General features: G+C 45.5%; 3 protein-coding genes, 2 long non-coding RNA genes and 1 pseudogene across 5 annotated transcripts; 5 read left to right on the plus strand and 1 right to left on the minus strand.

Annotated features, from left to right (window-relative positions):
* The first annotated feature begins 11,213 nt into the window (after positions 1 to 11,213).
* LOC136522080 (uncharacterized) lies at positions 11,214 to 21,220 on the plus strand. Its single transcript, XR_010775783.1, has 3 exons — positions 11,214 to 11,264; positions 11,375 to 11,446; positions 21,090 to 21,220. It is a non-coding gene; the product is annotated as an uncharacterized lncRNA (long non-coding RNA).
* A 246-nt stretch (positions 21,221 to 21,466) lies between these two features.
* Positions 21,467 to 32,856, plus strand: LOC136523352 (soluble inorganic pyrophosphatase-like; annotated as a pseudogene).
* Positions 32,857 to 35,498: 2,642 nt separating this feature from the next.
* LOC136522179 (uncharacterized) lies at positions 35,499 to 35,801 on the plus strand. The gene is made up of 3 exons (XR_010775803.1): positions 35,499 to 35,517; positions 35,593 to 35,640; positions 35,725 to 35,801. It is a non-coding gene; the product is annotated as an uncharacterized lncRNA (long non-coding RNA).
* A 4,242-nt stretch (positions 35,802 to 40,043) lies between these two features.
* Positions 40,044 to 43,978, minus strand: LOC136520046 (granule-bound starch synthase 1, chloroplastic/amyloplastic). The gene is made up of 14 exons (XM_066513447.1): positions 43,811 to 43,978; positions 43,027 to 43,369; positions 42,825 to 42,905; positions 42,587 to 42,685; positions 42,402 to 42,491; positions 42,196 to 42,259; positions 42,002 to 42,102; positions 41,802 to 41,911; positions 41,451 to 41,694; positions 41,193 to 41,369; positions 40,904 to 41,095; positions 40,707 to 40,793; positions 40,466 to 40,594; positions 40,044 to 40,352 (listed from the first exon to the last, which is right to left on the minus strand). The coding sequence occupies exons 2-14, from the start codon at positions 43,357 to 43,359 to the stop codon at positions 40,236 to 40,238; spliced, it is 1,824 nt and encodes a 607-aa protein (XP_066369544.1). The 5' UTR covers positions 43,360 to 43,369; positions 43,811 to 43,978; the 3' UTR covers positions 40,044 to 40,235.
* Positions 43,979 to 53,288: 9,310 nt separating this feature from the next.
* On the plus strand, positions 53,289 to 53,882 carry LOC136523353 (uncharacterized). Its single transcript, XM_066517062.1, has one exon. The coding sequence runs from the start codon at positions 53,289 to 53,291 to the stop codon at positions 53,880 to 53,882; it is 594 nt and encodes a 197-aa protein (XP_066373159.1).
* A 5,079-nt stretch (positions 53,883 to 58,961) lies between these two features.
* LOC136522875 (glucan endo-1,3-beta-glucosidase 14-like) lies at positions 58,962 to 60,788 on the plus strand. Its single transcript, XM_066516670.1, has 2 exons — positions 58,962 to 60,184; positions 60,576 to 60,788. Exons 1-2 carry the CDS (start codon positions 58,982 to 58,984, stop codon positions 60,654 to 60,656), a joined length of 1,284 nt encoding a protein of 427 aa, XP_066372767.1. The 5' UTR covers positions 58,962 to 58,981; the 3' UTR covers positions 60,657 to 60,788.
* Positions 60,789 to 71,779: the final 10,991 nt, after the last annotated feature.

Consider the following 71,779-nt stretch of genomic DNA (forward strand, 5'->3'; position numbering starts at 1 on the left):
AAAAAGATAATTGTTGACGAAGCAGCAAGGGTTCCACGCTCCGACCACCCTCCGCACCGTGACGATTACCGCGGCAATCATGGTCGGAACGACAATTTTGACCACCGCAACCGGCGCAACAACTCCCGCGACCACCGTGACCAATGTAATCAGCGGCACAACCGCCGTGACGATTACAGGAGCAAGCGTGCTCGGGAAGACGACGGCGAGGTCAATACCATGAAAAAGGGCGGCGGACGTCGTAACTACGAGGACGACTATGACAAAGCATTGAAGGGGCCCTGCCAGCTCCATCCTAAGTCGAACCACACCATGGAGAATTGCCGCGTCCTCAAGACTATCTACACGTGTCAACAGGCTCCGGATACGTCCGACAAGCCTAACGACGCGGGGGAATAGCGCAACGAGGACAACGACGACGACGATGCAGACCCTCGCCATAAATACGTCAAGCCGACTGATCGCGTGCACACCATCATCAGCGGCAAGGTGTCCAATGAGACCAAACGAGAACGCAAGCTGCTCACCCGTGCTTGCTTGAACGTGGCAAACACCGACAACCTTCTCACCGATCCGCGGCTTCCTCCGTGGTCTCACCGTGAAATCCACTTTAGCAGGAAGGACCAATGGGCCGCCATACCTGAGCCAGGGCGTTTTCCCCTGGTCCTCGATCCTTGTATCAACAAGGTTCTGTTCGACAGGGTACTGATCGACGGTGGCAGCTCCATTGATATACTATTCAAGAACAGCCTGCCCGCCCTGAAAATATCCAAGGCGGACCTGAAGCCGTATGAGGCACAGTTCTGGGGCGTTCTCCCCAGACAGAGCTCTACACCTCTCGGGCAGATCACGCTACTTGTGCAATTCGGGACCTCGGACCACTTCCGCACCGACTACGTCAACTTCGTGGTCGCTGACTTCGACGGCACCTACCATGCTATTCTTGGTCGACCGTCGCTCACCAAGTTCATGGACATACCTCATTACAGGTATCTGGTTCTCAAGATGCCTACCGAGAAAGGAGTTTTAACCCTCAGGGCAACGTATACGCAGCTTATACCTACGAGGACGACAGCTTCAAAATAGCAGAGGCCCACGACCTCTCTATTCGTATGGCCGAGACCATGCTCGACGCTAAGAAGACCTCGGCCGACCACCTGGAGATCCCAGAGCTCGAGGCTCCGCGCAAGAACATCAGGTCCAAGGAGCACAAGACGATCCAGTTGGTCGATGGCGATCCCAGCAAAACGGCCCTCATTGGGGCCAACCTGGATCCCAAATAGGAAGACGCGCTCGTCAGGTTCTTGAGGAGCAACGTGAAGGTGTTTGCATGGAAACCTTCCGACATGCCCGGTGTACCTCAAAACTTGATTGAGCACTCCTTAAATGTCAATAGCAAGGCCAAACCAATCAAGCAGAAGCTACGATGGTTCGCTCGCGACAAGAAGGAGGCGATTAGGGTAGAAGTTACACGACTTTTGGCAGCCGGATTTATCAAAGAAGTGTATCATCCGGAATAGTTAGCCAACCCGGTTCTTGTACGCAAAAAGAATAATGAATGGAGAATGTGCGTTGATTACACTGATCTCAACAAACACTGCCCTAAGGACCCCTTCGGCTTACCTCGCATAGACGAGGTCGTAGATTCAACCGCCGGTTGCGAGCTGCTCTCCTTTCTCGATTGTTACTCTGGTTATCACCAGATCACTCTAAAAAAGGATGATCAGATCAAGACATCTTTCATCACGCCTTTCGGCGCCTACTGCTACATGACTATGTCGTTCAGGCTCAAAAACGTCGGAGCTACCTACCAACGTGCTATACAGGCCTGCCTCAACGACGAGATAAGAGACGGCCTCGTCGAGGCTTATGTTGACGATGTAATTGTCAAAACCAAGGAAGTACGTACCCTTGTTGACAATCTAGAACGCACCTTTGCAGCCCTCAATACGTTCTAATGGAAATTAAACCCAAAGAAGTGTATCTTTGGCGTTCCTTCTGGCATACTGCTCGGCAATGTCGTCAGCCACGACGGCATATGCCCTAACCCGGAGAAAGTCAAAGCTGTCTTAGACATGAAGCCCCCAAAAAGGTGAAAGATGTCCAGAAGCTTACCGGATGCATGGCCGCTCTAAGCCGTTTCATATCAAGATTAGGAGAAAAAGGGCTACCGTTCTTCAAACTGCTCAAAGCATCCAAGAAGTTTGAGTGGTCGGAGGAAGCAGACACTGCTTTCACACAGCTAAAAGAATACCTCACATCACCCCCGGTGCTTACTGCTCCTAGAAAAGACGAAACTCTCCTACTTTACATTGCGGCGACCGATCGGGTGGTTTCCACTACAATGGTGGTCGAGCGCGACGAGCCGGGCCACGCCTACAAGGTACAGCGGCCAATTTATTTTATTAGTGAGGTACTCAACGAATCTAAGACCAGGTACCCACAGATTCAAAAACTACTCTACGCCATACTGATAACATCCCAAAAGTTGAGACATTACTTCGACGGATATCGTGTGGTGGTCATGACCGAGTATCCTCTGGGGGTCATCATTCGCAATAAGGATGCGAACGGACGCATCGTCAAATGGGCAATGGAGCTATGCCCCTTTTCCTTGGAATTTACAAGCCGTACTACAATCAAGTCTCAGGCACTCGTCGATTTCATCGTCGAGTGGACAGACTTAAGCACGCCTGCCTCTCCGGGATCTGACAAATATTGGATGATGTACTTCGACGGTTCTCTCAACATTGACGGTGCGGGAGCAGGAGTTCTTTTCGTATCACCATCCAAGGAGCAGCTCCGGTACGTCCTCAGGATTTGTTTCCCAACATCTAATAACGCCGCCGAGTATGAAGCGTGCCTGCATGGTTTACGCATTGCGGTTGAGCTTGGTGTTAAACGTCTCTATGTCTACGGAGACTCGGCTCTGGTCATCAACCAACTCAACAAGGACTGGGACACGACCAGCGAAAAGATGGACGCGTACTGCAAATCGATAAGAAAGCTGGAAGGCAGGTTCTATGGCATCGAGTACATACATGTGGTCCGGGACAAGAACCAGGCAGTGGATGCGCTGTCAAAGTTAGGATCATCCCGAGCCAAAATCCCACATGGTGTATTCGTCCAAGACCTGCTCACGCCTTCCATCGAAAATGAAGATTCTACGGTCGACAAAACTCCAGATCAGCAATTAGTGGCAGCGGTTCCGGCGCCGAGCACAACTGAGCTGCTTCCGACCACTCATGAGCCGGACTAGAGAACACCTTTCATCAAGTACTTAACAGATGGTAGCGGTTATATCGATCGAACAGAAAACGAGCGCCTGATGCGTCGCAGTAAGCAGTATCTGCTCGTCGATGGCAAGTTATGGCGCAAAAACGCTAAGGAGGAAATCTTGATGAAGTGTATAACCCAGGAGGAAGGCGAGCATCTCCTGGACCAAATCCACTCTGGCTCCTACGGCAACCACGCGGCCTCAAGAACACTGGTCGATAAGGCTTTCCGAGCAGGGTTCTATTGGCCGTCAGCAGTAGCCGACGCAGAGAAGCTAGTCCACCGCTGTGAGGGTTGTCAGTTCTTCTCCAAGAGAATCTATGTACCAACACATGAGATCCAGATGATTCTAGCCTCTTGGCCCTTCGCATGCTGGGGACTCAACATGATCGGGCCTTTCAAATTGGCTCCTGGGAAATTTTCATGCGTCTTCGTGCTAATTGATAAATTTTCTAAGTGGATAGAATACATGCCTCTGGTACAGGCATCCTCAGAGAAAGCTGTCACGTTCCTCGACCAAGTCATCCACCGTTTCGGCATGCCCAACAGCATCATTACTGATCTGGGTACTCAGTTCACCGGGAATGCTTTTTGGGACTTCTACGATGAAAGGAGCATAGTTGTAAAATACGTCTCGGTGGCGCACCCCAGAGCTAATGGACAAGTCGAGCGGGCAAATGGCATGATCTTGGACGCATTGAAGAAGAGGATGTACAGAGAAAACGATAAAGCTCCCGGAAGATGGCTTAAGGAGTTACCAGCCGTGGTCTGGGGCCTCCGGACTCAGCCTAGTCGTAACACCGGCGTCTCGCCACACTTTATGGTTTACGGCGCTGAGGCAGTCCTCCCACCAGATATAGCTTTCAGATCAGCACGGGTAGAGAACTTCGATGAGGGCAAGGTCAATGAAGTACAGGAGCTAGAAGTCAACAGCGCAGAGGAGAAAAGGCTCGATTCTTGTGTACGCACGGCCAAATACTTTACTGTTTTGCGCAGGTACTACAACAAGAACGTTAAAGAGCGTTTCTTCGTGGTTGGGGACTTAGTCCTGAAGTGGAAGACGAACCAGGCTGGTGTCCACAAACTCGCAACCCCATGGGAGGGACCCTTCATGATCAAGGAAGTCACACGTCCAACGTCTTACAGGTTAGCTCACCTGGACAGGACGGACGTACCAAACTCGTGGCACATCGACAAGCTTAGACGTTTCTATGCTTAACTACTAAGATATGTACTTTACTTGTATTTTCGATTTACTTTAATAAAGCAATTATGATTTCTCCGACCACTCTAATGTGTCACTCCGAATTTTATGGTTATTCTGACTTAGCCAGTACAAGTCGACCACCACTCCTTCTACAGTTTTCAGAGCAGGTCCTGTCTCCGGTTCCTCCCAACACGTGCACGGGATCCGCTCTCTACGTTGCGGGTGATCGGCAGGTCCCCCCTGGTTTGACTTGTCCGCATCCACGTGTGCACAGGTCATAGTACCTCACACTCCGACCACATGCCAACTAGGGCCACACAAACCCTTCGGGATGATGTGTCGAGCAAAACGGTACAACTAAACAGAACGTTAACACGTTCCCACTTAGTTACACCAACAAAAAATTTCAAGCTTAAATACATTTTGTATAAAGCAAACAAGCTTAGAATGATATACAGTTACGTTATTACAAGCTTGCTTGAAGAGGCTCAAGTTTACAATAACACAACTATGTCCTCCTTCTATAGCTCTAAGCCTATTACATTGGCTGGTCGGGGCACATGGCATTTACTGCTCGCTGCATCTAATACCCTACTCGAGTCTCGAGGACTCTTGCGCTAAAGGGGATGGCCCCGCCGGTGCCTGGCTGGTCGAGACCGTAGGCTTCGTTGGTTGGCTTGCAGCTGATGGCATTTCCAGCTGGCTTGTCGACGGCATACCCTGTACAGGTGCTGTCCCACCTCCACACAGGTTAATATCGCCAATTATCTTTGATGACAAGTCTAGCTGGGCCATCCGAAGCTCTTCTGCCTTGTCTGGGTCTATCTCCTTCGGGTACCCAGCCTCCAGGCGTTTGAGATCGATCAGGGGGTAGTGAGCACACACCATGCTTAGCACATGGGCACCCGTGTACTCACCCGCCTCCTTCACGAACTCTTGGAACCATCCCCATGCTTGTTTGCATCTCTCGACCAGTCCGAGCTGGGGCGTCCTTAGTTCTTCCTCTATGAGTGCCGGGTCGATAAGATTGAGGACGGGCACAATGCCAGTTTCCATTTCTTGGCACCGCTTGTTCCACGTGTCCCGCTCCTTGGTGGCCTTGAGGCATCATGCTCTCCAGTCGTCGCGCTCTTTGATCACGGCCTCTAGGTGCCTCTTAGCATTGACTTTCAAAACTGAACGCAGTACAAGACATTAAACATGGTGACACGACAAGGCAAGGTGGGCGATAGAATGAGAAGGGTGATCTAGAATACTTACTTTTCAGGTCATCCTTCATTCTGGTGGTGTGGTCTTGGAGTTCAGACTGGCTGCGTGCCAGTTTCTCGTTGTCCTCCTTCAGGCGACCACATTCTGCGGTCACACGGCTATTTTCCACTTGGAGGCGGGTCACTTCAGCTTCTAAACCTGCATTACAGCTGTTACTGCCAAGAACACAATAACACAAGTCCTGCACTTGCTATGATACGGTGAAAAACTTACTTGTTTTCTCCCGCTCTTTGTTATTGAGCTGGCCGACCAGGTTTTGGTTCTGTGCTTCTCGGTCTGTCCTCTCCTGGTCGGCGGCTTCAAGTTGGCGCCGTAAGCGTTCCACTTCAGCCGTCAGCTCCTTATTGGTCGCCGTGATTCCTTCAATCTGGTCGAAGCACCTTTTTCGGTATCTTGCAGTTTTCATCAAGTCCTGCATACAGACAAGCTACGTCAGATAGTTCGACTACATAACAGGGTCAAGTACTCAAGCCAAATATACCTGGACTTCTGTCACCAGACGCTTGGCCGCCCGTTCGACTCTTAAGGTCTCTTCGACCTCTGGGATTTCTTCATGCATGACCCATTCGTCGTTCCGATAGCGCGACACATATACATGTTGTCGCCTATCTTGGGGACGACCCAGGACCTCTTCCACTTCTTCCTTTTCAGCCTCCTGTTCGAGAGGCGGCGCTGGTCTGGAGTTTGCAGACTCCAAGACCACAAGGGCTTTTCCACGAGCCATCGCATCGGCAAGAATGTTCTGGGCCACTTCTGGCTGCTGCTCCTCGGCTAGACCCGGCTCCCTTGGCGCCATGGTATCCATCTCAGCAGGGTTCGTGCTTGGAGCACTTCTACTCTGCTCGGCTGTCTTCTCGACTAGCCGCTCGGGGACTGGCGTCTGGTCGACCGCCTGCTGAGGTCCAAGCGGAGTTCCTACTACAGGCCCCTCCACGACTGGCTGCTGGGCAGCTTGTCCCGCCGTTGCTAGCAAAGTTGTGCTGCACCCGGCTAGCTGGTCGGGGCTCTCGGTGGATGCCGATCTAATGCATCAGAGACAAGTTCAGACGATAATAGTATCCAATGCAAATTGCAAGCTTACATAAAAAATATAGATACTTACAGCTTCGATTTGCGGAATGATGTGGCGAAGGAACGTCTCCTCGACCGCTCCTGCTCCGCTTGCTCGGTAGTTTCCACCGGGACTCTTTCCACCTCCGGTACAGGCGTCGGGGTATGATGCTCGATGTTTCCCTCATTTATCCTCTGTGTTGCAGTGGTCGAGGGTGTGACCACTGCTGGCACAGAGGAGCCACTCTGCTCCGTCGACCCCATTTGCCTTCTCCTCTTTCGAGGGACGAGCCGAAAGATGTCCGCATCCTCTGCTTCGTCGTCTGATAGGGGGAAGATGGCTTGGCATCGTTTGCTGGCAGCCGGACGCTTGCCAGCGGCTCTAGTAGATGCGTCGTCCACAGTCTCGAGTACCGCCCAGTGGACGTCGTCGGTCCTGGCACTGGTCTGGGCGGCTGGGCCAGTAGCTTGCGGCCACTCTACACCGGGGGGAGGCGACACGAACATTGCTGCCCGGTCATGACTATTAAACTGAGACACAAAACGGGGACAAACAGTTATTTTCTTGCTATAACATGACTCTATAGTTAAAAGGAGGCATCATTTACCTTTGGGGGAGGTCGAGCCAGCTTGAAGGCGTGCTCGATGGCGTTCAGCGCGACATAATTGGGATCGGCCAGGTTGAACAGCTCTCCAATCCTGGCTTTGATTTCCATCTTGTCGAGCGGCTCCTTTCTGGTCCTCGTTGGATCAGTGCCTCCTTGGTACTCGAAGCCTGGATGAATCATCTTCTGGCAGGGCTGGATTCTTCGGCTGATGAAGTTGCTGACCACGCTAGGGCCATCAAGCCTTCCCCACGGGATCATCCCGAGCAGTTCGGCGATCTGCTCTAAGTTCTTGGGCTTCTCCGACCAGCTATTCTTCTTCTCTGGAATCAACCCCATGTCGCACAGGGTGATGGTGTTCGGCTCTTCATGGATGTAGAACCACTTCTTGTACCACTCGTCTAGTGAGGTGTTCCAGGGGCAGTGCAAGTATTGAGCCTTCATGCCATCACGCAGGTTCAGGTAGACGCCTCCGGCTATCTTCGAGCCACCACTCCCTTTTTTCCGAAGACAGAACAGGTGGCGAAAGAGGTCGAAATGGGGTTGGAAGCCACCATAAGCCTCGCAGAGATGGATGAAGGTGGAGACGAGAAGAATCGAGTTGGGATGCAGATTGCAAATCCCAATCTCGTAATACAAACAGAGACCCTGAAGGAAAGGGTGCACTGGAATCCCAAAACCCTGTTTGAAGAAGTCTTCGAAAACCACAATCTCACCTGGTTGTGGATCGGGGAAGCTTTCTCCTTCCGGCGCGCGCCATCCAGCGAGTGCCTTGTTGTGGAGCACCCCCATGGCGACGAGGTCTTCGATGGTCTGCTCGTTGCTCCGCGATTTCCACCACTCCTTCGCCATGATTCCGCCTTTCTTCTGGGCATCTCTCTTCGCCATTAGTCTATCCTTTCTAAGGGGGTGGATGCGGTGGCGAGGGGGTTTGGCGATGATTATCGGAGGAATAGGGTTTGGCAAGAGGAAGACGAAGGTGGCGGCGGCGAATGACAATGGGGAACGGTGTCAGTAACTTGCCAGATCTATATTATAAATAACAAAGAGTTCCATCGTTTCATCTGCCCGAGATTCTTGGGAGACATGCACACACGCAGCGGACGGTTGTTCACACCACCTCGAGATCTACGCCAATAAACGCGCCCCTTCGTTTGCAGTGTACGCGCCTCTTCGATGACAAAGTGAGAGGGCCCACACTGACGCACCTCCATACAGGTGCCACGCGATAGTTTGCCAGAAAGAGTAAGAGGGCAGAATGACGTGCTATACCTGTTTGCTTTTTTGACCAGACGTGTCAGTTTGGACTTGGCATAGTGCGGCGACAAATAAATACACCAAATAATAGTACAAGTGGCGCACGCGATAATGGATTGTCTAGACCACTACTGTGCTCGGGGACTGACCAGACCACTCCCGTGCTCGGGGACTACTCCGACCACGGTGACTTTTCCGACCATTACCGTGCTCAGTAAATGCTATGACCACTGCTGTGCTCGGGGACTTTCCCGACCACTATTCGGGGTTCACTCTCCTTGGCTACATATGATTTGTACTCACATACAGTTAAGAGATACTTCTTTAGACCTTGCTACAAGGCTCATATTTCGCCTTCCAGCAAGCTCGGGGACTACGTCGGTACGATGCACCTGCCGGTGCATTTTGTCTTGCCTGTACGGCAATTGGATTTTTAACGTCAGCGGAAATTCTTTTTAGACCCTGGCACCACGTGCCTACGTCACCTACTACCAGGCTCGGGGACTAAGTGGGCACACTTCACCTTGCGGTGAATGTGTTTGTTTTTTGACCCCTACGGTTCTGATGTTCAAGGACGCTATGCTTCAAGACCACTTACATTTCTTTTCAGAAATACAAGTGGGCACACTTCTCAGGACAATAAATCTTTTTCTTTTTTCTTAAAGAGCACCATACATTCTTCGGACAACCTACTTCTCCGGTGATGACGGTGGTCGGAGGCATCAAGGGCTCAAGCCTCACTTGTCGGAGAAGGTTAAAATGGCGTGTCGCAGCATAATACATGATGCTCGGGGAGGCGCTGTGGGGGTATTAACCCCTATACCCTTACGGCTAAGCTTGGGCTGGCCCGGATCGATGGGTTCGGTCCACCCGAAAGACGACGTGCGGCCCAGTTAACCTGATCGGAGTCCCGCACAAGGAATCAAGCAGGATCCTAGTCGGTTAGAATAGAAATCCTTATCCGGCCACATATGGCAATTGTAACTGACTAGGATTAGTTTCCAGATCTGTAATCCTGCCCTCCAGACTATATAAGGCGGGCAGGGGACCCCTCGAAAAGACATCTCTCATTGACATACAGCAATACAAATCAGACGCAGGACGTAGGTATTACGCCTTCTCGGCGGCCGAACCTGGATAAAACCTCGTGTCTGTCTTGCGTCACCGTCTTGTTTGGGGTTTGCGCATCTGTCTGCCGATAATCTACTACCTTGGGCATACCCCTAGGTAGACTGCCGACCATATTTCGTCGACAGGCGCCAACTCCTCGAGACAAGCAAGACGATAGAGGTGGTAATTGATTAACTTTCAAATCCATATTGATAAAGTCCAATAGAAAACAGAAATGCTAAAGGACACTTGTGTGTTTTATCTTGTCTTGGCACACGGATTTTGTGTCCGTTGGATGGGCATCGTGTGTTTCCTTGCCACCGTGCTATTTCTTTCTCTGATTTGGAGGGCCCACTTTGTCTGTACGGTTGTCCGTTGAAAATTGCTATCCATTTTTTAGCGCATTTCCTCTTCCGCTTCTTCCCCTCGACGCTCTACCCCGCGACGCGCACCCAAGGTGATTTCGTCGGCGCTGCGGCGATTGCTCCGGCGAACTCGTGCTTCCACGTCGCGGAGTGCCGGCGAAGGTATTTTATAGGATCCCCGTTGTGCTCTGGCCGTTGTTTTTTCCCTTGTTTGCTGCTCCTTTGCTCTTGTGTGTGTTGGATCCCATTTCATCATGTGGAGTAGATTTCGTGGATCTGTGTATTTTGATGACGGCAGAGGGATGGAGATTTGGGTGGGAGATTTTAGGACGTAGGCGGGTGGCGGGGATCGATGAGGTAGGGGACTTGGCTAGGGGCTCAGGCGTGCCGGCGTGGGGAGCAGAGCGTGTGCTGCTGCAACCTGCGGCGGATGATGTGGGGAGCGAACATGCAAGCGGGTCGTGGGTGCCGTCGCTCCTTCACGGCCGCGGCAGCCGACGAGCCATAGGGCGCTGTTGCGAGCGGGATTAAGACCGACTGCGCTGCTCTGCTGCTGCGCTCGGCGCTAGGTAGCAGTAGTGTCTATCTCACCGGCCAAGCTAGAAATAGGACTTGGCCTTGCAGGACTGCACGGGGACACGGACGGAGATCTGCTCACCGGGAGCAGGACAGGCACCGAGCAGCTGCAGCTTGCCTGTTGAGTGTTGACGGATGGGCATTTTTCCTTTTCAGAGGTCTGTAGCAGAACAGCTTGCATAGCCTCATCCCTACAATATTTGCTTACTACTAGTATTTGACTAGTCCAGTCTCGTCGATTTGTTCAGCTAACTCGGCAGAGTATTCAAATATTTGCTTCTTCTTATATTATTTTACTGTGTGTGTATGTTCAGTTACCTGAGAGCCAACTACCTACAAGGAGGTATCCCTTCAGAGATTGGCGAGCTCGTGCACCTCACAATCTTGTATGGTCCTTCACATTAGCATCACTCATTGTCCAATTGTGATTTAACAATGTTATTATTATTATTTCTATCTGATGTGTTCAAATTGCAGGGACCTGTCTAGTAATCTGTTGAGAAGCACAATACCGGGCTTGATTGGAAGCCTCACTCACCTTAGCTTTCTGTAAGTTTTTCTTGTGCCCTTGTTGGAAACAAATAAATACATAGGGCTGATGATTTAAAAGTAAAAAAAAAAAACTGAGAGAGAGCACATACTTACCATGCATCTCCTAGGAACCTGTCTACTAATTTCTTCTACGGAGAGATCCCAAATGTCGGTGCCCTCGGGACCTTCAAAAACAGCTCGTAAGCACCTTTGTCCCTTCTTTACCTGCTTGTTCCTAGTTATGATCACTACTGGAGGCACCCTCTTTGCCGAGGGCCCAGGGCACTCGGCAAAGGCCCAAAAGCCCTAGGCAATGGCTTTGCCGAGCGCCGCCCTCGGCAAAGAGCCCTCGGAAAAAAATTTAACGGCAAAGAGGCTCTTTGCCGAGGGCCATTTGTCGGGCACTCGGCAAATTCTTTTCCAAGGGCCAACGGCGACACTCGGTAAAGAAAAGCAGCCGTCAACGGCGCTACTCTGTTGACGGCGCATTTGCCGAGTGCCGACAGTTAGGGCACTCGGCAAAGATATTTTTTTTTTCAAAAACTCTTTGCCGAGTGCCGCGGCGGCAAGGCACTCGGCAAAGACATTTTTTTAAAAAAAAAACTCTTTTCCGAGTGCCACGGCGGCGCGCACTCGGCAAAGCCATTTTTAGTTTTTTTAAAAAGCTCTTTGCCGAGTGCCTCCCCTCGGCAAAGATTTTTTGCTTTTTTTTTAAAATCTTTGCCGAGTGCAATGTCCTGGCACTCGGCAAAGTTTCCCAGCTTTGCCAAGTGCCATGACCATTGCACTCGGCAAATCAACCGAAATTGTAATTTTTTTTTGTTTTTTGCATTCCACTGACACAAACAGTTCAAATATATATCACATGTCACATATATATCACAAACATCACAATAATCACATATATATATCACAACGAAACCATTTTCACACATTATATCACAACCACAACTCAAATAACAACATATGGCAACCACAAGTCAAATATCACAACCACAAGTCACAAATTCACAACCACAGTCCATCAAGTCCAAGCACAAGTCACAAAAGCTCAAGTCCAAGCACATGACGAAGCACAACTCCTCAAAAAAAGCGGCCTATGACACGATGGTGAAGCAAAGGCTCCATCATTCGGTGACGCATGAGCGGGGTTATTCGAACCCGCCGACGGAAGCTGCAAAAAGGATAAGAGGTTGCATGTGTGAGATTCATCTAGTAAGTTTCTATGTGAAGCATTGGTGTATGTCATAGCTTAGTGCAAGCATCTAGTAAGTTTCTATGTCAAGCATCTAGTAAATTGAGAATGTCAAGCATGGTTGTATGTCATAGCTAGTGCAAGCATCTAGTAAGTTTCTATGTCAAGCATCTAGTAAGTTTCTATGTCAAGCATTTAGTAAGTTTGTATGTCAACCATGGTTGTATGTCAAGGAAGCATCTAGTAAGAGTGAACTTTCATTGTATGTCAAGGAAGCATCTAGTAAGAGTGAACTTTCATACTTACAGGAGTGGCTGTAGGAGTAGGCGGTGGGGGAGCTGCCAACGACAAAGGTACACCCCCTTGCTGGACACTCCGCATGAAGGCCTCCATTTCTTGCATCCTCCTCTCCTAGGCCACGAACGCTTCCCTCTGGGCCTGCAGCTGCGCGCTCTGAGCCTCGACCACGAGCTTCTGGGCCTGCAGCTCGGCCTGCAATGCAAACTTCAATGTTTCAGTATTGCAAATGTAACTTCGGTGTGCAAAGATGAACGTACGACGAGTAAAACAGGACGTACCTCAAGAGCGTCGACCCGCTGCAGTGACGGAGTAGGCCGTGGGCGTATGGGCTAGCTGGAGCTCGTGCTCCGTGCTCGGAGCACGTCGAGAGAGGGAACAGTGGTGGAGTCGATGGCGCCGTCTGCAATCCACAGCCGCCCATGCTTCTTGCCTCCTCCTAGCCTCATGATGGTTTCTACATCAATGGGCTCAGTGCGCACATCGTAATCTTCCCCATGGACCTCCCTCACCTTTGAGGTGTACTCTTGGACCTTAGTGTGCACGGTCGGGTCGGAGTACACCTCGCGCGGGGCAGATGGGTTGAAGAAGACAGAGGAAGACGCCCTGCCCATGTGGGACATAGCCCACGCAGAGAACTCCAAGACCTCCACGCCCGGGTGTGCAGCCTCCTACGAGTAAGACGATAAGATGGTGAGAAATAAGGCAGAACTCAGCGTCAAATAAGATAAAAGAAATCACTTACATATGCTTGTTTGTAGGCGGGGATGCTGCTGCTGCCTTGATGGTGAGTAGCACCTTGCCTCAGCAGACGCTGGTCCCGCTGCCTCGCGTGGTTCTCAGCGAAGTCGTTGGACAACCACCTGTCCACGATCATCTCCCAGCACACGGAGTGGGATCGGCACCACCAGGGAATCACCTACAAGTCATCGATTATTTGACATAGAAAAATATAAAATTAAACCAACTTAATCTCAAAACGAATCATTATTAATGTTTTTCGTCTACCTCAAGGTACTGGGCCCGGGACAGCTCCACCTGTCTTGCATCAGGCTTGCTGATGGACTGCTTCAACACCACGACGTAGTAGTCTCTGTGGGCTTGCACGCGCGCCTCATGGTGCATATCGGTGACGTACTTCCTACAGGCGGCGGCAGCCGCCTGATCCGCTCGGGCCTCAAGTCCTTCTTCTGGCTTGAAATACCTCTGCATATAAAACCGATGTATCCATTCATTATTTCAATAAAAGACTTGCCCAATGAAAATGTTGTGCGAGAGAGACTTACCCAAAACTCCGCCAGTACCCGCTCCTGCTTGTTGCGATACCTGTCGTCAGGGGCCAACTGGTACCTGTCCCACGTGTAGGCCGGCTCCCACACGTCCTCAGACACGTTCACAAGGCCGGGGTACCATTTCCTACACAAAACACTAAGGATGCTCACGAGGGAGCGTGCAGGAGTACCCGACAAAACCAACCAGGCCCTACACAAGTGATTAAGAAAATTTATCAGTTCCTCTTTTGATTTCCAACATTATCATATGAAGTAGTTGTGATAACATCTATAGTTACTTACCTCTTTGCCATAGGGCGAATCAGTGCCCGGTTGCGAGGAAGCGAAGGCTGAGGGAGGCTCGTGGGACCTCGCTGGTAGACAGTCGGGGTAGTGGAACTGTCGCCCTCGGCGGCCTCATCCTCGACCGCCTCATCCTTGGTCTGTCGGACGTCCTCGTCCTTGACCTCGTCCTCGGGCGTGGCCGTCACATGCTCCTCCTCCATCACCTCGTCTGAAGGTGGCGGGGAAGGAGTCCGCTGCCTTCTGCTGACCCTGGTCCTTCTCCTCTGACCTCCTGTGGACGCTACCCCTAACCCCGACCCCTCGTCTAAAATGGGAGGGCGTGGTCTCCCGTAAAGGGAGGCCGTCTCACGTCGTGGACGGCTGCTCGCCATCACCTGCAATCACAAAGAATGAACAAGACTTATTAGTATATATATTAGAAATAGATTCAAAATAAATAAAGAAAACACAAACTAAAACAAACATAGTATTACATGTATTAGGAATAATCTTCATGATTAGGATCATAGGTGTCGTCATCACTGTCAAAATTGTCCAAATGGGCAACACTATCTGAAGGTTCTATGTTGTCTTTGTCGTCATTACCTAGCCTTAATCGGTCAAGCATTTCTATGTCCTTGACATTTTGCACCACATCTCCATCAACCTTGTCATCCCCCGTTTCGTTGTCTACTTCCATTTCGATCACTTTGGGTAAGACTATCTCAAACGTGCCTAGTAGCCCATCTTCTTGATAGAACTGTCCATCATATGAGTTTGCATTGAAGTTGTAATCGTCATCGTTTGGGGCAGGTAGTTTACCATGTGGAGACACCTGGTGCACAATAGCCCAACCCTTAAGATCCACTTTGTCTTGGTTGGCATATCACGTATAGTACACCTGCACGGCCTGTTGAGCCACAATGTAGACATCTTTTCCTGGATAGACAGAATCTTCTCGAATCTCGACTAGCCCAAGATGAGGGGTCCGTCTCGTTTCTCGAGGATTAAACCAGTGGCATTTGAACACAACAGGTTTATGTTTATGACCATGAAATGAGAGTTCATAGATTTCCTCAACTCTACCATGATAGTCGAGGCCATCAGTGCCGGGCGTGCAAACTCCGCTATTTGTGGGTTTCCATTTGGGCCGAGTCTGCTCATATCTTGTTGTGTGGAAGCGATATCCGTTCATGTCATAACCCGTAAATGACTGCACCCTAACGTCATAGCCACCTGCAACCTGTCTCAACTCCTCACTCATGGACGAGTCAGTCTGGGCCTGCAAGCTCAAGCATGATAGGTCGTTATATTAATCGAACGAACGAGAAACTTGGAATATGGAACGTGGGAGCTAAATTGGACATTACCTTTTGTTTGAACCAAGAAATAAAATCAGGCCTCCCCACACCTGCACCCCAAGAAAGAAGGGTGTCATGTTCCTGTGAGGTAGGATCCCTTGATTGATGCCAAGACTCATGAACAAATTCCCTGTCCGAACGAGAATCAGTGGGGTTGCATGAAGAATATTCAGGGCGTATTAAAACAAGTTCGTTGAGAACTTACTCGATGAATGGCTGCACCTCGGGAAGGTTGGTCAACACATATAGCATGACACTTCACCACTCTTCATTTCCCAATATCTTATTGGTCGATCCACTTGCGCTGCCGAGTTGGCCTTGGAACAGGCTGTGGGTCCATTCATTTTCGCCAACATTGTAATGAGGGAGTGGATTATGATTGCTAGGAAGTTTCGGCTTGTAGTATAGTGTTGTGAAGTTTGCCACCTCCTCCCTTAGACTTGCCTCTGCAATGGAAGCCTTAATTCTAGCTTTATTTGTACATTTCTTGCGAAGAGTCTTTAGACATCTCTCGATTGGATAGCACCACCAGGCTTGCATGGCCCCCCCAAATGTGCCTCGGACGGGAGGTGCACAATCAGATGTTGCATGGGCAAGAAGAAGCCAGATAGAAAGATCTTCTCCAGCTTACAGAGCAACACATGTGCCGCTTTTTCTAAGTCCTGAGCGACGGTCCGAGATATCTCCTTGGCACAAAGTTGACGGAAGAAAAAGCTCAACTCTGCCAGCACTTGCCAGACATGGTCAGGGACATAGCCTTAGACCATCGTTAGAAGAAGCCGCTCAATCCATATGTGGTAGTCATGACTCTTCATCCCATTGACTTGTAAAGTGCCTAAGTTCACTCCCCTGCTCAGATTCGCTGCATATCCATCTGGGAACATTAACGTCTTGATCCATTTTAGTACTTCCCTCCTTTGATCGGGTTCCAAGATGAAATCGACCTTAGGTCTTTTCCATTGTTTGTTTCGGCCACTAGGAGGCCACATCTCTTGCTTTGGTCTATCACACAACGTCGCTAGGTCCACTCTAGCCTTAACGTTGTCCTTAGACTTGTCAGTGTTTATGAGAGTTCCCCAAACTGCCTCGGCGATATTCTTTTCGGTGTGCATTACGTCAATGTTATGTGGCAGAAGAAGGTCATCGAAATAGGGGAGCCTCGTTAAGCCAGACTTATGAGTCCATATATGTTCCTCACCATATCCCACAAAACCACCTCCTTCATTGGGCACGAGAGCATCTATCTAAGCACGCACCTCAGCACCACTCTTCATGCACGGTTTAGGGTCTATCACTGCAACACCTTTCGTAAAGTTCTTGATGTCTTGTCTGAATGGATGGTTAGAAGGGAGGAATTGACGATGCCTGTCGAACGATGAATACTTGCCACCCTTCTTCAACCAAATGAACCTCACAGCTTCCTTGCATATTGGGCACAGGAACTTCCCGTGGACACACCAGGCAGCGAATAACCCATACGCCAGGAAGTCATGCAGGGAGTAGTGGTACCAAACATGCATCTTGAAGGATGATTTTGTAGCTCGGTCATATGTCCATACCCCCTTCTCCCAAGCGTCGATCAATTCATCAATCATAGGCTCCATGTACACACCCATATTACTCCCTAGGTGTCTAGGAATTATCAACGACAAGAAGATGTTATGCCGTTGAAAGGAGATGCCGGGGGAGAGATTCAGGGGGATAACAAACATGGGCCAACATGTGTATGGGCAGACAACTGTCCATAAGGATTGAACCCATCTGTTGCCAGCGCGACATGTACATTACGAGCCTCAGCTGCTTTGTTAGGATGTTTGTCATTAAAGTACGTCCATGCTTCGGCATCGGACGGATGCACCATTGTCCATGGCTTGTACCGTACACCTTCTTTATGCCATGTCATATGTTTTGCGGATTCCTCAGTCATGAAAAGTCGTTGGATCCTCGGCACAAACGGAAGGTGCCGTAGGACTTTCGCAGGGATCGTAAGCTGCCTCTTCTGGCCATCTCCAGAGTCTACCTCCAGGTACCTTGAGGATTTACACTTTGGATAGTACTTTGCATCCTTGTGATCTTTCCTAAATATGACACACTCCTTCGGACAAACATGTATCTTGTCATATGGCATCTTAAGCATATGAAATAGTTTCTGTGACTCGTGCAAGTTCTTCGGCAGAATGTGCTTCTCTGGTAGCATGCTGCCAAACATGGCCAACATCTTATCAAAGCCTTCATGACTCAGATTTAACTCAGCCTTCAACCCCATAACATGTCCAATGGCATCCAGCTGAGAAACCATTGTACTCTCATGAAGGTGTTTCTATGCCGAGTCCAACATTTCGTAGAAGGCCTTAGCAGCTTCCTCCATCTCCTCCTTCTCACGTCCTTCTGTGAAGTGAGCTTGGTGAGTGTCATCTAGCATGTCTGCTACTCCGGCATCATCATCAAAAGCCTTGAGGCATGGTCTCACCACCTCCGCTCTTATACGATCTGCTTCACCATGGTGGATCCACCGGTGGTAGCTAGCCGTATAACCATTGTACACAAGATGTTTACCCATGGTCACCTTGTCTACCCTTCTGTTGTTGTCACATTTGCTACAGGGACACCAAAGTTTAGAATGTCCTTTAGCTACACCCGAGCTCCATGCATGTTCCAAGAAAGCATCTGTCCCATTCACCCACTCAATGTCAAAGTCACTCCTGCTTCTCTGGCCCGTGTACATCCACTGACGGTCTTCCATCCTTCCACATATACAGCACATAGTAATGTAACCATCAATTGCATCTACGCGGTGTTCCTACTCTCTAATAGGTGAGGATAGGTCCTAATCCCACCCGCAGATGCGTAGATGAGGTTAGTTTCCATGCTCCGCTCCCTATCCGAGATAGAATTTTGGCAGCACCTCCCTGCTGTTCTCTCGATGCACGTCCTGCAAGGGAGAGTGTGTATCCGGAGAACAACAGGGGGTGATGCCGAAACACCATCTCGGACTGGAGCGAACCATGGAAACTAACCCATCTACGCATCCACGAGCTGTCCAAAAAACGTGGACAATCCAAAACAGATATGGTCGCAGATATACAAAGATCTGTATACCTCCAACCGTATCTCTTTCGAACGGGAGACACCTAACTAATTTATGCGACCAAAGACCACATACGGATAGAGGGGTTATACCTAGGGTGCCGGTGAGGTCAGGGTAGCGGGGCGGTGGAGAGTCGGTGCAGTGGCGAGTCGACGCAGTGCAGAAAGACCCGCAGCGCCGACGAAGACGATCGGGGTCGCCGAGTCCCTCCCATAGGTCCTCCTGCAAAAAGGGCAAAAATGGTTAGTGTCGACTTAAAATTTCGGCAGCACCTCCCCTGCACGGGGAGGTTCCCAAAACCTACAAAAAACATGGCACAAAGGCCAACAACCACATATATACCAAACATGGGCACGAAGGCCAACAACCACCAATATATCAAGAGGAGCCATGTACTTTAGTTCTCTTTCCATACAGATGAAAGTATTGAAGTAGTACAACAACAATTACTACTAACCCTACAACTACTACTAACACTACTACTAACAACTACTTAACTACTAACCGTACTAATACTAAGAACTACTTAACTATTAACAACAACTACTACTAACCACTACTACTTACTAACTACTACTATTTACTAACTACTACTACTACTAAGCCTACAACTAACACTACTAACTACTACTAACAACCACTACTACTTACTAACTACTACTATTTACTAACTACTACTACTACTAACCCTACAACTAACACTACTAACTACTACAACTAACACTACAACTAACACTACTAACTACTACTACTAACACTACAACTAACTACTACTAACACTACTAACTACTACTACTACTAACACTACAAGGGTAGGGCTTACCTTGGCAGCAAGAACGGCAAGAGCGAGGGCCGGCGACGACGGTGGGGATGACCGCAGCAGCGCGAGGATCAACGGGCGGTCGGAACGGCGCGAGGATCGACGGGCGGTCGGGTTGGCACCTTCCTCTTCTTCCTCCTTCCCCTTCTCTTTCTTCCTCTTGCTCCTCTCCTTCTCCCTCTGCTGGCCGGCCGTAGGGCACGGTGGGGGCGGTGGAGCTCGAGTGTCAGGCCCAGCGGCACTCGGCAAAGATTTTTTTTATTTTTTTTTAATTCTTTGCCGAGCGCCCTGTGACCTGGCGCTCGGCAAAGGCTTCTTTGCCGAGTGCCAAGGTTGGCACTCGGCAAATTAATTTTTTTTTGTTTTTTTCGCCCCATTTTTTCTGGGGCCTTGCTACAGTAATTAAAACTCCATTTCAAAATTTGGGACAATTTTTAGTTTTTTTGTTATATTTGGTTGATTAATTTGATTATGTTGAATTTTTATATATAATTCAAATTTGAACTGCAAGTGCATGGAATATTGTAATCTAGTGCTTCGAAAAATGTTATTCATGGTATTTGGTGTATGTTGAGTCTCTATCCATGAACTCGCATCAAATTTCGCGCATCTTCTTCACGTAACATGATGAGCCACTTGCCGGAAAAGTGTTTTAAAATTATATAAAGTCCATACGAAGTCCGAAAATCACGAAACTTGTCAAGATGTCATGTTATCGCATGTGTAGGCTGTGGTAAAAAATTGAGAATGTTTCGAGCAAGTTACGACGTCAGATGCATAAAACCCAGACTTCATATGGACTTTATATAATTTTAAAACACTTTTTCGGCAAGTGGCTCGTCATGTTATGTGAAGAAGATGCACGGAATTTGATGCGAGTTCGTGGATAGAGACTCAACATACACCAAATACCATGAATAACATTTTTCGAAGCACTAGATTACAATATTCCACGCACTTACGGTTCAAATTTGAATTATATATAAAAATCAACATAATCAAATTAATCAACCAAATATAACAAAAAAACTAAAAATTGTCCCAAATTTTGAAATAGAGTTCTAATTACTGTAGCAAGGCCCAAAAAATGGGGCGAAAAAAACAAAAAAAATTGAAAATTTGCCAAGTGCCAGCTTAGCACTCGCAAAGACTGTCTTTGCCGAGTGCTGGGCCAGGGGCACTCGGCAAAGAATTTTTTAAAAGAAATTTTTCAAAAACGATTAAAAAGTCTTTGCCGAGGGCCTAACGGTGATGCCCTCGGCAAAGATTGACGGCAGGGGATGGACGTCGTGTCAGATGGTGTTGCCGAGGGCCGGCCCTTTGCCGAATAATTATTGTTGCCGTGTGCTTGTCTTTGCCGAGGGTCTGGCCCTCGGCAAAGAGTCTTTGCCGAGGGTTGTTCTTTGCCGAGTGCCCGAGCATTTTCCCTCAGCAAATCCTCAGGCCCTTGGCAAAGATGCTCTGTCCGGTAGTGGATGTTGCATAGCTGTATTTATTGTTGTTGTGTATTTGCTCATGTGATGCAGGTTCGTTGAAAATCTGGAACTTTGTGTCCTATCCATCCAGAAGGGTTGCCGTGGAACCCTCGGCTTTCCTGCTATGCTGCCGCACTCCGATCCGCTCTCTTCAGCTGGCAAGTCTTTCATTTCTATTCGTGTTATAGTGTTGAACTCTTTTTCACAATTTTGGTGCAGGTGCAATGTGTGTGACTGACTGGTGGAGTTATTTGTTTCTGGTTGAAGTAGATTTTTCTCCAATCAATAACAATAAGACATCACACTTTCTGAATGGCATTGTGATCGGCTCGATGTCAACCTTGGCTCTTGCCTTGATACCTGTGCTCGGATTCCTCTGAATTTGCTTGCTGTCCAGGAAGAAGAGCATTGGTGGAAACTATGTAAACATGGACAAGCTAACTGTGATAGCTAGATCTTCTTTTTGCACCAATGGCATTCTAGTTGTATTTGTGGTTGATTGAGGACAGGGGATGAGGACTCATGGGAAAACAAAAGTTTAGATGGGAGTGTGATAGCCAGATCTTCTTTTTCTTACTATGCCGTGCTTTTCTTCTAGTTGGACTTTAATTTGCACCAATTCATGTGAAACCAGCATGCATGCAAATGTATAAATCTAGTCTACTACTAGTCTAGTTAGGTTTTGGATAGCAACATAGTAATCTGTGCTAGAACATGTTGGAATCTGTTCTTTGTTATTTGTGCTAACACACACCTCTTATTTGAGTGTATTTTTTTGTGAACTTAAGTTTAACTTATCTAAACTGTGAACTGGTATGAACTTAATTGTGAATATGAGGTTGCTTCAGTAGTCCAGCATAAGTTTTTTGAGCTAGGCAATTTTTTGACCTGCATGTAGCCATGGAGAATGATGAATTTCTACTGCAAACTGCATTAGAATTCTACTGAACCGTGATTTTATTCTATTCCTTTCTGTAGAAGCACCATTTTGTTGATTGCACATTTATTAGTAGTAAATTGCACACTTCAACTACTGCAATTATGGTGTGTAACATGTGCAATATCTGGTCTTTATAAATAACTTTGTCACTATTTTAATCAACTTAGAGCATGCAATTGTTCTTGCTTTAGGACATCGATATTCTTCTGTATGGGCTATTTGGGAGTGGAAATGGGTCTTCTGTTTCAATGTAAGCATCAGACCCTATATTTTTATGGAGTGCATATAATTTCTATTTTAATACAACTCTTCTCTTTAAGGAATAGATCTTTCGGCTTGATACGACAATTGTTTTCTTAACTGCAGTGAAAATGTTGAAGGGTAGCTGAAGGGTAGTGCATATATCAGCTGGTTTCATGATATTCTTCTCTATTATGGGTAAGTTTACTTGTCATGGGACTAGTATTTGATTCTTTACCAGATCTTTGAGATAATAGATTTTAAGCCTAACATGTATGATGGAACTTCAAAATTGGCCTTGTCTTTTCATAGATTTGTGCCAGCTCACACCTTATTTTTGTCCTTGTCTTTTCATAGATTTGTGCCAGCTAACATATATTGAACTTTATTAATTGTGATTTGTGCTAGCACACACGTCTTATTTGTCCTTGTCCTTTCATATAAAAAATTGTCACTTGTAATTTGTGCTAACACATCTTGAATTCTGTTGATTGTAATTTGTGCTAGCACACATCTATTATTTGTCATTGTCCTTTCATAGAAAAAATTGTCTCTTGTGATTTGTGCTAACACATCTTGAAATCTGTTAACATGTTACATAACTGAACCCTTGATCTATCAGACCTTTTGTTACAGAGAAGAGGTAGTCTGTAGCTAACCGGATCAGAGAGAAGTACCTTGACAGAATTCCAGTAAACTTCTACCCTCCTGTATGCATTGTTTTTTGTCTGTGTTGATTTACTCAAAATCCTAAAATCTTCTCTCTCAATGCGTCCGATCTGCAGCTTGGCCGCACTCTGCTGCTGCTGCTGCTGCATGCTCCCGGGCATGTGAATAAACTGCTATAGATGCTCTGAACATATAGTATCTCCTCAGGCCTATCCACAAATGGATTAGTGGCGTTTATTGTTCTTGTCCACAATAGTGCTCTATTTCTATTAATCTATTCTATTCACGAAAAAACAAATTAGTTAAATTATTATTGAGGGATGTAGCCGTATGCAAAGCTAACCTGCGCTTTACATATAGTTTACTACCATGTTTCAGAGATTTCAGGCTACATCCCTCAATAATAATTTAACTAATTCTTGGTAGGAGGCTGTTAGAGATTTCAGACATTTATCTTCAGTGCTTGTCATAGATTTGCTAGATTTGTAGATATTTATCTTCCTATAGAAAAAATTGTTAGTTGTGATTTGTCCCGACACATTTTAGAAATTTGCTAGTACAGGGTGATTGAGTCCTGCACAAATGAAATGTAATAGTTTAATTTATTTTTCTTTCTTTCTGACATGTGCTATAATTTGGTAGGTTGATCGAGTCCTGTACTCATCAGTTGTATACCCTCACAATTATGGTTTCATTCCGAGGACTCTTTGTGAAGACAATGACCCAATGGAAATGTTGGTTCTGATGCAGGTTAGTCTTCCTTCTTCCACTTGTCTTTGTCTTGTGGGGACATTTGTGAAGAATGTAGAGTATTCACTCTTTGGATTACAAGGTCCTTGTTTCTGTTCAAGGATAGCAAACATTAGTTCTCTTGTAGAAACATTCTCAGACAGTCAGACTGACTAGCTACTCTATAGTTGAGTCAATTGCAGTTATTTGTGAACGAATTTTGTGATATCATACGAGGAGTGTCATGACCTTGTGATGATTTATCTCATGCAGGAGCCTGTTATTCCTGGTTCGTTCCTCTCTGAGGAAGAGCAATTGGCCTTATGCCCATGATTGACCAGGTATTTCACGTTAGACACTATTTGATGTAAAGGGAGAAGAACAACCCTGCTTTTACTTCGTTTCTAACTATGGTATCTGTTGGGCGTTGTCAGGGTGAAAAAGATGACAAGATAATAGCAGACTGCTGATGATCCTAAATACCGTCACTACAACTATATCAGTGAGCTGTCTTCTCACCGCCTACAAGAGATCAAGCGCTTTTTTGAAGACTGTATCCTGCTTAATTCATCTACTGTCGTCTTACTACACATGCTCAATTATATTTGGGACAATCATATCTACAGGTATAAGCTTCCTTAGCGATATATCCTAGACAACAAAAATGAGAACAAAGAGGTTGTTGTCGATGCATTCTTGCCTACGACCACAGCACGAGAGGCTATTTAGTACTCCATGTAAGCTTAGCACTTTCCCTACTAATTTTCCATTAGTACTTAGGGAATCCTCACGACTTATTGATTTGTACTAATTAAACTATGGTCTTTTCATTGGTGATGTGATCATTCTTAGGGCCCACATTGATAAGCAGGTTGGATTAGTGGTGTAGATGTCGTCCAAGCTATTTAGTTACCTAGTGATTTATTGAGGTGGATTATGTATTTATATACATATAAAGTATAATTGCAATAACAATATGTAGTATTTGCACTATTTTAAATGTGCAATTTTTGTATTCTTGTTTTGTAATATTTGAATATGATATTCATTGTGCATTTTTTCACCGAGAACATCTAATTATGTGTGAGTAAATATTTTGTGTCAGTAGTAATTTCATCAATATAATGCATTACACTTAATTTGCATATAAGAATGTGCAAAATCTAGCAGCATCTAAAATAGTAATTGGGTGCTCTGAGTTAATTTTGATTTGTGGTAGAGTTTCTTTCTGCAGTGGCAGAGTTGTTATTTTGTCAATAAGCTTGTACATGTGTTTACTACCAATAGTTCACTTCTAGCCCAAATGAGCAAAATTTCTGTTAGCGGGTATTGGTTTGTCCGCCCGTTAAGCTTTGGCGGGTCTGGTAAGGTTTGACGGGTTTGATTCGTGGACCCGTTAACACTGCCTGCGTACAAAAAAAACTGAAACAGAATTTGGGCGTTGGATCCAGATCTAATGGTCCACAGAATCTATGTGCTAGCTTTTGGTAAAACACGTGTTTTTTTATCTGTTACAACTCGTGTGTTCTGTAGCCAGCAAACATCCATGTGCTAGCTTTTGCTAAAACACATGGTTGTTCACTAGACAGACTCAATAGAAAAACACAAATCCAAGTCGAAACGATCCTAATACAAGATGATTAATGTCCAATAGAAAAACAAATCCAAGTTGAAACTCGTTTGAATAGATGTATACATGGGTCTCACATCGAAAGCCGACCCTAAAATTAAAAACCTAGCATCCACATCGTAAAATTTTAGCAAAGTTGACTATTTAAAAAAAATGACTTTATATGATTGCCCGCTACTTTGTCTAGATCGATGTGATTAGATGTGTATACATGGATCCATGTTAAAAGTCGGACGCTAAAATTAGAAACCCCATGTTCACACCTTAAAATTTTAGCAAAATTGATAGAAAAAATGGATTTTGAATTAATGCCTAATGGATTTTGGATTTTGTTAGATCAAATGATTATGGACATCCAAATCCAATAGGCCCCAGCATCCAAGTGCATCCAAAACAAGTAAAGTTCGACCGAACTTAATCCACTACCACCTGTCCACCTCTCCGAGGTGGTGGCGGGGTCAGTGGTAGCGTACCAAGGATACGCAGGAGGGATTAATTACTGAGGAAAAATAGAAATAATTACTATTATTATCTATATTTCAAATTACAAGTTATTTTATTTTTTTCTAGTGCATAGATTTTGCTATGTATTTAGATGTATATTATGTCTAGACTCTAGATACAGAATTTTTACTATGTATCTAAAAAATGCTGGAGACATAATTTGAAACTGAGGTTGTACTACAATACTCTTAACTGTATATAAATTTGATTTTTTATTTTCTTGTGTCAAATCAACTATCAACAAAAACTACTTGAAAGTAGCACTGGTACCTTTCAACACTATTGAAAGCTCTAGTTTAATTTTGATGAATTGATGAAACCCTAAGTGCTAACCTAGTTTATCAAGTGATCATAAGATAGGTAGCACATTTCAAGTGGTGAAGCAAATGAAGATCATGACATGACGATGGTGATGCCATGGTGATGATCAAGTGCTTGGACTTGAAAAGAAGAAAGAGAAAAACAAAAGGCTTAAGGCAAGGTATAAATGGTAGGAGCTATTTTGTTTTGGTGATCGAGACACTTAGTGAGTGTGATCATATTTAGGTTCGATAGCTGTACTATTAAGAGGGGTGAAACTCGTATCGAAATGCGGTTATCAAAGTGCCACTAGATGCTCTAACTCATTGCATATGCATTTAGGATCTAGTGGAGTGCTAACACCCTTGAAAATATTTGTGAAAATATGCTAACACATGTACACAAGGTGATACACTTGGTGGTTGACACATTTGAGCAAGGGTTAGGAACTTCACCGGCGGAGTGTTCGCCCATAGAGTGCGGACAGTCCGACGGTGCCATTGGCTCCCTTTATTGAAAAGACGGAGGTCACTGTAAGTGACTGGACGCTGGTCTCGGTAGGACCGGCGTGTCCGGTCAGTAGAAGCAGCGAAGACGCTGGCGTCGGTCTATGATCGGACGCTAGAGGGGTGCGTCCGGTCCTGCTGATGTGGCAGCGCGCAGGGGAGACACCGAGTGACCGGACGGTGGGTGAGTCTGATCGAGCATGACCGGATTTCTTGCTTCTGGATGCTTACTGGAAACGACTGGACACTGAGGTCCAGCGTCTGGTCATTTCGCAGCAGCGCGTCCAGTCATCACTTGACCGTTGGGATCGGGCGCTCAGTATTTGAAGAGAGGGGACACGTTGCGTGCATCACACGACTGGACGCTGGGGTCCTGCGTCCGATCAACATGACCGGAGCGTCCGGTCACCCCGTGTTGTGCCCAGTGAAGGGGTACAATGGCTCTATTTCATGGGGGATTCTATTTAAGCCCCATGGCCGGCTCAAGCTCACTCTTTTAGCCTTTTGTATTGACATAGCAACCTTGTGAGCTTAGCCAAAGCCCTCCCACTTATCTCCATCATTGATTTATCATCTTTGTAAGATTGGGAGAGAATCCAAGTGCATTGCTTGAGTGTTTACATCTAGAGGCACTTGGTATTCGTGTTTCGCTGCGGGATTTGCTTATTACTCTTGGTGGTTGTCGCCACCTAGACGGCTTGGAGCAGCGAGGATCGTCGAGCGGAGGTTGGTGATTGTCTCCGGCTCCGATCGTGGTGATTGTGAGGGGTTCTTGACCTTTCCCCGGCGGAAAGCCAAAAGGCACTCTAGTGAATTGCTCGTGGCTTGTGTGATCCTCATCTTGTGTTGGTTGTGCAGCACCCTATTGAGGGTTTGGCGTGTGATGCCAATTAGCGCGTGAACCTCCAAGTAAGTGAATCGCCACAACGAGGACTAGCTTGCCGGCAAGCAAGTGAACCTCGGTGAAAAATTATTGTGTTATTATTTGATTCCGAGGTGATTGGTCTTCATTGGTATTCATCCTTATGATTGATTGGTTCACTCCTCGACACGGCGGTATAACTATCTTGCTCTCTCTCTTTACATTACCACAAATTAGTTGTCAAGCTCTTTAGTGTAGCTAGTTGTGAGAGCTTGTTAGTTTGGTTAGTGTGTCTCTTTAGTTAGCTTTTGAGAGCACACTAACTTAGTATAGTGCCATAGCCATTGTGCGGTTAGAGAAAATAGAAACTAGAATTGTGGTAGGTGGCTTGCATTTTTTGTAAGCTAGGGCAACACTTGCATCGCCTCATAATTGTCTTATCGATTTGTTAAGTGTTGTTGTAGAAAATTTTAATAGGCTATTCACCCCCTCTAGCCATTAGGACCTTTCAACTATAATAATAAAGCTCCAAAAAAAATTTCCCACAAATTTGACGCAGTTAATTATAGCCAATTCTATTTATACTATTCTAAAATTAACGCAATTAATTATAGCCAATTCTATTCTATTATTCTGAAAATAACACCATTAATTATAACCAAATTTATTCTATTATTCTAAAATTAACGCAATTATTTAACTAGTTTATCTTCCATATATGTAAGCTTAGAATCGAGGTGAAACCTAACTCTTCTCTGCAATCCATATCTTCATATTTATCTACAAATCAATGCAGTTAATGGTTATTATTAATATGGTTTAAAGTTGTATGGCCCAGTTTTCGAACTAATCTATTGGAACTATGCATTAGCCCTCCATCCGCTGTATAAATGTTTGTCATTCCTTTTGTTCTCCATCACAAATAATCACAAGTTAATTATTAGTCAACCACAGTTCCAGAGTAACACATCTAGTTAGTTAGGATAAGATGAGGAGGGCTAATATGGTTCTGCTCCTGGCAGTTGGCTTCCTCTTCCTCATGCTGGCTTCCGGTACGGTACCCACTAATTTCTTGTTCTCCTATATATAGTTTCATTGTTTCAGCAACTCGAATGTATATCGGATCACTGAATGTTATTCTCTATCAATTCTTTCCACTGGTGTTCTTTACAGATGTTGTAGCCGCCAAGAAAAATTGTACGTCTGAGAAGCTCACTGCTGGCTAGTTTGGTGTGAGAGAAAAATATTGTTCTGGCTGAAAATTTACGATCGTTTACGAATTACAACCAAGCGAACAGGCCGACGGGGTAAAGCATGTGATCCCAAAACTTGCGATCAAAACGCTAAAAAGGATTCGGACGCCGATGGATTTCGGTGCCCATATGCGGCTTGCATCATCCAGGGCCGTTGTGTTGCTGGAGATTGCCAGCGCATCGTGTGCGAAAAATAGATACTGGCTATGGTGGTAGGACTGTAGGAGGATGCCATGCATGACGTACTGATGACATCAATACAGAAATTAAATAAAGTTCCATATTGAGTCGCCAATAATTTATATAGGGTAAAGTACACTTTACAACCCTTAACTTGCACCAAAGTTCGATTTTCAACCTTCAACTATGAAACCGGTCAAGAAACACCCTCCAACTATCAAAACCGGACGAATTTGGTCCTCGGCCGGTTTCAAAAGCGGTTTTCTATTTTCGGGAGGCGCCGAAATTTTAAATTATTTTATTGAGCATCTTAACGTCCTCAAATGAAAAAAACTCAAAACTACATAGTTGTAGATCTCATTGAGCTCTACAATTTACATATAAAATTTATCTTCATATGACAGCGTATCAAAGGGTTTCCTATTTTTTGAAATTTGAGTCTCATCACGCGACAAAATATGGTGCTGAAATTTTATATTATTTTTTTGAGCATCTTACTGTCCTCAAATGAAAAAAAATTAAAACTATAAAGTTATAGATCTCATCGAGGTCTACAATTTACATATAAAAATTATCTTCATCCGACATCGTATTGAAGGGTTTTCTATTTTTTGAAATTTGAGTCTCATCACGCGACAAAACAGTTTTATCGTGTGATGAGACTCAAATTTCAAAAAATAGAAAACCCTTCAATACGATGTCAGATGAAGATAATTTTTATATGTAAATTGTAGACCTCGATGAGATCTACAACTTTATAGTTTTAATTTTTTCATTTGAGGACAGTAAGATGCTCGAAAAAATAATATAAAATTTCAGCACCATATTTTGTCGCGTGATGAGACTCAAATTTCAAAAAATAGGAAACCCTTCGATACGATGTCAGATAAAGATAATTTTTATATGTAAATTGTAGAGCTCAATGAGATCTACAACTTTGTAGTTTTGAGTTTTTTCATTTGAGGACGTTAAGATGCTCAAAAAAATAATTTAAAATTTTGGCGCCTCCCGAAAATAGAAAACCGCTTTTGAAACCGGCCGAGGACCAAATTCGTTCGGTTTTGATAGTTGGAGGGTGTTTCTTGACCGGTTTCATAGTTGAAGGTTGAAAATCGAACTTTGGTGCAAGTTGAGGGTTGTAAAGTGTACTTTACCCATTTATATATGAAGCTTGTTTATTATAGACTTTTGCAAATATATATGATATAATATAGCATCTGTTTGGTGCCACTGCAACGGCGTCTACCACTAAAAGCACATAACTATCTATTAGAGATGCTATATACATGTACCGGTGTGATTGCTGAATAATAACAGGAATAATAAGCACACAGAACAGCAGGGACTATATTTACTCCACTACTACACAAGTCCATTTATTTACTTGCAATATAATATTGCCGATCGGTACATTACACACATAAGCAACTAGTTCATGTACTCCCTCCGTAAAAAAAACGTAAATCTAGGTTTGAACCTGCTACATTTTTTTCAAGACGGAGGGGGTACTTATTGTTAGGTTGTGCCACTGGCCACCACTACATTACACTACCACAAGCAGCTATATAGTTCTTCTTCATATATAACTCATAGACGCTATATCTTCTACGCCTAAAAAATAAGCATCAATATCGTCTTATCGCCCCGCCACACCGGCCTATCCGTATCCGTAAAAAAAACGCCGAGTCCCTCCGTAGAAAAAAACGCCCGAGCCCCACGCGACCTTTCAAACTCCAATCAAGTACGTATAGAAAAAAATTAGGAAAAAAGAAATAAGGAAAATAGAAAAGAAAATAAGAAAAAAGGGTGCAATGGCAGGAATACAAGAGGAGAAATCAATAATAGCAACGATAGTTTTGTAAAGCGATGACTGTTTTGCAAAGCCACGGTTAGTGGTGGCAAATATCCAATTTTCTCTGAAGGTTCGCATATTGGCGATCAAAGACAAAGAAAAGCAGACACTACAATCTTGTAGCGACGATCCTGGTGCTGTGCGCATGGCCACAATGGAACGGTCTATCATCAATGCTCCATTCCCGCAGGCTAATCCTACTATGTGGCTCATATGTGGGAGGCATGGTGAACTGTGCCTTGTTTCCATCAAGGAGCAATGCTTGCAACGCTGGTTCGGCAACAACATAGGTTAATGGGTGCTCATGAAAATTATCTCTCTGGCGCCATAGACGTGGACAAAAAAATTATGGTCCTATGCAATGCACGACCATATATCTAGTATATTATATGAAGATGCATGTTCACTTGATCCATCAGCTTTCTTCTACACGTGATATCAAAGGTCCTGGCGTCCTTCAGGGTCGTTTCGCTGAAAAGCCAGACTGAAAAGTACTGTTCATTAATTGTTGTAAGAGAAAAATACTATAACATGGCTGATAAGTTCAAGCAAATAGGGCCACTCCTTGGCGAGCGGCGCGATCTCCTCGCCTTCGAAGTCAGACACGTCCATCCATACACACATATACTATTATTGTTCAGCAGTCACATTGGTATATGTATATCGATAATGATATGGTGATGGCGTCCCTACTTCTGGACGCGCTCACCTCAGCCGCCGGCTGGCCGGAACTGACCATTCCCTGCTCTGCTCTGTGTCATCCGAAAGAAGGGTGAAAAACTCATGTTGTAAGCGTATGTTTCAAGTATTTTAGATATTTTATAGGTATGTTGCCAGTGTTTCATATGGATGTTGTAAAAGTAGATCGGGATGTTTCATATGTTGCAGTGGTTGTACACGTATGTTGTAAGATTCTGTTTTCAATGTTTCATCTATTTTTTTCAGACGCATGTTGCAAGTGTGATTATCTAGATGTAACCCCTCGCCCACGCCGCCGCTCGTCCATGCCTCCCTCCCTGCACAAAGCTGCTCATCACACTCGCGTCGTCGACCTCACCTTTCGCGCCTGCGCCGTCGTCCTCGCCCCATGCTCGCCCACGCCACTCCCCCACACGCCCCGCCCGTGACCTAGCCATCACCCAAGATCTCGTCATCCGCCTTCTTTATACTCTGCCACGGAATCGGGCAAGGCGGCAGCGAGTCTGGTGAGGACTGTGCGTTTCAGTTCACGCATCGGCACCTCTCCAGCCGCCTTGCCCCCATGGTCCTCCCCGACAAGCACGCGCTCGCAGAGTCTACCAAGCGTCGCCTCGGGCAGTAGGGATGAAAACGAAAATGATAATTTCTGATTGTCGGAAATCATTTTTGAGTTTTTTTTCCGATTTTCGGGCCTAAATGAAAATGGTAGCGGTAATCGGAAAAACGAAAACGATAACGATAAAAATAATCGAAAAATGAAAACGAAAATGATTTTGCCCTCTTCCGACCGTTTTTGAAGATTGCCATATTAATACCGATAATTTACCGTCCGTAGTTACCGATTCAAAGGTATTGAATCCTAATTTATTTATAGACTATGTAATGCATATACTTTAGGTCCAGTTGGCCCACATCTAAGCATCTCATCTGCACACGCAAGCACATAAGACAAATATTTTTGTGGCAAGGAACTATTCGGCAAGTACTTCATTCCTATAGGAACAAGGCAATCAGCTAATCACGTACTGCACCACCCTAACTGTAGACAGTCATCACGAACACGGACGGAATCTGGGGTTTAGCTTGTTTGAGACATAAGATGATGTGAAATGTGGTTTTAGCTTGTGGTCTTGTCAATTGTGACTTTATTTATTACTATTGTCGTGCGAAATAGGTTGAGTTTATGGCTCTTCTCATGTTCTACGGTTTGACGTGTTTATCGTTTTTAGGATATCGCTCTTATAGATTCCGATCATTATCGATGTATTTTTCCAATCGACTACTATCGTTTTTGAAATTACCGGAATATCGGTGTCGTATTCGTTCCCGACAATATCGTATCGATTTTGTTTTCGAAAAAATGTGAAAATGAAAGTGATTTGGCCTCCTATCTATCGTTTTCGATCGTTTTCATCCCTATCGGGCAGCCCCGAAGCCAGCGCCTACACCACTGAGACTGGCCTAACAAAGCTCCAAAAAAATTTCCCACAAAATTAACGCAATTATTTGTAATCAATTATGTTCTACTATTCTAAAATATATAATAAACGCAATTAATTATAATCAATTCAATTTTATTATTCTAAAACCAATGCAATTATTTACTAGTTCATTCATCTTCCACATATGTAAGCTTAGAATCGAGATCAAACCTAACTCTTTTCTACAATCCGTATCTTTATATTTATCTACAAATCAATGCAATTAATGATTATTATTAATATAGTTTGAATTTGTATGGCCCAGTTTTAGAACTAATGTATTGGGCACTTTTGAGTTACGACACATTATATAGTATAAATGCTTGTCATTCCGTTTGTTCTCCATCACAAATAATCACAAGTTAATTAGCCAACCACAGTTCCAGAGTAACAGATCTAGCTCTACGGGGAACGGGAGCACACGGCAAAGCCACTAAAACACTCGGCAAATCTTTTACCTAGTGTAACACTCGGCAAAGGACACACGGCAAAAATTCTATCGGCAAATTAACTTTGCCGAGTGTTTTTTGTCGTTCACTCGGTAAAGACTTTGCCCAGTGCCCAAAAAACACTCAGCAAACAATTTTTCAGAAAAAATAAAAAAAACCAAGCCAAGCTGCCGTCTTCTCCTACCTCTCACCACGCCGTGCGCCACCACGCCCAGGCTGCCGGATCCGGGAGAGGGAGGGCCGGGAGGGGGCGGCGCCGCCGGATCTGGGAGAGGGAGGAGGGCCGGGAGAGGAGGGAGGAGGGAGGAGGGGGGGGGGGAAGGAGGGGGCGCGCTGGAGAGGGAGGGGAGGGGGCGCACCGGCAAGGGAGGAGGGAGGAGGGGAGGGAGGGAGGGGGCGCGCCGGAGAGGGAGGGGAGGGGAGCGCGCCGGCGAGGGAGGAGGGAGAAGGGAGGGGGAGCACCGGAGAGGGATGGGAGGGGGGGTGCGCCGGCGAGGGAGGAGGGAGGGGTGCGCGTCGGGAGAGGGAGGGGAGGGGGGTGCACCTGCGAGGGAGGAGGGAGGAGGGGAGGGAGGGAGGGGGCGCCGGAGAGGGAGGGGAGGGGCGCGCCGACGCCGGAAAGGGGGATGGGAGGGAGGGAGGGGCGGCCGCGACAGAAGAAGAAGGGGGAGGGGATGGCGCATGCCAGGAATAAAATATGATTTATTTCTTTGCCGAGTGTCCTAGATCTGGGCACTCGGCAAAGTTTTATTTTTATTTTTTTCTTCTCCTTCTTTCCCAGAAAAAAAGATTTTATTTCTTTGCCGAGTGTCCTAGATCTGGACACTCGACAAAGTTTTTTTTTCATTTTTTTCTTCTCCTTCTTTGCCAGAAAAAAAAAGAATTTATTTCTTTTGCCGAGTGTCCTAGATCTGGGCACTCGGCAAAGTTTTTTTTTTTTCCTCTCCTTCTTTTCTAGAAAAAAAGATTTTATTTCTTTGCCGAGTGTAAAAAAGAAAACACTCGGCAAACCCTCTCTTTGCCGAGTGTTTTTTTTTGACACTCGACAAACCTCCTGTTTGCCGAGTGTTTTTTTTTACTGAGTGTTTTTAGCGCAGCACTCGACAAAAAACTTCTTCGCCGAGTGTCTGAGGGAATACACTCGGCAAACATAAAAACACTCGGTAAATTTGACGTTTCCAATAGTGTAGGACAAGATGAGGAGGGCTAATATGGTTGTGCTCCTGGCAGTCGGCTTCCTCGTGTACGGTACCCATTAATTTCTTGTTCTCCTATATATATATAGAGAGAGAGAGTTCATTATTTCAGCAACTCGAATATATACACTGAATGTTATTAATCTCTATTCTTTCCAGATGCTGTAGCCGCCAATAAAAATTGTACGTCTAAAAAGATCCCGACACGGGGTAAAGCATGTGATCCCAAAACTTGCCAGGAAGACGCCAAAAAGGATTTCGACAACGATGGATTTCGATGCCCATATGGGGCTTGCACCGTCACTACTGGAAACTTGAATATTTCTGTGGGTGATAAATTTTTCTGTGCGTTTCAAAAATCCCGACAGAAATATTCGAAAACCCAAAGAAAAATTGCGCGATTTTTCTGTGCGTGTCAATACACACAGAAAAATTAACATTATTCTGTCGGTCTCTTCAAAACTCAGAGAAAAACTATATACACGCACAGAAAAACTATATATAGGAAAAAAAACACAAGTCGCTGATTTATGGTCCAGACTTGTCTCCTCCGGTGGGAAGATAGCAGTAACGCGTAAATGGGAGCCGCGTCTAACGGACCCGAAAAAATGATTGATTTCAGCTGATCGACAACTTGAGTCCGGAATCGAGCCCGTCACCTCCCTTGGTCTCGCGTCCGTCTCTCTCTCTCTCTCTCCACCTCGCTTCTCCCCTGCATCTCTCTCCTCAAGCGAATAGTTCTCCCCTGCCCTCGACCTACGTTGCCCTGCCCTGGTCATCCATGCTCAGGTATCTTGAGTGACTACTTCCATGTTCAGTATCTTGAGTGACTAATAATGTTCGACGAGGCTTGTCGTATACTTTATTATGTTATATATCAGTGATGCTACTTTCAGTTTCAGTAATGGTTGTGGTTGCATTTTGGTTGTGTTTGGTTCATTTGGTAGAGCTGGCGCAGTTTATGACACCCCTAGGATGTTCCTGAAGATGTAAAGCTCATCATTTATGATGTTTCCGTTATCATTTTTCTTTCATGCTTTATGAACCTTTTGTCCCTGTTGCAGGTTAAAGTAAACAAAAGATATGCTGGAGCTTCAAACTGGACCGTTAAGGTTAGTTGCAAATGCAATGTGCCTTTGCACCCATCAATCAGCATCAGTGCCGTGCTTGATTCCTATGTATTTAAAATCTGGTAGGAATATGCTGAGACTGTAAAGAATGATTTTGGTAGCATTGACATCCTTGTACACTCTCTCGCCAATGGTCCTGAGGTTAGTTTGCCATCAAAATCTTTATATGTGTTGTTTCATTGCCACCATCAGGAGCATTTAGTTGACCTTCCCTTTTGTCATCACAAAGGTAATTTGATTGGTTTGAGTGATTTGATTGGTCAGTGCCTCCGAGTTAAGGTCTGTTGTTCAAATGTATAATTTTGCGTGCTAATCTACGCTGACTGTTTAAGACTGAGACTTTGAGTACTATAAGTGGGTCCTAACTCTAGTAGAACTGTTAATACCTGCGCCTTGTCATCATGTTTTGTTCAGCGCTCGTGACCTATTTTTTTCTTCTTATTATTATTTTGAGATATCATCACTACTCTGTGCTAGTATATAACTGATCTGTTCCTTTGCACTGCCTTACTTTCTCGAGCCTTCTCGTGCTGATTATTTGTTGAAGGCAATGCTTAATTCAATATATTTGTAAAAGCTGGGTCCTTTAGATGGTGCTTTTGTTGTAACATAGGAGTAATTGTTGTTTCTCCTCTTTTTTCAAGAAATAAACCCCCATCTCAATAAGATCCATTTGTTTCTTAATTTCCAGGCTAAAAGTGCTACTGCTGTGCTCAACTGCAGTGGTGTGATATTGGGATCCTTGCCAATAAGGTAAAACTCTAATCTTTTGACGCTTTACAGTGATATAGAGGAGCTGGGAGTTATTTCTCACCAGGTATGCGCCCACCCCTTTGTTCTCCCTTTGACAATTATTGTTTAGTAACAGTTATTTCTCAATCTATCTTGGGTTAGCGCTTCACATTACTTAATTCTCTGTTGTACTGAAATGCTATGTATGTGCAGCACTAGCATTTTGTTCCCAACTTGAGTTCATTGCTGTGCCATTTTCCCATGAGTTGCCTTTCTGAATATTTTGCTCTCCAACTTAAGTATTATACAACACCTCAGAATATCTAATTAACCCAATCAAACTAGAATAGACACTGATCCTAAACAAGGCAAGATCTACCAATCCCCAGAAGTCCTTGGGTGGGGAATAAATGTCCCTGTGGTGTTGCTGCAGTCAAAACTGCTGACTTAACCATTAATATTAAAACATGCTTGGTTGACAAACCTGCACAACTTGATTGAAGGCTCACCCTTTGATACCTTCTGTGTGTTTTTTTACCCAAGAGGTTGCATCTGATTCAACTTGCCTAACTTTTGCTCACCCTTTCTAGTTTCTTTAGTTCTTTACTCTGATTTGGCAAATAGAACCATGTCAGGTCTTTGCTCCAATTTTTAGTGGAGTTACAAGTAACAAGAGGGCATGTCTTATGGCTGAGAATAAGAAGAGTAAGATACTTATTTGATAAATGAATATATTGAATGATACTAAACTTTGATAAATATGATGGTATACAATTACTTGAGATATTTGACATGCAAGGAAGCTGATGCTAAAGTTACCCTTCTGTGCAGAATCCAGCTTGGACAACCAGCTACTGTTAAAGTTGCAGCCAAATGAGGTTAGTATGCCATATACCAAATTTGGTACACGTATATGCGTTATTTCTTTTGAGTAATATCCCTGTTATGCTTTCTTTGAAAAAGATATATAAGTAGTTTCATATGCAGCACAGACACATAAATATTGACGATGAAATGTGACTTCTGCATATGCATTATATTTCAATGATAATTGTTTAGGTGCTGCTGTTGAAAGTACTTTGGTTAAGCACCAAAACTTGCTAAGCTATGTCAAGTTCTAATGTGTAGGTGCCTTAGTTTGAACACATCCAATTTATCTTTAGCTTGGATTGGGAGTATGTTCGTTTGCAAAATTATTGTAAAAAAATGAAGCCTGAAGTTATCAGTAATCAATGACATTCATATTGGATTTTGCTAGCTAGAAAGTTTTCTTGCAACTGATTAGTAAGCTTATGTGGAAAAGATTTACTGATCTAGGGACAAATTGATAGTAGTGCCTCCACTGGTTATTGCTTATTCAACCATTAAATGCTCACGAAAATGCATGCATACCTGGCATAAGCTCCTGGCATGTGTTTGTATTTTAGAAAAGAAAAAATCATGGATGTGTGGATCATAGTACTTTCTCTAGTCGTGTAGACATGCAGTAATGTTTTCCTTGACACAATTTTTTCTTGTGCACATATAACAAAACTAAGAGTCAGCGGAAGCTTCACTCACTGTTTCTTTCCTTGCTCACTGTTTATCTGCACTTTGCTATTTTTCCAGCGCATGGATGTTGGGTTCAGGCCGTAGGGTCTGGGAGGGATGCGTCCTTGAGGTCACACCCCTGCATGTTGGAGCAGTGCTTGCCTGCCTCCACCATTCGCGTACCTTGTGACTTTTTTTGTTTTGTACTACTCTTGAGTGGCTATGATGAATCAAGTTTCCATTAGAGAACTTCTGCACTTTAGCACCTTATGAGCTGGTACTTGGGATATTTTGTTCTGTTTGCTGCTTAACTAGGATGGCTTGTACCAGTACAAGCAACCAGTTCTGTGACCAGTTCAATTCCCATTAGAGAGAGAGAATTAAATTAAGCTCCAGGTGAAATTAAGTTGCAATTGTCATGCTGATAATGGGTAAATCTGAGCCATTTCTCGAGTTCTTTTGCTCTTGTTCTTTTGCTCCAGGTGAAATACTGTTAACCCAGGAATCCTGTAGTGCATCAGTGTTATCCCATGGACTTTCATATGATTTCCCTGTATTCCATGTGTCTGATTTTTTGGGACTTTCAGATACTCATCAGACTCCATCTTATCTTTCTCACCCCAACTGGATCCTGCATTAGACTTGGCATTTGGTCTTCTAATTCCATCTCCAGCATTTCCAGTTACCATCTGCCTTCTTTTTGGCCCTGGCATTTCCTGTTGCTGGGATGCTCCCAATTGCCATGGCCATCATCAGACTTCTTCTCCTAGGCACCATCACCTCCATTTTCTTTTCTTTTGTCCCATGTATTTTCTGATTTGCCCCATGGGTCATTTTTATTTGATGCCTCAGGAGTGCTGGACTTCTTCTCCCCATGGGACATTTTAAAGCATGGTTTGATCAGCCAGGAATCATGATCCATGTTGATTTGGCTAACTGAATTGCAAAACTATGTTCAATTGTGGTTGTGAAAATGTAGAATTCACTAGTTTATTAGTTTGTGGTACTTTTAGAAAAGTATTGTGGCACTATAAGTGAGGTAGCAGTAGCAACCTTCAATGTCTGCATGGGTGGCGGCCCGAGGTTTAGGCGGGTTTTTGAGAGCTGGAGGCTCCGACTGTGATCAGGGGAGCCATGTCGTCTCTTAGCAGGGAGCTGGTTTTCCTCATCCTGTAGTTCCTCGATGAGGAGAAGTTCAAAGAGACGGTGCACAAGTGAGTACTCGCCATGATCATGAATGGGGTTTTTGGAGCCTTTCTTTGCTGGGTGAGCTGGGATTTCTGATGCTTTTTGCGGTTGCCCGTGCAGGCTGGAGCAGGAGTCGGGCTTCTACTTCAACATGAAGTACTTCGAGGACCTCGTGCAGGGCGGCGAGTGGGACGAGGTGGAGAGGTACCTCAGCGGCTTCACCATGCTGGAGGACAACCGCTACTCCATGAAGATCTTCTTTGACATCCGCAAGCAGAAGTACCTCGAGGCCCTTGATAGGCTCTAATCTGTTAGCTTTAGTTTTAGGTATAATATGACTCAATGATGCATGCTGGTACTTTACTCATCTTGACTGAGACTTGAACTTTGAGATGAGATGGTAATGCTTTTGAATGTATTGATGCCGGATCATTTGAACATCATCTATATGTAGCCCGGATGTCATTAATGAATGTGTTGAACATTTGGATCTTTATATGTATGCTATCTATTATATATTTTTTAATCTGGGCGAAATGAATTTTTCTGTGAGTTCACCTAGACCGACAGAAAAAAAACATGTGTTTTTCTGTGCGTTTATTTCTTTTTTCTGTGTGTATTAACACACAGAAAAATTAGTTTTAATCTGGGCGAACACAATTTTTCTGTGCGTGCAAGACCCACAGAAAAATTGTTTCTGACGGTGAACCCACAGAAAAATTGGATTTTTCTGTCATTATATTTCTGTAGGTATTTTTCTGAGGGTTACATGAAAAATTAAGTACCCTCAGAAAAATACCTACAGAAATATAATGTTACTCGCAATATAATGTTTCTGTAGGTATTTTTCTGTCATTATATTTCTGCCCAGAAACAAGTCCATTATTTACTCGCAATATAATGTTACCGATCGGTACTTAATTACACACACATAGTTCATTCATGTACTTATTATTAGGTTGTGCCACTGGCCACCACTACATTACACTACCACAAGCAGCTATATAGTTCTTCATATATAACTCATAGATGCTATATATATCATATGAAGATGCATGTTCACTTGATCCATCATCTTTGTTCTACACGCGAGATCATCAGGCCGGGCCGGGGCCTGGCCTAGCTCTTCAGGGTGCGGCCACGTTCTCCTTCGCGAGCGGCGCGATCTCCTCGCCTTCGATCCCCGGCTCGCCGCCGGCGACCCCCAGGCTGAGCAGCACGTTCTCCCAGTTCTTGGCAGGACCCTGCATTATTTTGCAAATAACAAACCGCCACGATCAGCAACAGGAGGAGCGAGCGGGACGCGTGTGATCGACGATCTTGGCGCTCTGTGCTCTGACGTCGTGCTGTACTTTACCTTCCAGGAGAGATCCTGGATCATGCAGTTCTTGACCATCTCCTCGTACGCCGGCGTGCCCACCACCTTGATGGCGCGCTTCAAGGTGGTCGCCACCTTCTTCACGTCAGCCGGCTCCACGACGTTGCACTGGGGAGGAAGGAAGGACGAAACAAGAATCGCTTTGCTGATTCAGATTCATACATGTACGTAGAAAAACATCCATGGCAGGGCAGGGTATGTAAGAGCTAGCTAGCCTTACGTCGACGCTGAGGCGGCCCATGTGGAATCCGGTCTTGCCTTCGATGACGGTGTCGACGAGTCCGCCGGTGGACGCGCAGGCGCAGGGCTGCAAGAATCGCCAGACATCAATCACAATCACATAAAAAGCATTCATCGTCTCTCTCTCTCTCTCTCACATCAGGATTCAGGATGTTTCTGCTGCTGCAGTGCTCGTACCGTTCCGTATCGCATCCCCTGGAGCTGGATGAGGCCGCAGGGCTCGAATCGGCTGGTGACGGCGAGCAGGTCGGCGCCGGCCATGATGTGGTGCGCCAGCGCCGCGTTGAACTTCACCACGGCGCGCACCTTGTCGGGGTGCTTCTCCTCGGTGCTCATCAGCATGCGCTCGAACTTCTTCTTGCCCGTGCCCTGCATGCATCGCATCGATCGTGTTCGTCACACCAGTCAGCCACATTTCTCCTGCCGATGCCCGTAACACTAAGCATGTAGTAGCCGGGTGGCGTACCAGCAGCACGATCTGCACGTCCTCCTCCATGAGCTGCGGGATGGCGGCCGCCATAACGTCGGGGCCCTTCTGCTCCTCCAGCCTGCCGATGAACGCCACCAGCGGGATCTTCCGGTCCACCGGGAGCCCGACCTCCGCCTGCAGCGCCTCCTTGTTCAATGCCTTCGCCTCCACGGCCTGAAACGGACATCGTTGCACTCAGAACCAGCGCCTGGAAGATTTACATGAGCAGACTAGCAACAAATTGGCAAAGCTCACCGTTGACACGTCGTATTTGACGGCGATGTACTTGTCCTTGCTGGGATCCCACTCGCTGACGTCCATGCCGTTGACGATCCCGGTGATGCCGGTGAGGCGCATGATGTTGTCGAGCTCGCAGCCCCTGGCGATGCCGGAGATGAGCTCCTCCGCGTAGTAGGGGCTCACGGTGAGGACCCTGTCCGCTTCAAGGATCCCGGCCTTCATCCAGTTGATCTTCCGGCCTTCCACGGGCTTCTCGTAGCTGCAATTAGATTAAACCAGGTTGGGTTACCATTCATGTCACCTTATATTAACCCAATACCATTGATGAAAAAATAGTTGAAAGATTGTAGTTTGCCCATGCATTACCCGTCGATGAAATCGAAGGATGACTTGAACCTTTCAGGGAGATTCAGCTCCGAGAAGTCCGAGAAGGCGAACCGGCCCTGGTAGGAGATGTTGTGGATGCAGAATGCGGTCTAGTACGTGAAGGTGGCAAACAGTCAGTTTCAGAACCAGATGGGGTATACGAACATGGAAACGAAGACAACATTGTTGAGGAAACTAACCTTTGCGTCCCTATAGATGCCGTTGGACTGGTAGTTGCTCTTGAGGTAGCATGACAGAGGGCCGGTGTGCCAGTCATTGCACACGAACACGACGTCCTCCCCTGTATGGATGTGTAAAATGACAGTAGTCTGATCGACCATTTCCTATGCAGATGCTCAAGTTAAACAGATAAAAAGACTGACTGAACCCTTACCGTATGGTCCAGAGAAGTATGGGTTGTTGTTGAGGCTTAAGATCCTAGGAGCTTCAAGTGCCGCCTGCAGATAACATGCATTGCTCGAGAATAAGCCAAGGATCCAACAGTGTCACTGCAGACAGATGATCTGGATTTTTTTTTTTTTTTTTTTTTTTTTTTGCGAAATAGATGATCTGAATTCTGAAGTAGTAAGGCATCCTGACCTGGCATAGCAGGCTGAAACGCAGCTGGTTGTCCTTGTAGTCCGTTCCAGCGTCAGGCCCGTAGATCTTCTCCTCGGTCTTTCCCCAAACCTGAAACCAGCGACCAGACGAAAAAAGCTCACTGAAACTGCAACCAATGGGTGCCTACCATGTTCAGCTGCAGATGGAATGGAGTCTCATCTCACCCTCTCCAGGAACGATGGGTGGTCAATGAACACACGGTCGACTCCGCGCTTGTAGCAGTGGAAAAACCTCACCGTCTCGTACCTGTCTCCCATCTTGATCTGCATGCATGCATCAGAGCAGAGAAAGGTTCAGACGACCTTGCCAGATCCATGAATGCATGGAAACTGGAAAGCAAGTAACCATGAGCTCCTCATGGTTCTGAATCTGATGGTGTGTGAGTGATCTCAGTGTGAGTACCTCGGACACGACGCTGGTGTCCCAGGCGTCCTTGTACTGGTCGTAGCGGGGAGAGACGACCATGACCCGGTGCCCATTCGCCTGCAGGCATCACCCAACACACGTCACATACACGAGCGCCACGAGACATGCAGCAAGAGCTCTGGATCCACGGGAAGAAGAAGAAGGCGATCGAAAGATCACTGATGATTCGTGTGCTTACGGCCATGGCCGGCGGGAGGCCGCCGAGGACGTCGCCGAGGCCGCCGGTCTTGCTCCACGGCGCCATCTCGGCTCCGACGAAGACGACGTTCATGCCGGCGGTGGCGCAGACGACGAGGGACGGGAACCTGCCTCCGCGGCCCCCGCGGCGCGCCTGCTGCTGCCTGGGCGCCGCGCGCGCGCTGGTCCGCATGCTGAGCGGCGTGTCCCCTGCGGCCGATGCCCGGGACGCCGCCCTCAGGCCCTGAACGCCGCCGCGGCGGAACATGGACGCGTCCGGGACGCCCAGGCCGGCGTGCGTGGCGACGAGCTGTGACGTGGCCAGAGCCGCCATGCCGATTTCACTGCATAAAAAAAAAGAGACATGTGCACAGAACAAAAATTATAGATTAATCCCTCGGACACAGATTTACAGTTATCACTGGAGTTTAGATTCCGAATCTTGGAGTTCAGACACTACTGTACAATACAAGAACGGAAGATCTTATATTTCAAGTTCAAGTGTGTGGCATACAAAATCTATCATGGTCCAACAGAGACATACTATACATGATAAATAAATGAATTATAAACAGAATACGAAACACACAGACGACTACTGGATCGAAGAAACATTGATCTGAACTAAACGCATGCATGCGCATCCTGTCAGCTACTACTAATCAAGGATCTGATGAGTACAGTGCTACGGCGTGCATCAGGCGCCTCATCAAAGATCAAACACATACACGACAGCCAGGATTTGGACGAAAATGCGCCAGGATCGGATCGGAACGGAAGGGAACCTGATCGATGAGATGAGCAGCGCGGCCGGCCGGTGCAGTAGCTGATCGATGGAGCAGGAGCAGTGTGGGGCGCCCGTTCAAGCAGTAGCCGGGCGTCCGATCCGTCACTGACTGGCAGTGGTTTATTTCTTCGATCTCTTCCTCCTGGCGGCTGTGTGCGATGTGCCGGGGCCCCCCGGCCGGGTCTGCAGTATTTCTAGCGCGGGGGGCCGTGCCGTTGCGTGACCCGCGCGCTGCTCTCGGCCCTCGCCACGCTCTCCTCCGCCCGCGCCCCCACAATACCCGTTCCCCGTGCCTTGGCAATTGGCATAGCCTGGGCTGGGCTGACCAGCGAGTGACCCGCACGCCAGCGCTCCGCGCACCGCACCGAACGCTTTCATGCGCTGTCGAGTGGTGTGGCGCCGGTGCCGCGGCGTTTAATTTGGAAGCATCGCTCGACGGCCACCGGTTCAGTTCGGCTCCTTCTCAGTCTCCCGCTTCGATCGCTTTGAGATATATAGATCTTGTTGGGTGGGTTGCCCGGCCGGCGGCTCCTCTCGATCGGTTCTCCGTGCACGGCTCAGCTCGCTCCATCGGATGGGCACTCTACGTTTCACTACTCAAGGTCTTGGCAACGTGAACTTGCAAGACGACACGTACGTACGGAAAAAGGAGGCAACGTTGGGTGCCCAGTTGTTGGTGGTGCTCGACACCACATGATGCGATGGGATGCAACCCGACGAGACGTATAGGCGTTGTGCATCTAATATGACAAACCGCGCGCACGAGAGGAACTCGCATTTCTACAGCACGAGAAGAAGCTACACGTATACGCTGAGGTTTTTTTTTTCTTTAAATTTCCCCTGCACAAGGCAGGCGAAATGAGGTTTATTAAACATTCTAGAAAAAGGGACAAGGATCATCGGAAATGCATGCTTTCCATTTGTCGAGGCTAGCTATCACTACGTCAAATATCATTTCCAGGGGTAGCTATAGTGCATTTGTAGGAGCGGTTTGCCCAGCCGCCCCTACGCAAGGGTCTGTATAAATCATGTATTTGTAGGGGCGGTTCCCAGACCGCTCCTACAAATCGATTTGTAGTGGCGGTTGGTACTGTAGCCGATTTGTAGGGGCGGTCTGGGAACACCAGCCGCCCCTACAAATCGATTTGTAGGGGCGACTACAGTACCAACCACCCCTACAAATCATTTTTTTTGCCAAAAAAATTTAAATTTACAATTCAAATTCGACCAGAACATATATTTTTCAATTAGCATTAAAGATAAACAAGTAAACTAACCAACCTTGTTAACTTTAACTATGTCAGATATAGTTCATTTTTTGTTTTGTACTAAGTCAAACTACTCTAACTTTGACTAAGTTTTTAGAAAAAATATATTAATATATAAAAGTCCAAATAAATACACTATCAAAACGTCTTTTTGTTTTCTTCTTAACAGACACACAGCTCTCATGCATGTTTAAGAAAAAAAAATCTTTTAGATGTTGGTGCATTTTTTGCATGGTCAAAGTTAGACATAACTTCGATTTAGGAAAAGCCAGAGTGAACTATAATTTGGAATGGGAGTACAATCTACTAGAAAGCAAGGGGAGAACCACCTCTTCTACAAAATCATACAGGAAGAAGTGGCTGCCTCTCATCAGATCCATGGCGATGTTTAGCCTTCATGATGCATAGAATGACCATTAGTTATACAGAAGTATGAACAAACCATCTGAAATTCTAGGCAGTAGTTATTTACCTCACTTGCCACTGAATCAGGCACATTGACATAACTAGGTTCCTTTCTGCTGAGCATCATAAAAAATTATGTTGTTAGACCGCCCCTACAAATCGATTTGTAGGGGCGGTTGGTACTGTAGCCGATTTGTAGGGGCGTCTGGGAACACCAGCCGCCCCTACAAATCGATTTATAGGGGCGTCTGGGAACACCAGTCGCCCCTACAAATCGATTTGTAGGGGCGACTACAGTACCAACCGCCCCTACAAATCATTTTTTTGCTAAAAAAATTTTAAATTTACAATTTAAATTCGACCAGAATATATATTTTTCAATTAGCATTAAAGATAAACAAGTAAACTAACCAACCTTGTTAACTTTAACTATGTCAGATATAGTTCATTTTTGGTTTTGTACTAAGTCAAACTACTCTAACTTTGAATAAGATTTTAGAAAAAATATATTAATATATAAAAGTCCAAATAAATACACTATCAAAACGTCTTTTTGTTTTCTTCTTAACAGACACACAGCTCTCATGCATGTTCAAGAAAAAAAATCTTTTAGATGTTGGTGCATTTTTTGCATGGTCAAAGTTAGACAGAACTTCGATTTAGAAAAAGCCAGAGGGAACTATAATTTGGAATGGGAGTACAATCTACTAGAAAGCAAGGGGAGAACCACCTCTTCTACAAAATCATACAGGAAGAAGTGGCTGCGTCTCATCAGATCCATGGCGATGTTTAGCCTTCATGATGCATAGAATGACCATTAGTTATACAGAAGTATGAAACAAACCACCTGAAATTCTAGGCAGTAGTTATTTACCTCACTTGCCACTGAATCAGGCACATTGACATAACTAGGTTCCTTTCTGTTGAGCATCATAAAAAATTATGTTGTTAACAAACATGAAAGTCTATTAAATGCAATAAGATGCACTGCACCAAGTTTTCGCAAAACAAGAAATGCCACCTGATGGTGGAATGGTAGATGGCAGAGACCTCAAGAACTGTTCCAAATATCTACTTTTCATGGTATTGAATGGGTGTGAAACCTTACCCAAAGCACAAACTACTCTAAAAGGGGCACCTGAGCACAAGACTTTTTAAAGGCCTGCCTTGGATGTACCTAAAAGATAAAGATCCTACTTCGAAATAGTCAGACTACCATGGAACCGCTACTACATACCGCGCTGACCAACACACGGCCACCAGAGAGGAGGCAAACCACGTGATCAGCACCACGACATCAACTACCTGATCAAACTATGAAAGTAGGAATCATCATCATTATCCCTTCTATATATCTTGCTCCGGCCACATGGATATAAACAAAAAAGCATACGCAACCAACACGGAAATGCTACTGATTTGCTTATTCATGTACATGTACAATTTTTTTCTTGAGATATGCAGAACTGCATGCCTTTATACTAAGAAGAATACCATCCATATTACAAACCGAAAAAGCGGAATCGCCATAGAGAAGCATGCGTGGAACAAACAGGATATTTGACCAACCACTAATAAATGTTCAATCTTTCAACTCCTATAAATGTCCATATTCAGCCATTAGGCAAGACTTTGGTAAGATGCATGCCCATGCAAGGTAATCTTTTACGCGTACATGCATGCAAGATAAAAAGTTTTCAGAGATACGTGTATGTGATATATGTAGTGACATTTAAAGAACATATTGAATAGAACAAATTACCTCGGCACTGATACCTTCCTTGGCCAGTATATCGGCGGCCTGAAAAATGTCAGAACATGAGAAATGCAACCAGAACCACCAACTAGAGAACTTCGTTTACTTGATCTTATTCTTGTTTTTTGTGAAAATTGCAATAGAATAAAGCTATAATTTTAAAAAGGGAATGGCTCAAGTTACAGATATTCAGGCAGAGCCAATCCGTACATGGAGTACAAAAAACAACACCAGTTATTTTGCCTTTTTGCTTCTCCAGAAAACGTCTAACAGTTCCTACAGAGTATAAATAAATTCACAAAGAATGAAACAACTATTTACCTATAATATTCATGGAGTAAAAGCATGACCGCAGAAAGAACAATTCATCCATAATTTCCATTTTCTGCCAATCACTGATTTGTCCTGTACATGGTTGCGGGAAGTGGGAGGGGTGTTGAGAGTTATATTTCTTAAGGTTAGTACCACAGCTAACATCAATATTTACAGATAAAATATTTTCATTCATGCATAGGACGATAAGAAATATTCTATAGCACAAGTAAAGAGAAAGTAAACAAAGATAAGAACTTACTTATTGCCACATGAGAAGCTGGTTAACGAGGGTAGTTTTTAGCTTCTGTGTATATACAACCCATTGCGATGCTAATAAAATAAGCAACGAAAAAAATTACTAATAATATCCATAAATCTATAAAGTTCACTATGTGAAACAGGACAACTCAAACATCATTTGTTAAACTAAAATTAGCAATTAGATTTAAGCTACGTTTTAAATCGCGAGCTATCAATTTTAGCGTGAGGCTGTCCTGGGCGCTATTGGCGCTATAGCGAACGCTATAGCGGCGCTATGGCTCTGCTATAGCGGCAGCTAAATGCAGTAGCGTCAACTGACTGCTCACGCTATAGCGCCGCTATTTGCACGCTATAGCGCGCTATTTGTTTACAATTCCAGAAAACATAAAAATCTGTCAATCACTCAATCCTCAATCACTCAATGTCTCAATCTGATAACTCATAAGTCATAAGTCATAAGTGATAACTGATAACATCCACCATAATAATCATAAGAGCAAAGTAGCAGATAGCCAAACAGGCAACATAACCACATGAGGTTCATACATGCAAAGCCAAACAATCATAAAGGGATTAAACTTTAAAGTTTAAATGCATAAAGCCATAAACTCATGAAGTACACACTTTGCATTCCACATCCACAGCACATCAACGTTGTAGCTTAGGTGTCCACGGTGTTTAAAGATCTTCAAACACATATATACATTTTCTACATGACCCAACAAGTGAAAATACAAATAACATAGGCCCAGCTTACCTTGCAGGCAGATCGTAGGCATTGGTCATCTTGGCCATCCCAGTTCCGCAACCTCCCTGCAAAAAAATGGTCGACCAGAAAATAGTTGAACAAACTTGCCCCTTCAATTTGCCACAAGCTCTGTCACAAACAGTACCAAGGTGGCGCACTCCTCGGCGAGGCCTTACCCAGCAGCAGCGTGCAGCCCAGGACTACTGTGCGCCTCGTCCAAGCTCTGCACGAAACCCCAGAGCAAAGACATGAGCTTATAGCACCCAAAAAATTTTGAAACCAATTCCCAGCACTGATGCGAGGAGAGGGGACAGGAATCGAGACCTCGTTAGTGGAATTGACGACGGCGTCGACCTCGAGGTTCCAGGGCTGGCCACGCCAGAGGTAGATCCTGGAGTTGATCTCTTGGTCGACAGGAAAGCACGAGGCGCCCTCGGCGAGACCACCCCCACCGGCGCTGTCGTCGACCGTGAGCGGGTTGGAGAAGGAGATGAAGCCGAATGCGGAGGCCGTGTCGGATCCGGTGCCCTCGAGGTGTCCCCCTCCCCAGCGTGCACCTCCGTGGTGGATAGGTCCACCAGATCCGGTGAACTCCGGCCGGCCCCGGCAAGGGGATGCAATGCGTCCCCGCCCACGGCTGCCGACTCACCGAGGGGCGAAGGAGGGGCGGTGCGCTCTAACTTTCGGTCACCGCCTTCGTGCGCTCATGCGGTCGCCGGACGGATTCGCCGGGCCTCCCTGTGCCTGGGCCCTGGAGCGGCTAGTTGCACGTAGATCTATGCGGTCACTATACCATAGCCTATCTACAGTGTCCTACGGTAGGTCGCTATAAGTCAGTACAGCGACCTACGGTAGGTCGCTATATACATATAGCGTCCGACTTGACGCGTGGGTATAAGTGGCGTCGCTATAAGTTATAGCGTCCGACCTTAATTATAGCGACCGACCGTTCGACGGTACGTTAAAGATATACCGACCGACTGTTCGACGCCAAGTACATACTTATAGCGACTATTGGTCAGACGCTATATATTATATAGCGTCCAACTATCTGACACTATCAATACAAAAAATTAACAGCATAATTATTCATTAACCTCAGTATCAGTACTAAGCATACAATCAATGAACCATATATAAAATCATCAATTCCATTTTGGACAATATACACGATTATGACAATAAAGCTCATCATAGCTCACAATTATATCATTATATCATATCCATAAGCTCAACTTGGAGAAACAAGTTACATAAGGCGGTTTGGCCATCAAGATAGAATAATGCATAGCTCATATATAGATGTTTGCACTAGTTGCACAGTTTACATCTCATGGTTTGCTCGCACTCATTACAATTCATCACTTAAACAAAAGCATTCATCTCTAGTTAGAATGTCCAAAAGCATTCATATCTAGTTAGAATGTCCAAAATAATGCATTGGCCATGCGAAATTCTATCCAATTGCTTCCTGCATGCATCAGGCCCCCCTAGCCATTACCTCCCACCTGCAAATAAAAGATATAATAAACTGATAGTTCCAATCCAAATAGCAGCTGAGATGTAATTCGGCTAAGTAACATGCTTTTGATTTGGCTACCTAAATAGTGTGTAGATTTCAGTACTAGTACTACAAATATTCTAAAACTGACCACAATTTGTATTTTTCACCATGTATTTTTCTTATTTTCCAATCATCATCATTCAGTCTTTCACCATGTATTTTTCTTATTTGCTCTTCTGTTAATTTGCCATCAAAATACTGTTTCTTTAAGTAGGATTTAAAACCCTTCCATTTCTTTGCAGCACTACCCAAAAACCAGGGAACGGCTTCATCATCAATATCATAGGTTTCCTAATGAAATATGGAAAATAGCAAATGATTATTTAGATTTCAGCATACTTGCCACCCAATGGAAAAAACAGTAATAACAATTTAATGTGCAGCCAACTGACATTTCAGAATACATGACACCCAATACCAAATAGAGACATAGCTAAGAGCCTAAGACATACCTTATGTTTGCCCATACTGCTATCTTTTTTTAATACCAATTTTCCTCCAATCAGGACAAGCAACAGACAGATTCTTTCTCACATGGCACCCAACAACACTACAAAACCTCCTATAGTTATCTCCAACAGGCTGACTGAGGTGATTGACTAGAACTTTGATTTTAGGCATACTAGGTGGCCTTTCAAAGATGTCCTTCAGTATAGTGATACTTCTTCCTTTCCTCTTTTCTGTAGTGCCATAAAAACCTGCTATACACAATTTGGAAGGATAGCTAATCTACACCTACCCATAGAATCGAAAGAAAAACATTGAATTTCAAATGAAAAACCTTTGGGGTCTACTAAGTAGCCTGCACAACTTGAATGTGAACTGTCATAGATAACAAGCATTTCAACTTAGCAAAGAGGTTCTTGGCTGTTCCAGTGAGCAGTGCATCATCAGAGTGTAAGCATTATGTAGTTATGTTTATGTGCCCTTCCTATCTAGCATTCTAGCTGATGTGTATGCATATGATGCTTGCTGCTAGTCTTCATATGACTTGATATCCAACTTTACGCACAGGCACTCAACTAGTGCAACAATAAAAGAGGAGAGGAGTATGCTAAAATACCTTCATTGTCACCTAAGAAATCTCCAATTGCTTCACATTCCCAATCTTCATCAATTTGTTCACAGCCCAAATCTTCTTCAATTTGTTCATTCACATTCACTGTGGGGTTTGTTTGTGGCCTTGGGCGCAAATTATGATCATGGGTTTCTCCATCATTGGTCTTATGAGTTCTCTACAAGAAGAAACATGGTTTATGTAAATAGTTTTCATTAAATAAGTAAAGACATTGCAACTGAACAATTTCTAAAAAGATGACCTTTGCTCTTTTCTTAGCAGGTGGTTTAGGATTAGATAGAGTAGGGATGTTGAAGGACTTCAGCTTCTCTTGGATTTCTGCAATGTTCTCATTCCTCCGCCGCTCACACTCGGTAAGGGGGGATCCTTACTACTTCCGCTTCCGCTTGCCATTTGTTTTCCTGAAAAAGGACCTATAGAATTAGTGCTATACAAGTATGAATAAAAAGATCAATAGCATAATTATAGCAGCAACACCAATTAAACAAAACACACTTTCTAGACTGTTTCTTAGCTTTTTTATCAACAATTGTACCATCTATGTCACTTCTAACTGAAGGGACCACCCCATTTACAATGTCCACAGTCACATCTACTCTCAAATCATGCAATGGCCACACTGATCCAGTCTCATTATCTGTGTGCTCATTCTCTAAATTATCTAAGTCATACACATCTCTTGGTTTTGACTGAACAGCAGCAGACCAATCATGATCCTTAGGAACATAGTACACTTGAATTGCTTGTGATGCTAGAATGAAAGGATCATCACACATCTTTTCGCCCGTATTGAACAAGTGCTTAAAGTTAACAGATGTGATCCCAAATTTATCAGTTTTTACCCATTTGTCCTGAACACGGTTGTCAGCCCAATCACACTTGAAAAGCACCACACTTCCTTTGTGGTTATAATTTAGTTCAAGAATCTCCTTAATAACCCCATAATAGATATTGTTTCTTATTATCACATCATTGTTATTGCCCCCCTCAAAGGTTGTTGCCACAGCAACCACAGCAACCTAAACCACTCATGAAAGGATTCATGCTGCATGCGGTTGATCTCCCGTTTATTTCGAAGGCCGATAGAGGAAAGGTACTGAGCATGCTTACTGCAAAGGTTATTTGACTTTAAGATTGGTTACAAACTTGATGATATGATGTAAGTGATTTGGATTACTTACTCCAAGTACGGTACTATGTTGCCATAGTTGAACAAAACATATCTATGAGCTTGCATCCAGGTCTTGTGGTCTATATTAAATGTGCATTTTCCAGTCAATCCTTGCCCAATGCTACGGAAGAAAGGAGTTGTACTATCATCTTGGTCATTTCTAATTTGGCAGTAAATTTGTGTGTCACCATGTAGATAGCGAGAACAAAGTGTAAGGCACTCAGTGAAATTAGACCACTCCATAATTGATCCCTCAGGATGACTTTTGGTATGTACAGAACCCTTCAATCTCATGAGATACCTATACACATACATAGAAATAATAGGCATGTTGATAATGTTATACATCTAGTAAGTACACATTTGTATCCAAGACTTATCCATCGTTCGTTGCGAGGGGGAGAACAAGCTGTCCAAATTATATAATCCATCTATGAATCTTGGGACACCACAATTAATGGTTTTTAAAAAAAAGCACACATGCAGGCCAGAGAGGGAGAGAGCATCACCTAGTCCTCTTGCTTTAGATCCACACAAACACGATGATTTCTTCTGGAGGACACCGGATCTTGACTAATTCCAATAGGACGACACCTCAAGCAGGACACCGGATCTTGACTCCTGGTTTCAGCAGAACGACAACTCCCAGGTCTTACTCCTGTCTTCAGGACAATAATACCTCACAGCTCCTACTACCTCCTGAAATCCAGAAGTGCCAACTATTACAAAAAGGGACTCCAAAGCATCATACATTCCATCAACACAATAACGAAAAAATATTCTCAGACACGGAATTCTCTGAATCTTGAGCTACAGAGATAAAAAATAAACCCAAGAGAACAAGGTCATCGACTTACTGATACCTAGTGAAGCTCGTATCTCAGGATGTGGGCTTGGGGAAGGAGTCAGGATGTGGGCTTGGGCAAGGAGTCGCGAAGAAGGTTGCCCGTTCAGTAGGCACGATCGCGCCGAGGGCACCTTGCTGGCCGGGCGCACAGCAGATGACGAAGGGGCCGCGCCGGTGGGGCGCGCCGTGGACGCCGGGCGTGGTGCCGGTGGGAAGCTGGGGGCTCGCGTCGGGGGTACCTTGCTGGCCGGGCACTGCGCGGATGACGAAGGAGCCCTGCCGGTGGAGCGCGTCGCGGACGCCGGGCGTGGGGCCGGTGGGGGGTTGGGGGCCGCGCCGGGGGCGCCAGGGACCCGCTGGGTTGCCGCGCTGGGGTGGCAGGGGGTTGGGGCGGGGGCCCGCGCCCGGGGCACCGGAGACGCCTGGGTTGCCGCGCTAGGGCGGTGGGGCTTCGGTGGTTGGCGGGGGTGGGGGCGCTGCGCACTGGGGCGGCGGGGGCGATGGGAAGGGGGCCGCGCCCGGAGCACCGGGGCTTCGGTGGTTGGGGGCGGGTGGCCGGGGCGCCAGCGGTCTCTTCCTTTCTCTCGATTGGGAGCGTGGGTGTGGCTTCGGGAGTGTGGGGTGGCGGCTGGCAAGGGGAAATTGGAGACGGACTAGGGTTTTTCCAAATACAGTCTGCTATGAGTAAAAAAAGTCTATTATGACAGGTGGGACCCACTAAATTTTAGGCGGCAACTGAGGTAGAGAGAGCGCCAACTCTGTGCGAATCAAGTTAGGCCCATCTGCGCGCGCGCCAATCTAGTATACCGACCGACCTACTGACCCAAACAAAAAGATATATCGACTGACCGATTGATGGTATACAAAAACAACAATACTGTCCGATCGTCAGACAAAAAAATAAGATATTGCGACCAACCGTTGGTCACTAACTTATAGCGACGGACCGTCCAACGGCATTTCGTTATTTTTAGCGACGCTAAGTCGGACGCCAGTTTGGGCTGTGGTATAGTGGGTGTTAGCAACAACTCTCCGGCGGGGGTGGACCGGTCACCGGTGGGGTGGGGGAATGGAAGGAAGACGGAACCATAGCGGAGGGAGAGGAAGAGGCGATGACGGCGGAGGGAGAGGAGAGGGAGAGAGGTGGCGACGACGGCGGGGAGGGAGAGGAAGAGGAGAGAGGACGGGGCAGGAGAGAGGAGAGAGGACGGGGCTTGGATAAAGTGCGGACCTAGCCTCTTCGGTTCATCGGATTTGATAATTTTTTTGGGTCCCGCTCGTCCAGCAGCCACGCATTTGTAGGGACGGCTCGTATCACCAGCCGCCCCTACTGTTCTATTTGTAGGGGCGGCTCAATCACCAGCCGCCCCTACAAATAGCAACATCAGAGGCGGCTGGTGAGTGAGCCGCACCTACAAATCCTACCCATTTGTAGGAGGGGCTCGTATCACCAGCCGCCCCTGCTGTTCCATTTGTAGGGGTGGCTGGTCTCGTGGATCCCGAACACATCACTGTAGGGGCTATCACCAGCCGCTCCTAAAAAATTTTGTCCCGTTGCTACAAACCATTTTTCACGTAGTGTATAGCTACAAGTAATCACCGCCAAATATGTAGCCGCATAGTTTATGATCTAGCGTTTCGTTTCGTTCACGTGATGTAATGTGACTTTGATTAGGTAACTTATTCGATGTTTGTTTCTGTCCTCTTTTAATCGAGTCTTACCGCTAAAGCATACTCCCTCGGTCCCAAAATAAACAACTTTTTAATGTTTAAAATTTATACTGAATAAATAAACCGTGTTTCATGATTCTACATGAACATGGAACATGGTCTCATAATGCAGAAGTTAATCACAAGTACATGCAAACGATAGTTGCCGAATCCAAGGGATATTCTTTGGAAAAGGAAAAGAGATGATGGTATACGTGTATTTTGTCAATGTTCTTAATCTGTCTGAAAATTTCTACAAACTTGTTTTTTATACGGGACTCAGCTAGGGAGTAGCGCCCTACTATTCAAAATTGATTAACTCCAATCCCAGTGTAATCAAATACCACTTTATCGTCGTCTCCTGTAATACTGTTCACTTTTGCGTTTTCTCTGCCATTTCAGGTACCAACCAACTTATTTATTTTCGAAGTTGGACGCACAAAAAGATATTATTAAGACCTATTTGGATCACCTGGACAAGTTGTTGGTCCAACTAAAGTTTAGACGACTTCAATTTATTCCCATGATGTTTAGACATATTTGCTACAAAGAGAGACTAACAACTAATTGGGCTGAACGTTTAGTTATCCTTAGCTTTTAGTCAGTAAGAAGCATGAAGGATCAATAAGGCAATCACATGACAATTGTTTGAAAACCATACCATTGATATGCTACGATAGATTGGAGTCACAACTCTTTATCTCAGAAAGGCTTCTTTCTCACAAACATAGGCTGGCTTCACGGTTTCACCCGTTATTCTTTGATGGCTGATTTTCCTTCTTGCATCCCTCATTCTTCTTTCTTCCCCTCACTCCCCTCCTCTCTATGGACGAATAAGGCTGTCTCCAACAGGAGACCCATTGCGGAACCAAAACTCAAAATGGGTCTCCAACATAATATCTATAGCCTCCAATAGAGTACTTATATGGAAGACCTATTTTATGTGCCAGGAGAGGCATAACTCAAATCTGAGTATCCTCTCTCCTGGAGACCCATTTACAAAAAGGGTTATCTTTTGTGTCTTGTTGTTGGAGAAGGCAAAAAAAATAGGTATCGAACCATTTGCCTGTAGCGCTACCTAAAATACGAATGAGTCTTGTATTTTGGGTCGCGGTTGTTGGAGATAGTCTAAGGGGGGCATGTGCCCTCTCCCCACCCAACACACATCCTACACACATGTTGTATCCATCCTATTGGATCTGTCCAGGTCATAGTCCTTGGTGTGTATTTTGAGATAACATATATAAAATCCTCCTTTTATATGCACTTGCATATAGCATAAAGGACATTGTCCCTTACTCCATTTGGTTCTTCTTTTATCTTTATATCGTTATGATTAGTGAAATAAATTTTCAAGGCAATAATAGTGCATAGCAGTCGATTTGCATCTCGTGACATTAGTTGAGCATGGCGGCCGTTGGTGTTCTTGTTAACGTAGAGAGGGGATTTGGCACCTTCAACTCATGCCTGCATGAGAACATCATGGTCGCATGGCCATATCTATGAGTAGGCATGCTTGGGCATGGCATCGTGTGGTCCAGAAGAAAAGAACAGGGTTGCAAAGTGGCGCGTATGTTCGAGGCGCGGCACACACATCACATATATAGGTTGATTTAGTTCAACTTCTAGAAAAGTATTTCTACTACTAATAATCAAAATGACAACTAAACAATTAGAATCTAAAATTGTTTCTTTCAGAAACTACTGCTTTCGCGTAGTACATTTTTCGTAGTATCTTCGACGTTGCTTTCTTCTTTCGGCTTTCTGCTTTTCCAAATAGGTAGAAATAGGGAGATGTTACTTAGTCGTTTCAAGGAAGACAAAGAAGGGATATGTTTCATAATTATTTCAACAACAATTTTTTTCACAGCTCACAACAACTTTCTAACATATCACGTATGAACCAAACACATTTATAGTAGTTTACAAATGTCACTAACCGCGTGGGAGTCGAGTGATCATCACGTGATGGGGGGGGGGGGGGGGGGGGGTTGTTGTGATAGTGCTGATATATATCTTTATAGGCCGTTTGATTTGAGGAATCAAACCATTTTAGATGAGATATTGCGTAATGTGTCTATTCCTTAAATTTAGTAGAATAATTTTATTCCTCACACTAGTACTAGTTATTAGCTTGTGAGGAATGATGTAATGATACATCAACCTGCTTAATTTCACAAACAATAAAAAAAGTAAAGAGTGAGAAGACGACGGATTAATGTGTTACTCGAACCAAAAATCCTGTTATTGGGCTGCCTATCACAGCACACGTGGAATGGAATTGGTCCTACTCCAAACTCAGTTGGCGTGCCTTGTCTGGACGGGCCGAAAGTTTATCTCGGCCTACCAAAACGAGGCCTCACCGTCTTGCTGGGCCGAGCATGTCTTGGTGGCATGTCCACGTGGGCTCCTGGCGCACGTGTGACGTATTTTGGACTGTTGGTGCACGTGACAAATAGATCCGAGACCCAAATGGTATCATTTTTAGTTCGAGAAAAACTACGGAGGTCTGGTAGATACGCACACGTAAGTATTCGCATTTCATTTCACGCCCAGCTCTCGTCTTACACAAGAATCACGGTCAGCGGACAGGCCAAATTGCATGGTAATTGGTAAGGATGAGGTAATGTTATACTGTCAGTGTGCCAAACTCTCTGTTTGGTTCCTCCCCTCCGATCAGCACATCCGATCTGAGCCGAGTTCCAATTACTTTTAGAACACAGTTCGAACGTTGTTCCTGTTTCTCGTTCAAAAACAAAGTGCTCGGGACCGGGAATGAGTTCATGTTCCAGCTAAGGTACGTACACTGCGTTTCTTGAGGTTTTCTGCAGTCCGCGGAATCGAGCCGGGAAAACGACCGGTGATATACGGCGTGCACACTCACCGTCACTTTAAAGCGGTCATGCACATGCACATGCACTGTTAGATGATGCTTTACCTTCTTTCCGAGCCATCCATCGCCTTGCTTTGCCTTTCTTTGGAGGGTCGTTGGATGCGTGATATCTTCCCCCTCCCAATCCGCGCCTCGTATTCGATGGTATGGGCAGCAGGCCAGCAGCTAGCTCTAGCTGGGAAAAGAATGGACGAGGCCGTTGGAGCAAGACAGCTGACAGCCAAATTTGGGATCGTTCTCGAGCACCATCGCTGACATTTTGTGTTGGGCCGACTTGGGTTGCAAATTAAAGGCTGTCGTCAAGTCGGCAATGCAGTGGCGGTGGTGCTCAGGTGCTGTCTGTCGATGAACTGCTAAATCAACTGAAAGCCCTGTTCGTTTCGCTGGAAAGTACTGATTTGTTGTCAGAGAGAGAACACTGTACTATGGCTGGTAAGCCAGGGGGGGGGGGGGGTGTTGACGTGCTTGGTTCAGAGGCATCGTAATAACTGAATTTCTGTACTGCAGATTGTTACTACTCTGCAAAGTCTGTACCCAAAGGAGAGATTGGCCCTGATCTCCTCCCCACGCATGACTATTCCCTTCCCTGTAATATTGATCTCATCTCACAAATGGTGGAGTACCATGAATGAATGAAATGACAGTACTGCAATGAACAAGTCGTCCACTTTTTCGCTTCTTTTCTTTCTTTCTTTCTTCAGCCAGCAAAATCTCAACACAATCATTGGTCCGTTTGTTTGCAGAGGTTGTCGAATAAGCAGCGGAAGGAAAGAACATATACTAAACGCAAACATTGTCCATTTGCTGTGGTCCCAACCATATGAATTCTGAAACCAGAATCTATCCCACATCTGTTGCTTTCATTCCTCGAAACGGCCACACAAGACACGAGAGACAAGACCCGACGTTCTTGCAAGCAAAGCAGCAGCGAGTGTACGGCCGCGATCGCCACCCCTGACCCCACCGGCCTACCAACGGCGGACACGACGCCTCCGCAAAGCAAGTGAAAACACAGCAGGGGTTGCTAAAGCTGCCATTTCGGCGAGCACATGCACGCTTTATATGGCTGCCGTTCCCAAAGATGCCAAGCCCCCTCCTCTTGCTGCTCCAGTGCTCCCGATCCTCTCCACTCCGGCTCGATCGCGGCGCTGCAATGGCGCTCTGGCTCATGCTCGCCGCCGCCGCATTCGCCGTCCTCGCACCAGCGGCGAGTAGCGGCCCCACCCCGACGCCGGCGCTGGGGGTCAACTACGGGCAGGTCGCGGACAACCTGCCGCCGCCGCAGGCGGCCCTGCTCCTCCTCCGCGCGCTGAACGCCACGCGGGTGAAACTCTACGACGCGGACGCGCGCGTGCTCCGCGCGTTCGCGGGCTCCAGGGTCGACTTCACCGTGGGCGTGCCCGACCGCCTGGTCCCGCGCATGGCCACCGACCCGTCCGCGGCCGCCGCGTGGGTGCGGGGCAACCTCCTGCCCCACATTCCCGCTACGTCCATCACCGCCGTCACGGTCGGCAACGAGGTGCTGTCGGGCACGGACGCCGCCATGCTCCGGTCGCTGCTCCCGGCCATGGAGTCGCTCCACGCGGCGCTGGCGGCGTGCAACCTCACCTCCCGCGTGTCCGTCACCACGGCGCACTCCCTCGCCGTGCTGTCCTCCTCGTTCCCGCCGTCCGCCGCGGCGTTCCGGCGCGAGATGCTCCCCTACATGTCGCCGCTGCTGGGGTTCCTGGCCCGCACCGGCGCGCCGTTCCTCGTGAACGCGTACCCGTACTTCGCGTACAAGGCGGACCCGGACCGGGTGGACCTGGGTTACGCGCTGTTCGAGCCCAACGCCGCCGGCGTGGCCGACGCCGCCACGGGGCTGCGCTACGACAACATGCTCCACGCGATGGTGGACGCCGCGCGCGCCGCCATCTGCAGGGCTAACTACGGCAAGGCGCTGGAGATCCGGGTGTCGGAGACCGGGTGGCCGTCGCAGGGCGACGACGACGAGGCCGGCGCCACGCCGGAGAACGCCGCCAGGTACAACGGCAACCTCATGCGCCTCGTCGCGCAGGGGAAGGGCACGCCGGCGGCCCCGGGAGAGCCGCTGCAGGTCTACGTGTTCGCGCTCTTCAACGAGGACCAGAAGCCCGGCCCGGCGTCCGAGCGACACTACGGGCTGTTCAAGCCCGACGGCACCCCGGCCTACGATGTCGGGGTCAAGGCGCCCACCATCACGGTGCCCAAGGGGACCGGCAGCGGGAGCGGGAATAATGGCACCGGCGGCTTGGTGGTGGCGCAAGGGCCCGGCGGCGCCGACGGCGTCGGGCCGGGCACCGGTTACTACACCGTGTCTGCCGCAGCAGTGAACAAGGTACGTAATCATGCACCACTTTAGCACTGCCTCACTGATTTGCTAACTTTTATATACTAGTTACTAATATAATCTGCATGGTAGTTGAGTTTGGCAAGTTTGTGAAGTTTGCACTTTGGCAGTTTGGACAGAGTTTGCATAGGAAAATTGGAACAGATGCCATGCTCTAAGATCATGCTCCTCTTTTTATTCCAAAAAATGTTCTTAAAAATGGCAGATTTGGCCATCGAGTGAGTAATCATGCATGGCACTAGCTAGCAAAGCAGGCTGCTGAGTGCACTGTGGCTTATTCTAGCCCTCCTTTACAAGCAATGCTTTTGTCGGCACTACATACAGCTTTGGATTGTTATCTATTGCTCACTGGCAGCTGCCTCTGTGTTCACAATCACAGGTGAAGAGCAGGCGGTGGCGGTGCGTGGAAAGCTTGGCGGTGGCGGCTGCCGTCCTAGCCATGGTGTCCGGACTCTGTTAGTTTCTTGGGAGAGAACAGAGAAGAGAGAGATTACAGAGATTGGAAACTGAACTCAGCTGAGGCATATCATGTGCCGTCGAATTCTATTGATTCATCATTGTTTTGGGGCCTGATTCGTATGTATGCCTTGTAGCTGTGCAGAGGAAGACAGTAGACAATGCATGCGGCATGCCTGTATGTAATTGATTCATACACACGCTTGATGCTCCTGCTCTGCTCTGGACCTCTGGTTGCTCCAGCGTTCTTCTCTTTGTTTTCGCGCCGAGTGGGCTTTTGAACGGTTCCCGGGCATCTTTTGGAACGGCCTTCCTAGGCCCATCATCCCGTGCAGGCCCGCAGGCCCCTACCAAGTTAATTTATAAAGATTTTCTTATTTACAAAAAAAATAAAATTGATTTATTTATAAAGTTTTTTATGTCATCATAATATAATATAATATAATATAATATAATATAATATAATATAATATATAACTTGTTGAACAAGATCACTTTTTCGTACAATACAAAAAAATGAAAATAAATAATCAAAAGTTTAACCAAATGCATTTTTTTTTATAATAAATCTCGCTTCTCTATAGGTACCATTAATCCGATGGAATGTTTGGTAAGACGGGAACAGATCATTCTGAAGGTACCATTAACTTGTGGGATTACGAACCCAACTCATCCAACCCTCCCACAAACCTTCAAGTTATCTTAACATTCCCGCATAGAAAATCCATGGCCGGAGTTGTGCCTGCTGTAACTAGCAAGATACGAACCAAGTTCCTAGCTGATAATTACACCGAGAATTATTTTGGCCAGTGTGGAGCTATTAAAGGCACTTGCTGAGCAGTGGTCAATGTGGAGCCAAGCTGATACGGTCATACCGATCCGATGAGTGGGCCGGTATAACAAGCTGCAAGGCCGGAACGAGGACTTTTCTTTCTACGATTGGGCCGATCAAGCAGCCTAGTCAAAGAGTCCTCGGCAGATCGGCCTTAATGCTGACCTAGCTCACAACCCACTGGATCGGAGTATGAGAGGAGCCCATGGACTGCGAATTCCAAGCCCCAAACTCTGTCGCCAACGGAGGAATACAGGGGTAGGATTTAGGTGCGCGTGTTCACAGATGTGAGTGCGCGTACGTGTTGGATGCTGTGTAATTCTCAAAACAAAAAAAGTCGCCAGCAGTGCGTGGGCTCTTTTCCTTCATGGACTACTGCAGAATAACAAGAGTTTCGGCCAACTTAAATACAAGTGATTTTATTCATTTCTTTTCCATTTCTTCCTCAGGTAAAATGCGTCGGCAGCCCTTTAACATTTGAGAGAATGTCATCCACGCACCTTAACTTCGAAAATGTTGTTGAAATGCATGCCGTACAAAAACATAAATGAATTTGGAACTTTCATTATATTCAAGCCTAAATTAAAATGTTCTACAAAATACATGTCATTGGTTCAATAAAATTTATTTTTTAAAAACGTTCTTATTTCCTAGGATAATAGTATTTGGGGCAACCAAAATATGTCCTGTTTAAAGAAGGTAGGAATTGTTCTAAGCACAAAGGAAAATTGTCCAAACACGAAATGAGACCTAAGAAAAAAACAAGTTTGCTTACTTTCAAGGAAAATATTCTAAGCAAGGCCAAAAAATGAAATAGGTATATTTTTTATAACAATTTGATTGATGGAGTAGAGTTAGACAAAAAAACCAAAAAATATCATGAGCTAAGCAAAATCTAAACAAAGTTGGAACTTTCACAATATTAGTATAAAGAGCATGTCAACTACAATATTGAATAATATATGTGACATAGGATCTCCTTTTGCATGAGAACTTTTTGTTTGGAAGTAGTGTCCAATTTCATCGTTAATCTTGATGCCTATACCACAAACCTTGACACATATTTTGATCTTACAACACCAATGTTAGCTTAACCCCTACATATGAAGTGTTTGAAGTAAAAAAGACCATTTGACCTTTTCATAGGCCTTTTTAAAGTTAATATTTAGTATTGAAAGCATCTAGGCCCCTAGTTGGGTTTCGGTGATTAATGACAATGCGTGATTACTGTGACTAACATGTGTTTTGCAGAAACAATTAAGTTAGATCACGGTAATGGAGATCGAACGGGCAATCAAGGTTGTCATGCCCCTATGATGGAAATCGTTTCGGTTTTCAAAGGATGGACGACAAGGTTAAGGATGGACTAGTTCTAAGTGTCGATTGGAGTTGGAGAGACACTTAGAGTAGTTTAGGACTTTGTTTTTTCTTTGGCCATACTATTAAGGGGGGTATGAACGGGTAGCTTGACCTAGGTGAGTCTAGTGAGTTAGGTGTGGTGCACATTTATTAAAACTAGCACTAGGTAGCTCCACAACAGCCCTTTGATCCAATGGAGCAAACTTTATTCATATATGATCGAGAGTTGGAAGTGAATGGAGGGTCAAATACTGACCGAACGCTGGCTCCGGTGTGACCGGACGCTGGCTCAGGGTCTGGTCAGTTCATTTGACCAAGGTGAAAGCGTCTGAAAGTGACCGGATGCTGAGAGGTCAAGTGACCGGACGCTGAGGGCCAGCGTCCGGTCGACTCTAGTAAGGTCCCAGAGAGGGAGAATCCTGATCAGACACATCCGGTCAATGCTGACCAGACGCTGATCAGATTTCGGCTACTGGCCGGACACTGCTCAGCAAATGATTCGACGCTGGGGGTCCAGCGTCCGGTCGACATCAGTAAGGTTCTAGTGAGGGGAAAACGTGACCGGAGTTTGGGGTGTACTGACCGGTGCGTCCGGTCAACACTAAACCACTGGAGTTCAGGGTGTACTGACCGGTGCGTCTGGTCAACATGACCGGAGCATTCGGTCAACATGACCGGAGCGTCCGATCACCCCGCAGAGACACATAACGGTTCGTTTTTCAGCCGATGTTATAAATACAACCTCTACTCGTGTGTGGGGATACTTTTGCTCATTCCAACAGCTGAGAAACACCTTAGAGAGTGCCAAGAAGAGCAAGGTCCTAGTGAGGTGACTAAGATTTGAGAATCCCAAAGAGAGCCCTCAATAGTGAAGATCAAGAGTAGCAAAGTGTGCATCCACCCTTCTCATTAGGCTTGTCATGGTCAAGTGAGAGTTCATGCTTGTTACTCTTGGTAATCGCCATCACCTAGACGGCTTGGTGGTGATTGGGAGCTTGGTGATCATCCGGAGAGCTTATGGATGACCCAACTCAAGTTGTGAGATTCACCGCGACGGAGTGTCGAAGAATCAACTCGTAGAGAGCACTTGATCCTTGTGCTGATCAAGGGGGAGCTACACCCTTCCGTGGGTGCTCCAACGAGAACTAGTGGGAAGTGGCGACTCTCTGATACATCGGTAAAACATCGCCGTGTTGCTCCTTCTCTATATACTTTGAGCATTTACTTTGAGCAATTCAATTCTTGTCTTTACATTCATAGAATTGCCATGCTAAAGTAGGATTGGAACTTAGGTTGCAAGTCTTTTGTGCAGTAGAACAATTAGAAACACTTTCTAGGCACAAGAGGTTAATTGGGCTAACCATAGGACTTAATTATTGCAAAAAATAGAATTAGCCCAATTCACTCCCCTCTTGGGCATCTTGATCCTTTTAATTGGTATCAGAGCCTCGTGCTCATATATTTAGGCTTAATCACCTAGAGCAAGATGTCTCACGAGGATGGACCTCCTCCTATCTTTGAGGGAGACGATTTTCCTTATTGGAAAATTCGCATGGAGGCGTATCTAGAAGCTCTAGATGTTGGTATACTTAGAGCCGCCTCACAAGGCTTCCCAAAACCTCAGGATGCTACCCACCTACAAGGCGATGAGGTGAATTACGAAAAGTGGAATGCAAAGGCTCAAAACACCATCTTTAGAGGCCTTTGCAAAGATGTGTTCAATCGGGTGAGGAACCACAAAGACGACCATGCACTATGGTCGGATGTTTGTGCGCTCCATGAGGGAACTAAGAGTGAGCATGAGGAACGCTATCATCTTGTCATGAAAAAGCTCAACTCTTTTGAAATGCTTTCTAAAGAATGTGCTATTGAAATGTATTCACGTTTGAATGTTCTTGTAGAGGAAGTCAATGGGCTTGGACTCACTCAAATGCAACCATCCGATGTTGTAAGAAAGATCTTGAGTGTCCTCTCAATTGACAAATATGGGCATATTGTGACCGTGCTACATCAAGGTGATCTTTCCACCGCTACACCGACACAAATCTTGAGGAAGATCAATGCTCATGAGATGTACATGCACATCACACCTCAAGATGGCTCATCCTCTACAAAGAAGAAAGAAAAAGATTTAGCATTCAAAGTTAGCTAAGAGAAGGGTAAAGCAAGACTTGAGTATGAGAGCTCAAGTGATGATGACGTTGATGATGAAAGTCTTGCTCTCATGGTGAAGAAGACCGCCAAGATGCTAAAGAAGCTCAACAAAAGTGGCATCGAGTTTGATGGCAAGAAGAAGAAGTTCTTCACTAGCTCTAGAAGGAAGCCAATCTCTGAGATGGATTGCTTCAATTGTGGAGAACTTGGTCATCTAGCACATCAATGCATTAAGCCCAAGAAAGACAAGTTCAAGAACAAATACAAGGGCAAGAAAGATGACTCAAGTAATGAAGAAGAAGAAGAGAAGAAGAAGAACAAGCTATACAAGAAGAGAGATGGCAAGAAGAGGGACTTCCATAAGAAGAAGAAGAGTGGAAAGGCATACATTGTCGGTGATTGGCTCACGGACATTGATTCATCTAGTGCCCCATCTGATGGTGATAGTGACAACGAGAAGGTGGCCGCAATTGTTATCAACTCTTTATCATCCTCATCGCCACCACCGCCATCATCCTCTACACATCTATGCCTTATGGCCAAGGGTGACCGCAAGGTATCTAACAATGATGATAGTAGTGATGATGAGCATGCTAGTGATGATGATAGCGATAGTGATGATGATGAATATGAGTCACCTTCTTATGATGATCTTGCTAGTTTGCTAAAACAATACACTAAGATCATTATAAAAACTAGAGCTAAAAATGAAAAGCTAGAAGCTAAAAATGATTCTCTTTTAGCCAAATATGATATAGCGGAAAAGGCTAGTGTTGAGCTTAAAGAAGCAAATGATGCTATATCATCCAAACTCAAGGAGCTCAAATCTTCTAAGAAAGAGCTTAAAGAAAAACATAATAAACTTGAGGGGACACATAATGAGCTCATCACTAGCCACAACAAGCTAAGAGAAGAATATACTAATGTTAAGGTTAATCATGATAATCTTGTTATTGCTCAAGAATTCTTATCCAATAAGCCATATGATACTACTAACAATGTTGTTAAGATTGATATAGCTACATCATATGATGACTTAATTATTGAGAGCATTGAGCAAAGTTCTAGTAGCAAGGGTAAGCAAGTGGTTGAAGCCGATGATTATGATGAGTTTGTCAAGCTCAAGAATGACAATGAAAAGCTCAAGAAAGATCTTGAAGAACTCAAAACCACCAAGTCTATTGTGCTAGAAACTATTGTTCATGATGATAGTTTGATCCTTGAGAATGAGAAGCTCAAAGATGAGAACAAGAAGCTCAAGGAAGAGAAAAACAATGATGCTCTCAAGGAAGAAAACAAGAAGCTCAAGTTGGAGAAAGAGTATCTTAAGATTAGATTGAGCAAGTTCACTAGAGGCAAGCATCTTCAAAGTGAGCTACTAATGAACACCGTCATGAAGATAGATAGAAGTGGCATTGGATACTTGGCAAACTAAGAGAAGAAGGCTCAAACTCAACAACAACATAAGTCCAAGCCAAAGCCAAAGAGATGTTTTGAGTGTAGACAAGAAGGTCACTTTGCTCATAAGTGCCAAACTCCACCACCACAACCCTTGCCCAAGCATGCTAGACCTTTTGCCTTCAATGCTCACTACATGTTTAGAAAGGATTCTAGTGGAAAGATGAAAGTTATGTTCTTAGGTCCTCCCAACAAGAATAGGCCTAAGAAAATTTGGGTTGTAAAGTCACTTGTTGAGAAGATGAAGGGCCCTCAACAAGTTTGGGTTCCTAAAGCTTGATCTCTTGTGTGTAGGTGAACTACAAGACCGGTGGAAGTCATTGAGTTATTGATAGTGGTTGCACACAACATATGACCAGTGATCCTCGTATGTTCACTCACTAGATGAAGAAGTAGATGGACAAGAAAGAATCACATTTGGAGATAACTCAAAGGGCAAGGTCAAAGGATTGGGTAAAGTGGCTATATCAAATGATCATTCCATCTTTAATGTGCTATATGTTGCTTCATTGAGTTTCAACTTGCTATCCGTTGGACAATTGTGTGATCTTGGCTTCCAATGCTTGTTTACCGAGAAGGAGGTTGTTGTATCCAAGAAGGATGATGATCATGTGATATTCAAAGGATTTAGATACAACAACCTATATCTAGTGGACTTCACCTCCAAAGATACAAACTTGAAGACATGCCTATTCACCAAAAGAACACTTGGGTGGCTATGGCATAGAAAACTTGCTCATGTTGGGATGAGCTCACTCAAAAAGCTAATGAAAAATGATTTGGTGAGAGGGTTGAAGGATGTGAAGTTTGAGAAGGACAAGCTTTGTAGTGCATGTCAAGCCGGCAAGCAAGCTACAAATACCCATCCAACAAAAGCTTTCATGTCAACCGCAAGAGTGCTAGAACTCCTTCACATGGACTTATTTGGACCAACAACATACAAGAGTTTGGGAGAAAATCTTTATTGTCTTGTGATTGTTGATGATTATTCAAGATATACATGGGTATTCTTCCTTCATGACAAATCCAAAGTTGCATCTTGCTTCAAGAAGTTTGCCAAGAGAGCACAAAATGAATTTGAAGTGAACCTCAAAAAGATAAGAAGTGACAATGGGAAGGAGTTTGACAACACAAATATAGAAGCCATTGTGATGAAGTTGGGATGAAGCATGAGGTCTCCGCAACATATACTCCTCAACAAAATGGTGTAGTTAAAAGGAAGAACCGGACATTGATCACTCTTACAAGAACAATGCTTGATGAGTACAACACCCCCGAAGCTCTATGGGCGGAAGCAATCAACACCGCATGCTATGCATCAAACCGCCTATTCGTTCAAAAGTTCCTTGGCAAGACACCTTATGAGTTACTCAATGGGAAGAAGCCGAACGTCTCCTTCTTTAGGGTGTTTGGTTGCAAATGCTACATCTATAAGAAATGGCAAGACCTAGGGAAGTTTCAAAGACGTTGTGATATTGGTTTTCTTGTTGGTTACTCATCAAAGTCCAAAGCATATAGAGTATTTAATCATGCCACCGGCTTGGTTGAAGAAACATATGGTATGAAATTTGATGAATCTAACGGCTCCCAAGGAGCACATGAGAATCTTGATGATGTAGGTGATGAACCATTGAGAGAGGCTATGAAGAACATTCCGGTTGGAGATATCAAGCCTAAAGATAATGAAGATGATGTACAAGTGATTGATCCACCTTCTTCATCAAGTGTGCCACAAGATGGTAATAAAGATGGGAGAGTAGATAATAAAGACACTCATGTCTCCCATAATCAAATGGTGGTACAAGCACAAGATGTTGATGCTCCACAACCTCCCCCTCAAGTGGTCAATAGAAGAAATATACCTCTACTTCAAGATCATCCACAAGATCTCATCATAGGGAGTCCATCAAAGGGTGTAATGACTCGCTCACAAAAGCTTGCTTTATTTATTGCTCATCACTCTTTTGTCTCTTGCTTTGAGCCTACTAAGGTAGAAGAAGCTCTTCAACATCCGGATTGGATAAATGCAATGCATGAAGAGTTGAACAACTTCACCCGCAATGAAGTTTGGACTCTTGAAGAGCGGCCAAAAGGTGCAAGAGTCATTGGAACAAAGTGTGTGTTCTGAAACATGCAAGATGATCAAGGTGTTGTTGTGAAGAACAAGGTAAGACTAGTAGCAAAGGGGTTCTCTCAAGTTGAAGGTTTGAATTTTGGAGAGACCTTTGCACCGGTTGCAAGACTAGAAGCCATTCGTATCCTCCTTGCATATGCATCACATCATGAAATGAAATTATATCAAATGGATGTGAAAAGTGCATTTTTAAATGGCTTTATTAATGAACTAGTCTATGTTGATCAACCTCCTAGATTTGAAGACCCTAGATATTCTAATCATGTTTATAGGTTGTCTAAGGCATTATATGGACTTAAGCAAGCCCTAAGAGCTTGGTATGAGCGCCTTCGGGACTTTCTCATTGAGAAGGGCTTCACCATTGGGAAGGTCGACACCACACTATTCACCAAGAAGCTTGATGGGCATATCTTCATTTGTCAAGTATATGTTGATGATATCATCTTTGGATCATCAAATGAAGATTCTTGCAAAGAGTTTGATGAATTGATGTCGAAGGAGTTCGAGATGTCAATGATTGGAGAGCTTACATTTTTTTTTGTTTTCAAGTCAAGCAAATGAGAGAAGGGATTTTCATCTCTCAAGAGAAATATACAAATGATCTTCTCAAGAGATTCAAGATGGATGAATGTAAGCCAATCAAGACACCAATGCCAACTAATGGACATCTCAACCTAGATGAGGGAGTAACCCGGTTGATCAAACTCTCTACCGCTCTATGATTGGTAGCTTGTTATATTTGACCGCATCTAGGCCCAACATCATGTTTAGTGTGTGTATGTGTGCTAGATTTCAAGCCAATCCTAAGGAAACTCATTTAATTGCCGTAAAAAGAATTCTTAGGTATCTTAAGCACACACCAAGCATTGGCCTTTGGTATCCCAAAGGAGCTATATTTGAGTTAGTTGGCTATTCCGATTCGGATTATACCGGTTGCAAAGTTGATAGAAAAAACACATCCGGAGGGTGCCATTTGCTTGGTAGATCACTTGTGTCTTGGTCCTCCAAGAAATAAAATAGTGTGGCTTTGTCCACCGCCGAAGTGGAATACATTGCCGCGGGTGCTTATTGTGTACAAATACTTTATATGAAACAAACTTTGCTAGACTATGGTGTAGTTCTAGATAAAGTACCTCTTTTGTGCGACAATAAAAGTGCGGTAAAATTTGCAAATAATTTGGTTCAATACTGTCGCACAAAGCACATAGATATCCGCCATCACTTTCTTAGAGATCATGTTGCTAAAAATGATATATCACTAGAAGGTGTAAGGACCGAGGATTAATTGGCGGATATCTTCACTAAACCGCTAGATGAGGCAACTTTTTGTAGATTGCGAAATGAGCTCAATGTGCTTGATTTTAGTAACTTCACAAAAAAATGAGCTTGTGTTGTCCCTTGCATTGCATTGTAATATACAACATGTTTAATGTTTTGTAATGCATATAGGGCTTGTCTAACATGGTTAAGATAACCGCCGAAAAGCGTGTGAAGAAGCTTAACCTTGGATCAAACTTGACAAACAACTAGATTTACTTACAAGTATTGCATTGCATTGCATGAATGCTGTTTTGTCGTTTGTCTTTAAATTGCCCTCTTATTGCCTATTTTCTTAAAAATAATTATAGCCTAAGGCAAAATATTTTGAAAAACTTGAGGGTTTGAGAGAGGTCACTCATATCAGTCCTAATTGGTGTTTATTTGGATCTTATTCAAGTTGGGACTTGATTGGGAATAGGCAGCACGAAGGACTTTGAAGATTTGCTGAAGAAAGAGTGACCGGACGCTGCACCGGACTTTGGGGTCTAGCGTTCGGTCAGTTCATAGGAGGTGAACTTGCTGTGAAGGAGTGACCGACTCTGAGTTTCAGCGTCTGGTTAGAAGGCTTTCAACGTCCGGTCGTGTGGAGAAGACGAAGGCTGTATTGACCGGACTCTGGCTGTGTCCGGTCGGTGTCCACCAGACGCGTCTGGTTGTGATTCCAAAGGATTTGGACCTCTCTGGAATCGACCGGACGCTGGGTGGCAGCGTCCGATCGCTGCCACCCAGCCTCCGGTCAATAGGAATCGTGCGGTTTCAGATCTCTTTTCCGTTTCCTATTCTATCCCATGGGGGGCCCCTTTTTAAGCGTCGTCGTGACCCTTGCCCTGCGTCCACACGCCATAGCCGAGACCTAGCCGCTAACTTTGCCGCGCCCACCGCCTTCCCACGCCGCCGCAGCGCCTCCACGTGCTCCCGTGCACCAGCGCCGCCGCTCCCTACGCCACCGTGCTACGCTGCTCCCCGCGCCGCCATAGCTGCACCCCTACGCCGCCATGCTGCACCGCTCCCCGCCATCTCCTCGCATCACCGTGCTGACGGCAGCGTCGCCGCCACTGCCCTAGCCTTGCCTCCCACGCCATCGAGCTCGCCAGTACCGCCCGCGCGCCACCGCTCCATCCACGCTCGCGCCAGTAGCAAGCCCGCGCTGCCGTGCCCTAGCAGTGCCGCCGATTTCACTGCCGAGCCACAGCCAAGCACCAGGGCTAAAATTGCATCGCTTAGCCATCGCACTTTGTCGGAATCCACGAACCCTAACCCTAGCCGATTCGGTGGTTCCCTGCGTGTCGCTTCTCTTCTCTTCTCGAGTCGCCGATTCGTTAGGTAGCAAGCCTCCATTTTAATTTCGTACCTAAATTGCTTGCTTCCTATGGTTTCGTATCTATTAGATATAATGTAATTATTTGTATATCCTATCTATTCCATCGTGCAGCGAGTCGGTTCTGTGGAGGTGTCAGTGGCAGTTGTTAGTTAACTCAAGGCCAAGCTCACAAGTATGGAACGAGGCCAAGCCTCGAAAGTTACAGTTGATCTTAGCTAGTGACAGTTGATTCTTCTCAGATCCATCAGATGGCTTGTACGAAGAATGTCGGAGGTGGTCCCGGTGATGAGGATCCGAGGCCCCTGCCTCGCCAGCCTGCAGAACCAAAAGGCAAGGCGACAAAGAAGTTGGCAGTAAGAAAGCGCAAGTATCTAGATGCAGAGACAGCAGGAGCTACCACAGTTGCAGAGGCCACAGAGCATGTCGAGAGAGGAGGTGCTCGCAACAGAGTCCGGATTGTAGATCAGCTTTCACCAGAAGCGAGGGTTTCACTTGAGCGAGTTGAGTGCCTTCATGGTGGTCCAGCTGGGACTCTCATGATTGGAGGAC

Source organism: Miscanthus floridulus, chromosome 18, assembly GCF_019320115.1.
Source record: "Miscanthus floridulus cultivar M001 chromosome 18, ASM1932011v1, whole genome shotgun sequence".
Classification (NCBI taxonomy): Eukaryota; Viridiplantae; Streptophyta; class Magnoliopsida; order Poales; family Poaceae; genus Miscanthus; species Miscanthus floridulus.

Bases quoted from the DNA above. Each gene is read 5' to 3' on its own strand.
- LOC136520046 (XM_066513447.1), bottom strand. From the start codon at position 43,359: ATGGCGGCTCTGGCCACGTCACAGCTCGTCGCCACGCACGCCGGCCTG. The intron at 40,794-40,903 runs GTACGAGCACTG...CGATTCTTGCAG, and splicing joins AGGGGATGCGATACGGAACG to CCCTGCGCCTGCGCGTCCAC. The intron at 40,595-40,706 runs GTAAGGCTAGCT...CTTCCTCCCCAG, and splicing joins TGGGCCGCCTCAGCGTCGAC to TGCAACGTCGTGGAGCCGGC.
- LOC136523353 (XM_066517062.1), top strand. From the start codon at position 53,289: ATGTGGGCTTGGGCAAGGAGTCGCGAAGAAGGTTGCCCGTTCAGTAGG.
- LOC136522875 (XM_066516670.1), top strand. From the start codon at position 58,982: ATGGCGCTCTGGCTCATGCTCGCCGCCGCCGCATTCGCCGTCCTCGCA. The intron at 60,185-60,575 runs GTACGTAATCAT...TCACAATCACAG, and splicing joins CTGCCGCAGCAGTGAACAAG to GTGAAGAGCAGGCGGTGGCG.